The following is a 72089-nucleotide window of genomic DNA, read 5'->3' as shown; positions in this document are numbered from 1 at the left end:
CTCAAAGATGTAGCTAACTTCTCTCTTCATGATTTCTATGATCTAAAAACGCATATCCAAATAGCTTTAAAATCCCACATTTATTTCATAAAGGGCACACCAGCGTTGGCTTGTCCAAACTTATTGCCCGATCTATCCAGCTCCATACATCGTTGCTGAGACTGATCTCACATCTACTGTTATTCACATGGTAGGTCAAAAATACAGCTTTCATCTGGTCACTAGGATGATGTAGCCAAGTGGTCAAAGCGCAACCCTGCAAGACATCCATTTCTGAATACAGGCTAGCGAATACTATATATTATTCATTCTTCATTAGTTTATCTGAATTTTCTCCCTTTTCTTTTCAAACATGGACCTATTCACTTAGCAACATATAATAGCAAAAAAATAAATAAGTTACAGGTGGATCAGCTCTGTATATGTGGAGGGGCATAATCGAAAGGGACGTTTAAGTCCTTATACATCCATCTCGCAAGTCGTCCAAGATTAAAAAGAGCCTAAGACACATTTTCGAAAGATACGTCCATCTTTTTTTTACTTTCGAAAATCGTCTAATTATACGTCCTGCTGATCTGATCGTCCAAGCCGCTAAATCATCCATCTTTATACCACATTTCCGTCCACCTTTCCGTCCAAGTCCAAAACACCTAGAACAAGCCCTGTTGGACGTGGGAGGGGTCTGCAAAGTGATGGACTGCACACCCAGACATGACACCTAAATAGTGGGATACCTTACAGGGCACTGCTGTGAATTTCACAAAAAGGGTGCCATGGCTTCTCCTCCATACAGCTCCCTTATAGGTCACGGTGAGCCCCTCAAACCACCTCCAGAATCCCCTAGACCCACTTATCTACCACCCCAATAGCCCTTATGGCTGCAGGAGCCACTTATATGCCAGTAAAAAAAGGGTTTTGGGGGTATATAGGGAAGTGCACATGTTTAAGTATCAATGCAGTGATTACAGAGGCTTATGGGCATGGGTCCTCCTCTCTATGGGTCCCTAACCCACCCCCAAGACGACTTAAGCTGCCTCTGGGCTAGACGACTAGGCTTTCCTATGCCAGGCGGCCAGGTGATGATGGTCTGGAGGCTGAAATTTAAAGGTGTGAATAAAAGTTTTATGGGGGTGGGGGTGGGGTTGGTGATCACTGGGGTAGTGTGGGGGGGGGGTCTGTGTTAAGTGTTTTCAGTGCTTATCTGGTGAGTATAGTTGGGTTTTTGTGACTTAGACCATGTTTTACATGGTCTAAGTCACAACGTCCAAGTTCCGTCTAGGCTCTGTTGTTAAACCTTCGGTTATACATGCTGTACAACTAAGTCTAAGCCGGCCTACGTCCCGCCCTCAACACGCCTCCCAAAATGCCCCGTTTAGCTTTGGATGTTGAGCGGCACTATGAAGGCCTAAGTCATTTAGAAATACGTCCAAAACCCGGTTTTATTATCGGCGCTTGGACATTTTTGAGAAATGTTCATCCAAGTGCCAACTTAGGCCGGTTTTTGAACTTTTTTCTCTTTCGATTATGAGTCCCTTAACATTCAATTCATCCAGCCTATCAAGTTATTTTACTAAGGTTACATTTCATCTTCGAGCCACCTACAAGATTTTGCCTTATCCAGGGAAATGTGGTTTGTCTTCCAGCACTGTGCTGTCTTGGGCAGAAGAGATAAGATTCCCAGTTTGTTCTGTATAGTGCCCATCATTTCTATGCCTAACCACAAGGATCTGTAATAAATCTAAATAGCCAGCAATACTACAGTAGTGCGGTCACTGCTCATTCATGTAGTTTCCTAGCTCCTCAGTGTAGCCTGCCAGACTTACCCAACTATGTAGTGGCTACTTAATTGCAGAACTAGGACTTAACTGTAGAACTTGAGGTCTACAAGACAATCCAAGATGTTAGGTTTTGATTCTATAATTACTTTGAAGCATGAAGGCAGAAAAGGGTGGATCTACTCCAAAGCTACCAAATTACCAGAGTTACATTTCTGTATGTCTGAAACTCATAATAAAGATCCAGGCCAAAACCAATCTTTAAATTTACTCTTGTGTCTTTGAACAAATTACCTAACTTTCTTGGAATAACCACGTATATGTCTTGTCATTAATGTTTCTTCTCCGTCATGCTCCATTGTGTGTTTGCAACCTCATATACACCTTGGAGGCATGTGCTCTTTCTGTATGCATCTCTTTTTTTTTTTTTTTAATTTCTTTATTCATTTTAAAACTTTCAACAAGTAATTCATTATACAATCATATACACTATAATAATAATAATAATACATTCACTATAATAACAATATACATATACACTATATAGTGTATATGTATATTACATATTACATATACACTAATATAATAATAATACATATACACTATAATAATAATAATACATTCACTGAAATCAAACTATAACTTTGCCCTCCCATCCTTCTTCCAATATAATCATATAATTTTGTACTTATAAAATCCTCCCACCCTCCCCCGTTATACTTCAATAATCAAAAGGAGAGAAATAAATTATTAATTACTCAATTATAATTAATCCTCCATAAACTTTTTATAACTTCCTTGTTGGACAGCTATTATTTTCTCCATTTTTAAAAATATGGCACAATGAATTCCACCAAAAACTATAACTTAATCTATCATAATTTTTCCAATTCCTCGTAATTTGCTGAATAGCAACTCCTGTCATTATGAGTAAAAACGTTATTGTTTTTATTAGATATTTGACTTATTTTCCTTATTGAAGTTCCAAATAATATCGTATCATATGAAAGTGCCACCGGATTTTCAAGTAAATTATTAATTTGACTCCAAATAGATTTCCAAAAATTATATATTAAAGGGCAAAAAAACAATAAATGATCCAATATTCCTGCTTCAAGATGACAGTGCCAACATCTATTAGGCATAGAGCTATCTAATTTTTGCAAACGCACCGGGGTCCAGAATAATAGAAAAAAAGCAAGTCTGTCTCAAAGATGCAGACACTGTACACCTCATCCTCCAAGACCAAATTTGTGGCCATTGATGCTTGATCTCAATGCTCCAAATGTCCCAAAGACCATTTTTTGTTTTTTTATTTATAAATCCGTATGCATCTCTGTGAAGTGCCGTAAGAAACAATTTATATGAAAAGTACTATATAATACCAAATTCTTCCTACCATGCTTTGTGTTTTGTTCATTGCTTAGTCCTCATCCTTCTCAATCTGTCTGCCGCCTTTGATACACTGTCCTTGTTCGGATTTCAGGGTTCTGCCCTCTCATACCATGTTTCCCCGAAAATAAGCCCTAGCATGATTTTTAGGATTGTCTTAATATAAGCCCTAGTTGCCGGCGGCAGCAGCACTCCCCCGTGACCCTTCCATCTCTCCCACCCATCCGAACCCCAGCTGCGAGAACATAAGATCATAAGAACATAAGCAATGCCTCTGCTGGGTCAGACCTGAGGTCCATCGTGCCCAGCAGTCCGCTCACACGGCGGCCCAAAAGGTCAAGGACCTGTGCAGTAATCCTCTATCTATACCCCTCTATCTCTTTTTCCAGCAGGAAATTGTCCAATCCTTTCTTGAACCCCAGTACTGTACTCTGCCCTATTACGCCCTCTGGAAGCGCATTCCAGGTGTCCACCACACGTTGGGTAAAGAAGAACTTCCTAGCATTTGTTTTGCATCTGTCCCCTTTCAACTTTTCTGAATGCCCTCTTGTTCTTTTATTTTTCGAAAGTTTGAAGAATCTGTCCCTCTCTGCTCTCTCTAATCCCTTCATGATCTTGTAAGTCTCTATCATATCCCCTATCTTCTCAAGGGAAAAGAGTCCCAGTTTTCCAATCTCTCAGTGTATGAAAGGTTTTCCAAACCTTTTATCAGACGTGTCGCTCTCCTCTGAACTCTCTCGAGTATCGCCATATCCTTCTTAAGGTACAGCGACCAATATTGGACGCAGTACTACAGATGCGGACGCACCATCGCCCGATACAACAGCAGGATAACTTCTTTCGTTCTGGTTGTAATACCCTTCTTGATTATGCCTAGCATTCTATTTGCCTTCTTAGCGGCCGCTGCGCACTGTGCCGTCGGCTTCATTGTCATGTCCACCATTACCCCCAAGTCCCTTTCTTGGGTACTCTCATTCAATAACATCCCTCCCATCGTATAGTTGTACCTCGGGTTTCTGTTTCCCACATGTAATACTTTACATTTCTCAACGTTGAACTTCATCTGCCATCTCGTCGCCCATTCCCCTAGTTTGTTCAAGTCCCTTTGCAATTTTTCGCAGTCCTCTTTAGTCCGAGCTCCACTAAATAGTTTGGTGTCATCCGCAAAATTTATTATCTCACACTTCGTCCCTGCTTCTAGATAATTTATGAATATATTAAATAGCAGCGACCCGAGCACCGAGCCCTGTGGGACCCCACTCGTGACCCTCCTCCAGTCCAAGTAGTGGCCCTTCACTCCTACCCTCTGTTTCCTACCCGCCAACCAGTTTCTGATCCATCTATGTACGTCTCCTTCCACCCCATGGCTCTTCAGTTTCCGGAGTAGGCGCTCATGGGGCACCTTGTCAAAGGCTTTTTGGAAATCTAGATATATGATGTCTATGGGGGTCTCCTTTGTCTATCCTTTTGTTAATTCCTTCGAAGAAGTGCAATAAGTTCGTTAGGCACGATCTCCCCTTGCAGAAACCATGTTGGCTGGTTATCAGAAGTTTGTTTCTTTCAAAATGTTCATCGATGCTTTCTTTTATCAGTGCTTCCGCCATTTTCCCAGGAACCGAGGTCAGACTCACCGGTCTGTAGTTTCCTGGGTCACCTTTTTAAAGATGGGCGTAACGTTAGCTATCTTCCAGTCCTCCGGGATCATGCCTGTTTTCAGGGATAGATTGCAAATTTGCTGCAGTAGTTCCGTTATCTCCTCCTTTAATTCCTTCAGAACCCTTGGATGGATTCCATCCGGACCCGGGGATTTGTCAGTTTTTATTTTTTCTATCTGCCTGCATACATCTTCAAGGCTCACTTCCATGGATGTTAATTTTTCTCCTTGATTTCCATTGAAGAATTGCTCAGGTTCCGGTATGTTGGATGTGTCTTCGTTTGTAAATATAGACAAAAAGAACACGTTACGTCTCTCTGCCACTTCTTTCTCCTCCTTCACCACTCCCTTCCTGTCTCCGTCGTCCAGCGGTCCCACCCCCTCCCTAGCCGGTTGCTTTCCTTTAACATATCTAAAGAACGGTTTGAAATTTTGTGCTTCCCTGGCTAGCCTCTCTTCATACTCTCTTTTGGCTTTTTGAACCACTCGATGACCTTTTTGATACTTCCTGTGCTCTTTCCAGTTCCCCTCAGTTTTGTCCTTTTTCCATTTCCTGAATGAATTTTTCTTATTGCCTATCGCTTCCTTCACTATTTTAGTTATCCACAGGACTTTTGTTTGACTCTTTTTGCACCCCTTTCTGAATCTGGGGATATACAGATTTTGCACCTCGCTCACCGTGTTCTTGAGAAAAGACCAGGCTTGTTCTACTGTTTGCCAATTTTTTGGAAGTGTTCCTAAGTTTCTTCCTTACCATTTCCCTCATTGCTTAGTAGTTTCCTTTCCTGAAGTTGAAAGTTGTCGCTATGGTTCTCTTTCCTTTCGGTATTCCTACCTCAACCTTGAACTTGATCATGTTATGATTGCTGTTTCCCATCGGTCCCACTACCTCTACTTCCTTTGCAGGTCCCCTTAACCCATTTAGGATTAAATCCAGAGTGGCATTTCCACTTGTCGGTTCTCTAACAAGCTGCTCCATGAAACAATCTTGTATAGCCTCCAGGAATTCTGTCTCCCTAGCACATTTTGAGCTTCCAAGACTCCAGTCTATCCCGGGGTAGTTGAAGTCTCCCATAATAACCGTGTTACCGCTTTTGCATTCTCTCTTCATCTCGTCTTCCATTTCTTCATCGATATCTCCGGTTTCCCAGGTGGACGATAGTATAGGCCCATCTTTATTTCAGGCCCTTTCCTTCCCGGTATTTTAACTCATAGCGATTCCAGCTTGTTGGTTGTCTCTGCTGGGTCCATTTTTGTCGATTGTATGCTTTCTTTTATGTATAGGGCTATTCCACCTCCTTTCTGTCCTGGCGATAGAGTTTGTACCCCAACAGTGCTGTATCCCATTTGTTTTCCTCATTCCACCATGTTTCAGAGATTCCGATGATGTCTATGTCTTCTGCATTGGCCATGGCTTCTAGTCTGTCGATAAATGAAGGAGAGTGTTTGGCCTGAACATTGAATGCAAGAAAGAGAATTTTAAATGCGATGATTGGGCAATGACAGGATGGGGAGGGGGAAGAGACTGCAGGCTTTGTATTTATGCCTCTCTCCTGCATTGCTGTATCCTGATTTACTAAAATCAGGATACAGCAATAGCCTTAGTAAATCATGTCTTAAAAGAGCTGTGGTAAACCCTGGAGGAGGTCACCACCTTAACGGTAGTGGAGAAAAGAGGGGATGGGAAGAGGGTTTCAGTATCTATGTTTTCAGGTTAACTGCTAAATCCAAATAAAATTTGTCAAAGTCTGAATTAGCATAGTGAAAAATTGTTCCATAATTTAAAAACTTTATTTCAAATTTCCATTAGGCCACTAAAGATTCATCTCATCTGTCTTGTACTTTCTTCCCCTAACATCCTGTTCTGTCATTCATTTGTTTTTTTTCAATTTATATAAAGGCTTTTTTACTAAGTTGCGGTCAAAAGTGGCCTTAGCACGTGCTTACGCATGTCATTCCCATGGACTAAGGGGTAAAATGACCGATGTTTCTATTTTTGTCATTAATGGCCATGTGCTAATTTTGCCATTAGTGTGTGGCCATTAGCATGTAAGCAGTTAACTACACCTATTTTGTAGGTGGTAAGGGCTCTCACGCTAGCCATGTGCTAATCGATTAGGGCGTGAAGATGTAGCTGCAGTAACTGATTGGGGCAGTACAGGCCTATGCCCTATTTGTTAGTGCATGCATAGCATGTGCATATGCAAACCTTATTGTGGGACATGAACACACTTTGCCATAAGCACTTGTTTACTGCAGTAATCACATATTAGTACTTACTGCAGCTTAGTGAAAGGGTCCTTCAGTATGTTATCCTGTTATACGTACTTTTAAGCAGAGATTTAAAAAAACAACAAAAAAAAAACCATAAGAAGTGTGCAAATATGTATTGCACAGTGAGGTACACAATGATGCCTCTTTGTTCTTTTCTCCTCTAATTCCCCTTTCATTCCCCTCAGTATTCTGCTACTCCAGTTTTGTGGTGTTATATGCAGCAGGTCAACCTGTCATGTATGGAAATAACTGAGCTTCCGTACTCTTTCATTTCATGCTTTTCTTCTGTCTGGACAGTGTAATATTTATGCCGTCTATGCAGCTGTTTTACATCCCATAAAACCCTCTTGGCGCTCTTCACTGAGCCCATAATTCATAGGGAAGTAACACTGGCTTCCCTTGAGTATCAGGATGTAGTCCCCCTATTCCACATCTTTTTATTTCTGTCAGTGCCGTTGCACAATCAGCTGCTCCTAACAAAAAGCTAGAAGTTTTGTAGCGTCTTCCCACTATTTGCTGTTTATTTCTAGATCAGCCTGCACAAATCTATAGCAAAGGTAGAATATAGAAAGGATATTAAGGGGCAACTCGGAATAGCTGGCATTGTTTCCTTTCAATGTGCTAAGAAGGCCTGGGGTATTTATCATCTGCTATTTGTATGGGTGCCTAAGCAGGGGCAAAATTGTGTGTGTGTGCATTTCCAGACTGGATGTGTGGAGGCAGCTTTTATCCCCTGACCTATGTTCATGGGAGCACTCTTTTTAAATCTGTCTAAAAGTTGACAGCTATGCTTACAGGTGCTTATAGGGTGGAACAATTTTCAGAAATGCCAATTCATCAACATAACTGGCTTCTAACCCTTCAGCACAAATATATTGAACAGAATCAGCCCCAACACCAATCCTTGTGGCACTCCACTACAAATCTTTCCTTCCTCTGAGGAAATTCCATCAACTTCACCCTATGGCTTCTGATTGAATGGATTTTAGAATCATCAGATTTTGATGAGAATTTCCTTATGGCAGCCTAGACGTGGGTGAAATGTGGCCCCATCAGGCTAGTGTTAATATAGGAATGGAGGCAAAACCAGGTGGGGCTGGGGTATAACCAGGCGGAACTGGAGGCAGAATGGAGAGGGGTCATGTGTCTGGGGTTTCCTTTTATAAAATATGGTAATCCTACTCCCTCATAAATTAGAGGTGAGTATCAGCATTCTATACGTGGAAAAAAGTCATCAACTGTACTTTCCTTAATAGGATAGGTGCACTCTTAGAGAATGCCTCCCCCCTAGTGAAAAATGTGAGGGGCATTTTTGATAGGACGTTTAAGTCTGAGGTTGGTCGTTTTGGGCAAGATGTCCACAAACCCAGTAGAAAAGATGTCCATTTTCAAAGCTGTCAGACGTCTTTCTTTTATTTTTGAAAATGATTTATGTAGATGTTTTGGTCCTTATGACGCCTACCTTTTTGGGTCATTTAAAAAAAACAACAACAACATCCATGTGAAAAACACACAAAAGCATGTTTTATAGACATACCCAACTACCTTGTTGGTTCATGGCAGGGAAATCCCCTTCAGCTGAGTCGGTTTTGGGGATTTCTGCTAGCTAAGCTGATGGGGATTTCCCCTGCCAAGATTCCCCTTTCCCTGACATCCCCGGACCCCCCCATCACCCAACACCCCCGTCCCTTCCAATGCAAAATTAACAGGAGGGAAGCCCACTCCCCCCTGCCTACACGGCCACATGCTGAGAATGATGGGCCTTCCCCCTCCCAATGAACCTTGGGATGCAGTGGGAGGGGCCTAAGGCCCTGATTGGCTCAAAATCAGCAGCCATTCAGATAGTGGCTCTGCACAGGGCAGGAGCATACTCGCTTCTGCCCCAGTTCACCGCTGGACCATCAGGGATTTTGAAGGTATGCTTTTTACTAATCAGGGAGGTGGGAAGGAGGTGAAAGTTGTTAGCGTCAGCCGGGACAGGAGGTGGGAAGGATCCATTCTGTCCTGGTTCACAGCTGGACCAACAGGGCTTATGGCAGGCCCAATGGAGGCCTGCAAAGCATCGGGAGAGAGGGGGGACAGGGTGCAGAGCCTGGCAGGGCAGGAGAGAGAGGGAGGGGGATGAGTACAGAGCTTGGCAGGATAGGGCACTTGATAAACACACCTCCCCCCCCCCCCGTTTATCACCCCAGTTTATATTTGAGTTAACTTGTTTTCCTCCTTGGGGGGGAAGTTGCCTCAGTTTATATTCAAGTATATATGGTCAGTGGCGTACCTAGGGGGGGGCGGGGGGGGGCGGGCCGCCCCGGGTACCAGCCCTGAGGGGGTGTTTCCGGCCTTGCCGCTCAGTCCCCCCCCACGCCCGAAGGACCGCTCGCCCCACTGACCTTCCAGCACACCTATGAAGCAGCCCGCAGCAGGATCGCGACGTCAGCAATCCCTCAGCTGCTTGGGCGCTGCTTCCTGCGCCGCGGTCCCGTCCCTCCTCTGACGTCAGAGGAGGGGGCGGGACCGCGGCGCAGGAAGCAGCGCCCAAGCAGCTGAGGGATTGCTGACGTCGCGATCCTGCTGCGGGCTGCTTCATAGGTGTGCTGGAAGGTCAGTGGGGCGAGCGGTCCTTCGGGCGTGGGGGGGGGCAGTAGCTTAAGGTAGCCCGGCGCAGGAAGCAGCTCCTAAGCAGCACAAAGATAGCTGACGTCGCGATCTTGCTGCGGCTGCTTCATAGGTAGTGCGGGGAGGCCAGGGGGGCGAATGGTCCTTCGGGGTGGGTCGGGGCATCAGGCCTTCAGGGTGGGGCGGGCGGGCGGGCAGGCAGACTTTCAGGGGGAGGGGGGTGACAGGCAGGCAGGCAGGCCTTCAAGGGGGGGTGCAGGTCTTCGGGGGGGGGTGCAGACCTTCAAGGGGGGACAGGCCTTCAGGGGGGGTGCATGCCTTCAAGGGGGGGACAGGCCTACAAGGGGGTGGGACAGGCCTTCAAGGGGGTGCAGGCCTTTGGGGGGGGGCCAACCTTCAAGGGGGGGACAGGCCTTCAAGGGGGGACAAGCAGGCAGGCCTTCAAGGGGGGGTCAGGCCTTCAAGGGGGGGACAGGCCTACAAGGGGGTGGGACAGGCAGACCTTTAAGGGGGGACAGGCCTACAAGGGGGTGGGACAGGCAGACCTTTAAGGGGGGATAGGCCTTCAAGGGGGGACAAGCAGGCAGGCCTTCAAGGGGGGGTCAGGCCTTCAAGGGGGGGGGACAGGCCTTCGGGGGTGCAGGCCTTCGGGGTGGGTGCAGGCCTTCGGGGTGGGTGCAGGCATTCGGGGTGGGTGCAGGCCTTCGGGATGGGTGCAGGCCTTCAGGGGGGGACAGACCTTCGGGTGGGGGGTACAATCCTTCGGGGAGGGTGCAGGCCTTCAGGGGTGGGGTTTAGGCGTTCAGAGGGGGACAGACCTTGGGGTGGGAGGTAAAGTCCTTCGGGTGGTGCAGGTCTTCAGGGGTGGGGTGTAGCCCTTCTGAGGGGGGACAGACCTTCGGGGGAGGGGGGTCCTGGTGTAAAAGTACACAGAGGGAGAGAGGGAAGGGGGGGTTCAAAGATACGTGCATATGCCAGACTTTGGGGGTTAGAAATAATGGGTCTAAAAACAGAGGAGTGGGAGAGAGATGGTGCATAATGGGATTTAGGGAGGGAAGGAACAGAAAGGGAGAGAACTTGGAAACAGGGGATGGTGTGGAGGGGGGATAGAGATACTGGATAGGAGGATAGTTGGGAACAGAAAGGGAGAGATGGTGGATCCTGGGGTGGTGGGGAGTTGAGAAAAGGTGAATCTGTGGATGGAGACAAAAAAAAGGAAAGATGCCAGATCTCCGGGAGAGGGAAGGGAAACGGAAGGGGAGAACAGAGATGGCAGAAGGATGGTTAGCACGGAGAAAGGACACCCTGGCAAGCAAGACAACAAGAGCCTGGGACCAACAAGATTTGAATATTGATCAGAGAACAAAAGGTAGAAAAAATAATTTTATTTTCTGTTTTGTGATTACAATATGTTAGATTTGAAAAGTGTACATGAGACAGCTTGAAATGGGAACTTTTCTATTTTTGTGAATGGCAAGGCTGAGTTCAGTTAAAATATATGCTTTATAAGAAAATATAATAATGTGTTTTATAAAGTTTATAAGCATTGCTGGCATACTCGGTGAGGTGTTCCTAGTGTTGGTGGTGGTGGTAGCATGTCAGTGTGTTGAGAGGAAGAGGTAGTCTGGGAAATTCTGCTGAGCAAACTCTGGGCCCATTTCCACCCCCAGTTAGTCCACTCCACTCAACTGGTTCACACACTGAGTGGGTCTTTGGGTGTTATTTCTGGGTAGTTGTTTTAGAATCTCTTCCAGTGGTTTGTCAGTATCTCCTTCTGGTCCAAGGAAGGAAACTTTGTCAACCTTAGCATTGACCTTCAGAATATGTTTGTAACAGCGCTGCTTGTGTGGCATTAGGCTATGTAGTGATCGAAAGAAAAAAACAGACCTTTGCACATTTTTGCACTCTATGGTGGGTGTATGAGGAGATTCATTTCCTGCACAGTTAAGTCCATGTGAAGTTACCTTGTGCTGTATTTGACATCTAGCAAGGTCTCTGTTTGGAAGGAAAGATCTAAGCTTAAAAATGAAGTGGCCAGAAGTTATGTTAAAAGTAGATAGCGTAGCTGGTTTTAAGAAAGGTTTGGACAAATTCCTGGAGGAAAAGTCCATTGTCTGTTATTAAGACATGGGGGAAGCGTCTGCTTGCCCTGGATTGGTGCACTCAGCAGCAACAATTTTTTCTACTGAATAATAGTCTAGGTACAATGAAAGTAAATAGCAAAAATGTTTGAGTAGATAATTAAGGAAATCTTTTTCATATTGCTTGCTTATGGACTGGGAAAAAAGACTGTTCAAGCAAATGTCTCCAGAACTGCTTTAATGGAAAAATGTGATTTTTTTTTTTTTAAGTACTTTGTGAAATTTATTGTTGTTGTGAAATTTATTGTTATACTTTGTTTAAACTTAAAAAGCGGTGTCATTAACAGTGAATCTAATCGAAAACAGGGTGAATCGAATCGAATGAAATATTTTTCTCTGAATCGGGCAGCACTATTGGCTACCATGAGAATGGGCTACTGGGCATGATGGACCATTGGTGTGACCCAGTTAGGCTATTCTTATGTTATGTTCTCATCTGTAGGGGCCTTTGTTTTCACTTCTTATTTTAATGTATTTTTTTCCTGGGAACTTATCAGTGTTTTTTTATAATGGGAACAAAAATGGAAGAGAATTAATGTGTGTGGAATGGGGGGGTAACTAATTTCTTCAGCTAAATAATTCAATCCACTTCAAACAGACATAGGAGAACTCACGCACCATTCACACACCCTCCAACCAAAAACGTCAAAAGAAAAAAACTGTTCGACAACCTCCTAGCCATTCGAGCTGCAACACTTGACCCCCAACTCTACAACCTATTGACCTCGACCACAAACTACAAAACCTTAAAAAAAGAAATAAAAACCCTTCTATTCAAAAAACACATAAAACCAAACTAACATAATCAGAACTGTCCCAAGCATCACCTGCAACTACTCCATATGTACTTCTGATGTCATGACAATTCCGACATAATTTATGTTATGTTATGTTTGGAATAATGGTTACATAAATGAGGTTCAATAAAAGAAAATTTTCACTGCCTGTTTCTTTTTTTTTTTTTTTTTGGTGCCGTTTCTATTCTGACCATTTATTCCATTTCATGGTTATTGCAAAAAAAAAAAAAAAAAAAATTTTACATGGGGGGGGGGGGGGGGGTGTCAAAAAATGATGGGCCCCGGGTGCCACATACCCTAGGTACGCCACTGTATATGGTATCCCTTAAAGAACTTAAACCAATGTTTTCCTTAAATTTACTCATCCAGCTAACCTATTTCATGGATATTTAGGATGCTTTTGTCCCCTCCCCCACCTCCTTGCACATTTCCCTGTTCTGTGGTCCTGCTACTTGCTGTGCTTGTCTGACTTTGCATGGATTATTTGAGAAGGTTGTCTGTGTCTAATGTTTGATCATCCACATTTTTACCTTCGCTCCCTCTCACCAGCTGTCTGCTGTGATTCTGCACATGCCATCTCTCTTTTTCCTTCATTTTCTTTGCATTTTATTATTCTTTGGTTCTCATGCCAAAGAGATAGTGTACTTGGAGAAATATGTCACCTGCTTTGTGTTTCTTCCACTCCATTATAAGCTAAAACTTTTTTTTTTTTTCAAAATTGGCGCATGTCGCTATAGAACAATATTTAATCACTCTTTAAAAGATGTTATTGTTGCTTTTTCTAACCAGCCTTGTGTGGAGTTGTTGGGTGTTTTTTTTTGTCCTTGGTTCTAGATCTGTCACTTTGTCAGCCTGTCCTGATTTATGAATGCAAAACTTCTCTGTTCTTCTGGATTGAATGTCCATCCCCACCAGACATCGTCCTTATCATCCTTTTCTCTCAGCTCCATCTCTTGAACTCTGTCACTACTTTCCTCTCTTTGTCTAGTGTCCCCAGGGCTTCCGCTGGCACATCATAAAGTTCTTCCATCATAACATTTCTGGCCTGTTCCATCTCTCTTGCTGCTTGTATTTTCTCATTAGTCCCAATCTCCTCCCCTACTGATTCTGTCAGGGCTTTCTTATGCTCCCCACAGTCTTTCTAAGTCATTTTCCTTTTCTAATTTTCTGAGATGGCAGAATGTCCTGGTACAACTACACTCTGAACTCTCATTGTTAGCGTTATTTGGCTTTATTTAATGAATGTTCAGGGGTTTTTCTTGCCTCAGAAATCCTCATCGGTTTTGCATCTCTGTTTATTTCTGCTGTTTTTTGCATTTATTTTGGAGGAAAAAAAAATACTACGTGTGGGCCAGATTAGCTATCACTATTTGGTATGCTACGTCTGGCAGCGCTGTGTTAACCAAGCAATCTTATGAGTTGAGGCTTTTATTTGGCACAGCCCTACTGTGTTGTGGTGCCAGTTTGTGTTGACAGTGTGAGGTCCAATGCCTTAGGCTTTTAATTGGATAGACTTTAACAACTGTGACATATTGAAATGTCCTCTCTCCTTTTTTTTTTTTAACACCATGTTACCTCCCCTCATATTACACAGCCGTTCCAATGTCTTATGGCTTTGAACAGCAGCGAACTTGTTGTTCCTTGAGTTTTCTAGTATAATAATCCTAAAGTAATTTGAAATTGGCCAGCACTTCTTTCTTCAGATTTCTGAAACAATGTCGAAAAAAGCTGCTCTGTTATGATGACGCCAGGGTGAGCTAAGCTCACGATTTTATTTGGCTTTGAGTGTGGCACAGATGATGTTTGCTCCCCTGTTATATGGAGAAGTATTCTACTTCTGAAATATGTACAAACGAGCTGGCAAAATAAACACAAAGCAGCTTTCAAAAATCACGGTGTGGGAACTCCTTAAAAAATTAATTTATATTTAGAATATGCGCTCCTGTTTTTAGACCTTTTAAGACTTTGGACACATGTAAAAATGTGAATTGTTTTATTGTAACATCCTAAGCAGACCAGAACCTGGGGCAGAAGGTCAGCATTATAGCATACCTCTGCTTTTTTTTTTTTTTTTAATTGAGCTTGCTTTACATGTGAGGGTGGGGGAGCGTGGAGCAGAGATTCTTCTCAAAATCTGGTTGGGTCAGATGATCTGCCACTCAAGGTGGAGACAGGCCAGTAGACCAGTGGTGTCTCTAGACAGAAGAATTTGGGGTGGCAAAAGAGGAGCAAGCCAAAGTGATATTTCTACACACTGAAGGCAGTTCTAAGAAGAGCACATATCTGGAACCTGTTCTCTCAAGGATAGTAGGTGCCAACTTCCCTTTAGAAAGCTAGCATAACAGGTCAGATACACAAGTATAATTTAGATGTCACCATTTATACCATAGGGCTTGTGTAAATGATGCCTAAAATAGGGTTATCATATTTGTGAGGACACATGGCCACACCCCTAGCCATGCCCCAGCCCTGCCCATAGCTTTGCCCCTTCCCTAGGTGATCGCCTGCTGTGTGCAGTTAGGCCCTTAGCAAGCAATAATTGCACCCCCATCCTTTCTTGCACTGCCCCCACCCTCTTCCCTATGATATATCAGACTTCAGTTGTGAGTTTTGTACTTTATTCAAAATTAAAAATACAATCCTTTTTTCTACTTTTCTAATCATATCGGTCTCAGTCTCTGCTTTCCTCTACCTTCTCTTAACTCTCATAATAAAGTTTTGTATTCATTTGCCATTTTTCTCTCTTCTTCATCTCCTCTACTACATCTATCTCTAACATTGTTTTTTTTTTCCTCTCAGTGTTCTTCAGTTTATTGTTCTCACTCTCTACATTCATTCTTATTCTATAGTCTTCAATTTCTCTCTTTTTACTGTCTACCTACAGCTTTCTATCTCTTGTCTTTCACACCACACTTCTCATTTCCTTTTCTCTTATTTCCCAGTCTTTCACTAACTCTACCCTCTATTCCCTTCCATCCAGCATGTCCTTCTTTCTCTTCCTCCATGCCCTCATGACATCATGCTTAGATTATTGCAACTTGCTACTTTCAGGTCTTCAACTCTGCCATTTTTTTCCCTTTCAATCTGTCCAGAATTCAGCTGCACAACTCATATTCCATGAGAGCCGCTATACACATATTACCCCTCTCCTAAAGTTGCTTCATTGGCTTCAAATCCATTTCTGAATACAATTCAAACTCCTCTTACTGACTTATAAATGTATTCACTCACCTGCCCCTTACAATCTCTCTTCACTTATCTCTCCCTATGTCCCCCTTGTGAGCTCCGCTCAGCCAATAAGTCCTTCCTATCTATGCCCTTCTCCTTTTCTACCAACTCCAGACTTCGTCCCTTCTATCTTGCTGCACCGTTTGCCTGGAACAAACTGCCCAAATCCCTATGGCATGCTCTGTCGCTGGCAGCGTTCAAGTCCAAGTTAAAAGCCTACCTCTTTGAAAGTGCTTTCAATTCCTAATTCCTCTTACCTTGGGTTCTGTATCACAACCCCCCTCTCGTCCCTCCCTCCAGCCCCCGAAGCAGCAACGGCAGCAGTCCTGACCAAGCAACCCCCCCCAATCCCTCCATACAGCCCCGAGGCAGCAGTGGCAATGGTCCTGACCAGACAATTCCCCTCTGTCCCTCCATACAGCCCCTGAAGTGGTAGCCAGTCAACAGAGGCAGCACTCTCAGCCAGCCCCAGCAGGGCCTTTCCTCTGCTGCATCACTTCTGACATGGCAGAGGAAAGGCCTTGCTGGGGCTGGCCATGAGCAGCCTGTTTACAGTTCTGCCTCTGCTGACCAGCTTCTTTGGGTAAGTGAGGGGGGGGGGGGTGTCCAGGAGCCAGATCCGCATGGAGGAAGGGAGGTGCACCAGAACTGTGTGTGGGGTGAAGTTCCAACAGGCCAAGCAGGGTAAAGAGCATGGGAGGGGAGTTGGATGGATGCTGGACCCATAAGTGAGTGGGAGAGAAGGGAAGGGAGACAAAACAAAACTACTTTTAAAGTAACTCAGCAACCAGAAAGCCTGAATTTTAAAGTTGTATTAGCAATTTAGCATGGACTGCTCTTACCTGCTGTCCTCTCTTCCGTGGGTCCCACTCCAGGCTAGTGCTGCCCGATTCATGGAAATATTTTTTGAATCGATTTGACCTATTGAATTGATTTTTCGATTCGTTTTCCAGCCCAGTCGAGCAATTTGTTTGTTTTTAAATAGCCTGGCAGGTTTATTTTTGTGCCTCTTCACCCACTTTACCCCCCTTTGCCCTCTCCATCCCCATGCCGGTGCTGTGGTGTAAACAAAACAAATAAGGGAATGGTGAATATATTTACATTGGTGTGATATACAGGCCTCCTTCACAGACGGAAGACGTAGAGATTTAATAGTAGACATTAAGAATATATCTAAAAAAGGGGAAATCTTGCTAATAGGTGATTTTAACATACCAGATGTTGATTGTGGTGTCCCTACTGCGGGATCTTCTAGAAGTAGGGAGATTCTGGATTCTCTACAACAGACATGTCAAACTCTGGCCTGCGGGTTAAATTTGGCCTGTGGGGTAATTAAATTTGGCCTGCGAGTGAATTCCCTAATTTGGCCCGTGAGAGAATATCCTCCTGCTTGCTCTTTGCTCAGCGGCGACAGAGGGAAGCAACCATCAGCTACCAGGTCAGAAACAGGAAAGGACCAGCCATGAGACAGCAAGGAGAAGCATGCAAGAGGACGAAGGGGAGGAGGGAAATGGAGGTTCCGGGCTCAGGAAGAGTGCCCCCTGCAGCTGTACTTCCAGAGACACAGTTAGCGTGTGACTCGCTCTTACAGCTCTCATTGCGTCAGTTTAATTTCCATCCTATAAGTTCACATAGAATTTTCTTTTTTCAACCATCTTTATTTTCTCTTCTTTATTAATTTCCAGGTACTTTAGTTAGATTGTGAGCCTTCGGGACAGTAAGGGAATTTTTTAAGTACCTTCTTACTTCTCATTTATAATCTTAATGTATATTTTCTTCAAACCGCTTAGAACCTAACGGATGTAGCGGTATATAAGAAATAAATTACATTACATTACATTACAATACCGTACTCTGCCCTATTACGTCCTCTGGAAGCGCATTCCAGGTGTCTACCACACGCTGGGTAAAGAAGAACTTCCTAGCATTTGTTTTGAATCTGTCCCCTATCAACTTTTCCGAATGCCCTCTTGTTCTTTTATTTTTTGAAATTTTGAAGAATCTGTCCCTCTCTACTCTCTCTATGCCCCTCATGATCTTATAAGTCTCTATCATATCCCCTCCAAGTCTCCTCTTCTCCAGGGAAAAGAGACCCAGTTTCTCCAATCTCTCAGCGTATGAAAGGTTTTCCATCCCTTTTATCAGACGCGTCGCTCTCCTCTGAACCCTCTCGAGTAACGCCATATCCTTCTTAAGGTACAGTGACCAATACTTGATGCAGTATTCCAGATGCGGGCACACCATCGCCCGATACAACGGCAGGATGACTTCTTTCGTCCTGGTTGTAATGCGCTCTGAGAATCTAGCTTTACTGAAGATGACTGTGAATCCAAGTATTGTTGAGACTGGTAAAATGACTTTTTGTTGTGCAGGAGTTAAGATATGGAACTCCTTGGTGGGTCAGATACGAAACTGTTGTAAAAAGGGCATGATTAGAAAACTACTTAAGACGCCTTTCTCTAGCCAATAGTTTTCCTTTCTGGCAGAGTTGATGAACTATTCATGATCCTTACTATGCAAGCTATGGTATTATTTTGTAGACATGATTTCTGAGGATTGTTTGTATGTTGATTTTATCATGTTTTTGTTTTTTTGGGAGTTCTGATCGACAAGTCGATGAAGCTGTCTGCACAATGCGTTGCAGCGGCAAAAAGGGCGAACAGAATGCTAGGAATGATAAAGAAGGGGATCACGAACACATCGGAGAAGGTTATCCTGAAACTGTACCGGGCCATGGTGCGCCTTCACCTGGAGTACTGCGTCCAGCACTGGTCGCCATACATGAAGAAAGACACAGTACTACTCAAAAGGGTGAGAAGAGCGACTAAAATGGTCAAGGGGCTGGAGGAGTTGCCTTACAATGAAAGATTGGAGAAACTGGGCCTCTTCTCCCTTGAAAAGATGAGACTGAGAGGAGACATGATCGAAACATTCAAAATACTGAAGGGAATAGACATAGTAGATAAAGACAAACTGTTCACACTCTCCAAGGTAGGGAGAACAAGAGGGTACTCTCTAAAGTTGAAAGAGGATAGATTCCATACAAACGTTAGGAAGTTCTTCTTCACGCAGAGAGTGGTGGAGAGCTGGAACGCTCTTCCGGAGTCTGTTGTAGGAGAAAACAACCTCCAGGGTTTCAAGACTAAGCTGGACAAGTTCCTGCTAAACTGGGACATACACAGGTGAGGCTGGACTCATTTTAGAGCACTACTGGGCCCGATGGACCACTGGTCTGACCCAGCAGCTGCAATTCTTATGTTCTTAATATGAATGGGCTTGGAGCAGTGCTTTAAACTGACCCCATTTAATAGGCTATGATTTTTAGCTTGCCACTGAGGGGAATCTGAGGTCTTTTTTCCTCCTTTTTGATTGACTCTTTTGGTCCTCAGCATCAAGTGACATTAATATTTCCCACACTTTAGCAGTTGTTGCCCTAATATCCATGCACCAGCACTTTAATGAAGATCCACTGACATACGCCTGCACTGACTCCACTCATGTGCTCCCTATACCTCATGTGCTGCTGATGCCACTCCTGACAGGCACAAAACAGATAGGATTGGGCCGTCCAGGAAGCTTTAATGTTATGTGAAAGGAAATAAAAAGAGCTGCTTGGTTTGTTTTTAAGGGGCACAGTTCACAAATTGCTTGTCAAACTCTTGTTGTCATGGAAGTCCTAACTAATATTTGTAAAATAAGATTGTCAAAGATTCTCTCACATTTCTGTGAGAGTAATTTCATTATAGCTAATATAAAAGTGGAACGTTCTTTTTCACATTCAATTACCGAAGAAGATATCTTTGTATCCCTGATGCTTTTCTTTCATGTGGCTGCTAAATTTTTCATAGCTTCTTTCCTTTAAGCCATCACAGATGAGTTATGAGAGTCATGGTTAACAGAAGGATTGACTTTAAACACAGGTCTCCTGATGACAGTCGATAAGTGGGCCATTATATGTCCTTACTTAAATGGGAAATCTCCTCCTCCTGAAAGCTTAAAACTGAAGAAAACACCATGGTGGAACCACCTATATGTTTAAATATAAAATGTACTATTGATTTTCTTTATACTGGATTTTATACTAAAGGCTTTATTTTAGTTTTGATCTTTTACACTTTGTCACTTTGCCTGTGCCTTTCCTTTTGTGAATTTTACTGCTCTTGCAACCTGTTCTCTGTTTTATGTTTTCATCTTTCTAAAAGTTTTCCTTTGCTTCTTGTCTTCATGACTGCCCTCACTGTTTTTTTTTTTGGTTGGTATTCCTAATTTTATAGTTTTCTTAACTGTAATCATGGAGAGTACAATTCTCAAAGTAATTTGCCTGAGTAAGTGGTGATTAATTTGGGAAAATTAGATATATTAAAAAATGTCTTCACTAATGCACCAATTTTTAGTCAGACTAAAAAGGAATGTTTCTGGGGATATGTAGAGCCATGTTTTTTATTTTGAAATGTATATGTGCTGTATTGCTCTCATCTACCCCCACCCCCTTATGGCTCTGCCTGCACAGAATGGCAGTTACAAAATGTACAGCTGCTTTTACTGCACACACTTTGCAACTGATTATTTTCAGAGCCAAACTACAGTTTGCAAAGCATGTGGGCCAGGGATTCTCAACCCAGTCCTTAACACATCTATCCAGTCAGGTTTTCAGGATATCCACAATGAATATGCACAAGATACTTTTGCATATAATGGAGGTTGGGCATGCAAATGTCTCTCTTGCATATTCATTGTGGATAGCTGAAAACCTGTTTGACTAGGTGTTTTCCTGAGGACTGGGTGAGAACCCCTGAGGTAGGCTAAAATATCCACATCCATTAGAAATAGCACACGCTGTGCATAATTACTCCCTACACCAGGGGTGTCAAATGTCGGTCCTTGAAGACCGCAATCCAGTCAGGTTTTCAGGATTTCCCCAATGAATATGCATGAGATCTATTAGCATACAATGAGAGCAGTGCATTCAAATAGATCTCATGCATATTCATTGGGGAAATCCTGAAAACCCGACTGGATTGCAGCCCTCGAGGACCAACATTTGACATCCCTGCCCTATACAGCGGCATACTAAAGGGTGTGTATGTGTGTAGGGCCTTAAAGATTAGACCTGTTTCTGGGTATCTTTGACCCCGCTGATTCCAAAAATGGCACCAGTTTTCTCCTCACAGCTCTAGTATTTGAGATATAGAACATGTGCCATATACCACTCTTCACTCTCACCCATGCTCACCCATTAAATGCTCACCCATTAAAAAAGTCAGGATATTATAATGTAGTGTTTAAATTAATATCTTTTAAGCAAGAAGGAAACATTGAAAATGAAAAGAAAAGTGTACAACATGAAAATTTACTTATTTCATACCAAAAGCACAAGTTTATGATACAAACTTTCCAGTCATTCTGTATAGAAGAAGCTCCTTTTATAAGACTTTCGAGAGTGGGATCTGCCAGGACAATCTCACTTAAGATTCCAATAACAGTCTGCCATCATGTGTGCATCCCATCTTCCTTGGTATCTGGCTTCCATTGTTTTTATGTCTTGGTGAAATATTTCACCTTGCTCTTTGCTTATGTCACCAAGGTTCTCTGGAAAGCGATCTAAGTGATTGTGCAAATAATGGACTTTAACACTCATGTTACAACCAAGCCTGTTGAAATGAAAGATCATATCCTCTACTAATTGTGTGTAGTTGTCTGCCTTCTTGTTCCCAAGAAAGTATTTCACAACAAGAAAAAATGAAGACCGGGCACATGATTCGATTTTATTCGTTGATGCTATGAAATGTGGATCATTTATAAGTTGTCTAATCTGTGGACCATCGAAAATTCCATGGTAAGTCCAGGTAACATATGCGCTATGGAGCTCATAATCGAAACTTAAATACGTCTACAAACCCGCCCAAGTTGGCACTTGGAAGATCTAAAAGACAGGTCGTACTAGTGCCAATAATTGAAACAGCTTTTTAGATGTATCTAGGCAGACAAACAAAAAGGCAAGGGAGGTATCTTTTCAACCAATGATTGAGTCTTTATTCAAAACAAATAGTCCCCAACAAGGATCACCTTTCTCAGGGGATACTTGGCTTGTGGAAGCTGAGTCAAAAACGCACTTTGTAAGAAAACGGCAGCACTTCTGAGCTACCATTTTCTTTCAAAGTGTGTTTTGACTCAGCACCCACCAGCCAAATGTCCCCTGAGAAAGGTTGGTTGAAAAGACACATCCCTTGCCTTTTTGTTTGTTTGTCTATATCCCAAGGCAAGGTGTTCTGTTTGCCTATCTGGACATATCCAGGGACATTTTAGGTCTCTGAATCTCACTGTGTACCCAGAGGTGAAAGAAGTGTTTTTGAAAGAGTGGTTAGGGTGGGATATGGGCCGACCTAGACTTAGTCGTCCTGCAGGGATAATCAAATGCTTGACAAGACTGCCTAGACAAAACATATGTTTTGTGAGTTAGATGATGTAAAGAGGTATAAGAGCCCAAAAGGAATCAAAAGTGACCAGATAACCATTGCAGAGACAAAGTAAAGACCCCATACCCACTCTCCCCCTGTTCATTGATCCCGTTCCACACCCACAAAGTTCAGAATAAAAGTGTACATACCTGCCTCCGGAACATCAGCACCTGGCATAGGAAAGCGTAGTAGAACTGCACAGAGGTAGCTTAAGTAGTCTGGGGGGGAGGGGGGGGGGGGCTAGTGAACCATAGGACCAGGCCCATAAGCCATGCTAACCACTACATTAATGGTGGAAATGTGATAGCCTACCAAAATCCCTCTATACTGCCATATAGGTGTCACCTGCAGCCATAAGGACTATTGGGGTTGTAGACAGGTGGGTATAATGAGTTTGGGGGGGCTCACCATAACCTATAAGGGAGTTCTGGTGAGAAGTTTATGTGGCACCCTTTTTGTGAAGTTCACAGCAGTGCCCTGTAAGGTGCCCCACTGCTCTGTTGCCATATCTGGGTGGCCAGTCCATTACAATGCTGACCTCTCCCATGTCCAAAAGGTATTCTCCTGGGTGTTTTGGACTTGGACAAAGTTTTGGCCGAGAATGTGGTATAAAGATAAACATAGTGGCGGTCTGGACGATCAAATGCCTGGCCGTACAGATAGACAATTAAAAAAACAAACATATTTTAGATGTGCTTTTCAAGAATGGATATTTTGCCGCTGCCGACTTTGAGTGACTAGAACCCTATGTCCAAAATGGACTTAGACGTTTGTTTTTAATATGCCCCTCCACATATTCAGTGCACAAACTTGTCTTTATTCAAAGCCTCTACAAATTGTTTCATTAGGCCTACCTTTATATCTCATGCTACCAAAGGACATTTTGTCCTCCAACTACCAAGTATTCTCTCAGAGGAACCATATCTAAGAAACTAGAGCTGATGCAGTCTATCCAATGTCATTTTCTGAATCAGCGCCCCAAATAACCCCAGGAACAGGTCAAAAAACGCTAGGCACCAACACAAATTGTATTTTTTTGTTGGCCTGTGTTATTATCTGTTGCTAATTTGCTAAATTATGTGAAAAAAAAAAATCACATTTGGGAAGGGGGGAGGCAAAATGTTCTTTCCTGTCTTCCTCTGGAAATTCACACAAGAAAGAGAAAAGTTAAGTGAAAGTCTCGATTGTAATCATTACTGCTAATTATTGCAATATTACATAAATAGTAATGAAGAGCTGAGAAAATAAAGAATCAAAGGGTAAGTGGTCATGGACTTGATATACCCCCTTTCTGTGGGTACAGTCAAAGTGGTTTACATATTTATATGCAGGTACTGTTTCCTGTCCTAGTGGGCCTATATAATCTAAACTCTGTTCCTGAGACAATGTTAGATGGGAACATTGTAGGTTAATATGGAAAGAAGGGGAATGGAGTATTTATTTATTTTAGTATGATATACAGACCAAAGGCAGAGTTTTAATTGAAGATAATCAGAAAATTGTTATGGAAAGAAAAGTGCTTTTGCTGCAGAATTTCATTCCACTTGATGCTGACTGGGACATCCTGGCTACGTTGTCGTCCTGAAGCAGGGAGATGCTGGTGGATTCTCTGCAGGATATAAGTAAATGAGCGATTCACATCTACCCTTTCCACTCCAATCAGTATTTTCTAGACCTCTGTCATATCTCTTCTTCAAGCTGAAGAGCCCTAGTAGCTGGTTTTAAGAAAGGTTTGGACAAATTCCTGGAGGAAAAGTCCATAGTCTGTTATTGAGAATGACACGGGGGAAGCCATTGCTTGCCCTGGATTGGTAGCATGTAAACTCCTTGGGTTTTGGCCAGGTACTAGTGACCTGGATTGGCCACCGTGAGAACGGGCTACTGGGCTTGATGGGCCATTGGTCTGACCCAGTAAGGCTATTTTAATGTTCCTAGGATACTGCAAAAGTGTTAATAATGCTGAGAAGGTACCTGAAAGGCCAAACTGAAAGCAACACTTCTTTTTGTTTGATAACAATTTGCATTCTGTTAGCAAGTTTTAATGATGAGTTAAATGTTGTTTGGATGACAAAATTGCACTTGCCAATCTGGTAGAACATTCTGGCATATCCTTTACATAATTGCTTGCTTTTCATAGCACTGAGATCTGTGCTGTTAAGTAAAACTTTAACATATAGCTAAGTGACAGTTTGCATGCTATAATCTTGTGGTGATGCTTTCACCTGATCTCCATTTAATAGACAAGTGTTACTTTGTCAAAAATGAATGCCTGGCAGCTCTACAGAAGACAACTAGAAGATAAGAAAGTGATCCAGATTGTGCAAAGTAATTTCCTCCATCTGATAGTCTATGCCTTTAAATAGTTGATAATAGGGTTTAAGGTTTCATTAAACAGAATATAATTTTTAAGACTTCTAGACCTTAGGAGACATGTGAAATTAACAATTTCATATGTTTAGATTTAAACTTAAATCATTTCAAATGATTCACCAAAGCAGCTGAAATTTTTTTAAAGTGTGCGTGTTCTTCAGTCCTGAGTGATTGAACAAATAGCCCCTACAATTAATTCAAATTAGTCAAGCATATTTTTATGAGTCATATGAATACTATTGATTGATGTGTCACAAACATTGTTAACATACTACAAGGGGCAAACTTAATAGCGCATCGATCGCAGGGAGAGAGGAGACATGATCGAAACATTCAAATACCTCACGCGCCGTATCGAGGTGGGGGAGGATATCTTCTTCTTCAAGGAACCCACGTCAACACGAGGGCATCCGTGGAAAATCAGGGGAGGGACATTGCATGGCGACACCAGGAAATACTTCTTCACCGAGAGGGTGGTGGATCGATGGAATGGTCTTCCGATACAGGTAATTGAGGCCAGCAGTGTGCCTGATTTTAAGGCTAAATGGGATCGACAGGTGGGATCGACAGGTGAGATCTCTTCACAAAGGGAGGTAGGGGAGGGTCATTGGTGTGGGCAGACTTGATGAGCCTTGGCCCTTATCTGCCGTCACTTTCTATGTTTCTATGATCGCAGCTGGAGAATCGGCCAACAGCGATCGAGTCGGTATCTTTAGTGCATCTAGCTCTTAATCAACACCGATATTTGGCACTTCAACACCTCATAACTGATGTTAAGTGGAGTTAATTGAAAGTAGGCACGGAACTTCCTAGGCGTGATTCTGTAAAAGTTAGAAGCCTAGTGCAAAGCACATAGTTAAAAGTAGGCGTGGTTAGAGGAGGATCATGGGTGTGCTTTTGGACCTAGGTGCAGGCATTTAAGCCAAGAAAACGCTGGCATAAATAGGGTGTGCCTAAAAGCTGTGAGGTGACAGGTCCAAAGCACGCAAGACAATCGCGCGCGGACAAAATCGCGCACACAACTCAGCGCTAAGACAATGGCGCGCACAGACAATTGCGCTAAAGACAATTGCGCGCCACTATATCTCCGCGCAAGACAATTCAGCGCAACCATAACTGAGCGCAAGACAATTTAGCACAAGATAACTGAGCGCAATGACAATTCAGCGCATTCAGCACACCACTAGAGGCCACTTGGCGATCGAAGGACACGCGCACATACAGCACGTTAACACGTCATGTTAACACGTGATCACGTCAACGCGTGTTCAGTATGATTCCCTTGACTCTGCGTTTTCAATATGTCACGTGAATGCATTTTCGTTACTATGGTTACGTTTCCTCATTATATATATTCTCACAACAGCATTTAAATATAAGTCACGTGAATGCATTTTCATTACTATGGTTATGTTTCCACATTATATATGTCCTCCGAACAGCCCGCCTTCCTTTCGCTGCCTGACCGTGTCCGTTATAGGTAAAGATCTGGTTTTGCTAGTACTTGATCTATAACGAATATTTGTCTTGCGTGGATTTTTATCACCTCTGGTGAGAGCGAACGTACTTCCACATTTCTTCATTTACAGGTATGTTTATATTTCCGTTTCAGCTGTGATGCCTAGCGACGCCTAATATTGCTGCCAAGTTGATCTTCGCAAAACGCAAATTTGATTATGTTTCCCCACTTCTGTCCAAATTCCACTGGCTCCCAATAATCTCCAGGCTTCATTTTAAATGCGCCTGCCTAGCTTTTAAAATCCTACATCGCAATTTTTTTCGCTGGCTTCAATTAACATATTGTATCAAAAAGGACTCTATGATTAATAATTTCAGCAATGTCCATCCCACCTATCTTTCACTCTGTGCTAAGATTGCCTTTCAGAACAAAGAGGCTTCAAGATGGTACAAGTTACTTCAAAACTACAAATACACTCCTAACCTTAATACAAGAGAAGTATGGCATAAGGATGTTGGTATGAGGATGACTGGTCTGCAATATGGTTATCTGCCAGCAAAGCACTTCACTTCTCATCTATATTACAATCGGCATACTTCACATTACATAGAGCTTTTTGGACACCTTACAGGCTGGCCAAGATGAACTCTGCTAACACTAATACCTGCTGGTCCTGTAAGATACATGAGGGCACGCTAAAACATATGCTATTCGATTGCCCGATATACCCTTAATGGCGAGATCCTAACAAGAACAGTTTGCAGAACGAGACTTAGGGGTGATCGTCAGTGAGGACATGAAGGCTGCCAATCAAGTGGAGCAAGCTTCTTCCAAGGCAAGACAAATCATAGGTTGCATACGCAGGGGTTTCGTCAGCCGTAAGCCTGAAGTCATTATGCCTTTGTATAGATCCATGGTGAGACCGCACCTGGAATACTGTGTGCAATTCTGGAGGCCACATTACCGTAAGGATGTGCTGAGGCTGGAATCGGTCCAGAGAATGGCCACCCGGATGGTCTCGGGACTGAAGGATCTCCCGTACGAAGAACGGTTAGATAAATTACAGCTATACTCACTCGAGGAGCGCAGGGAGAGGGGAGACATGATCGAGACGTTCAAGTATCTCACGGTTCCGCATCGAGGTAGAAGAAGATATCTTCTTTTTCAGGGGTCCCATGGCAACAAGAGGACACCCGTGGAAAATCAGAGGCGGGAAACTGCACGGTGACACCAGGAAATTCTTTTTCACCGAAAGGGTGGTGGATCGCTGGAATGGTCTTCCACTTCAGGTGATTGAGGCCAACAGTGTGCCTGATTTTAAGGCCAAATGGGATCGACACGTGGGTTCTATTTGCAAAGTAAAGGCAGGGGAGGGTCATTAGGGTGGGCAGACTGGATGGGCCTTGGCCCTTATCTGCCGTCGATTTCTATGTTTCTACTTCAATTTGGGCAGTCAGTTTGGTCAGATGTGTGTAAGATATTGAATATTACTGATGATATATCCTTTGCTATAATTATTTTAGGATTTCAGTCACTTAAATCTAACATCACAGAATCCGAGAGCATAATTTTGAAAGCCCTCATTCTTTTAGCTATTAAGATCGTTCTTACAACTTTTCATGTGCTTCCCATGCAGCTTGGTGGGCCAGTATCTCTATTATTGTCAAATATGAACAAGTTTATGCTAGAAAGACTGGGTCTCTACGTCAGTTTCATAAGATCTGGGACCCGGTTTTATGTTACTGTTCCAAACATGATTACTGATTTTGAATCGTGCCAATGTTATACTTATGTAACGCTGGTATACTCATTATTGCATATCTAACTTAACAGTATTATACAACTTTATGACGATGTGATTACCTGTTTGATGTTGAATACCATCTCATTAATATAATTTTCTTATGTATTCTTACCTGCGCACTAAGAAGTTTCAGACCATTTAACCTGATCTTTCTCTATCTTTGCTCTTTACCAGACTTTGGTTATTTGACTTGTGTATTATGCTCTTGCAATTGTTTCGTTCTGTATTTTGTTATATAAACTCAATAAATTTCATTGAACTTAAAAAAAAAAAAAATCCTACACGGCATCCTCCCTCCCCTAATCCCACTGTCTTGGAACTCCTCGAGTCCACTCCTGACACCACCAGGCACACCCAAAAACTTAAATTATCCTTCCCCTCGCTAAAAGGTATCCTCTATGTGGGAAAATTGGGAAAATCTCTTTTCTTCAGAATCACAGGGCTTTGGAATAATCTTACTTCCCCATTACAGAATCAGGGCTCCTTCCAACTATTCCGTAAGCACCTGAAAACTAGGCTTTTCACAAAAATGTAATGCTCTCCTCCCCCCCTATACTCAACCTCCAAATCCAATGTATTATTCCTTCCTATATTAAACTCTTGTAAACCGTGCCGAGCTCTATAATTATGGAGAGGATGCGGTATATAAACGTGTTAGTTTAGCTTAGTTTAGGGTGCTAAGCATGATTCTATACAGTGCGCCTTTTCCTTGAGATTTATTTTTCCATTAAGTCAGTTCCAGTTTCTCTTTCTTATGCTGTCCTGTCTTCTGCATTTCTTCCTCTTTCTTCTCCACCCCCATGTGCAACATGTCTCCGTCTCTCACTGTTCACCATCTCTCTTATTCCCTCCCTTGCTGCAAAGGGAGTGGGAAAGGAGAGCGAGAGAGAGAGGAATCCAGGGCACATCTCTTCCACCCCCCTCTGCTGCCAAGTGCAACATTTCTCCCTCTCTCATCCCCTGGCTTCTGTACAGCATCTTTTGTCCCTCCCCACCAGCTCCATGCCCAGCATTTCTCCTTCTATCAACCCTCCATCACCATGTTCAACATTCCTTCTTCTTGCATACCTTTCCATCTATCCCATCCTTCCATTCAGGTTTTCAGGTTTCAGGTTTTTATTTATATTTGATGGATCGCTTATTCAAATTATTAAGCGATTTACAGCTTCATAAAAGTAAACAACTAACAAAAGTCTTAGAACTAACAATTTTAAGACATACACGAAACGTAAGGATAAAGGGGTAAAGTTACATCTTCATAGCTTAAGAAAAGAGAGAAAATAAGGGATGAAACAATGGGAAGGGGTAATAAATCTGAGCCCTAATATTTGTATCTAAAGAAGAAGGCTACCACTATCATGTCTAACAATTCTCCCTCTTTCTTCCTTTCCCCATGTATACCATCTCTCTTTCCCTCCCACTCCACACACCTATGCCCAGCAATTATCCCTTTCTTTTCCCTTCCCCACCAGCAGCATTTTTCTTTCCCTTCCATCCCACCACCCCACCCATGCAGCATCTCTCTTTCCCTCCCTTCCTACCCCCCAGCCCATGCAGAATCTATCCTTCCCAACCCCACTCCCAGCCCGTACAGCATATGTTCTAACCCCTCCCCCCCACCAGCAGGATCCTATAGCATAGCCTTTCTCTTCAGCTCCCGACTCCCCCACCTGCCTCCTCCCCAGCCACTGTAATTTTAAATCTTCTGGGCAGCTAGCAATGGTAATAAGGTAAACTTGCTGCCGTAGGCCTGCCCCAGAAGTCTTCATTCTGTAGCGACTTCTTATTCTCGCTTAGACAGGATGCTGCACAATGAAGGGTTCTGTTATATGTCAGAGGGAAAGCTTCCAGGTTAGTCATTGGCTGCGTGTAGGAAGGAACACTGCTGGTGGCCTGAAGAGAGTGAGTGTGGCTGGACCCAGAGGAAGGTTGTACAGCCCCCACAAGAGTCCTGAACTAACCACTCCCATCCTTGCAGGATACCTGCAAATTTGGAAGGGGATTCCTGCAGGATCCCCAAGGACCTGGAAGGAATCCTCACAAGATCCCCATTGCCCCCATTCCCATGTGTCTCTCTACTCCACACTTAGCTGGCACATATACATCTATTCTTGCATGGTTTTAGAATAAGATCTACATTAGCAGAACCTTTCCTAAAATCTGCCTGAATTTCATATTTCCTGTCCTGGATAACTCAGTTCTGATTTTTACCTTCTATCCAAAACCTGCCTTCATGTGATGTTTTACTGTGCATATTTTAGCACACACACAATAATTAAATTTTAGGATGAGGTTTAGTGCATAGGCCCTTAGGTGGTTGTTGAAACAGGTAAGTAATGATAGGTAGTATGTATAAATTTTTAATGAATGGAATGAAGGAGTATTTCAAGGTATATTCGCATTTCTCAAATCACTGGCAAGACCCATGGATCTTGCAGAATATTGTGAAGGTAACTGAATTGTTTTATGGTTTTAATATATTCTAAATTTAACTAAGGCCTGTTTTACAAAGCCGAGCTAGCGGCTGCTGCGCAGTAACAGCCCCGAACTCCATAGAGATTTAAAGGAATTTAGGGCTGTTGCCACACAGCAGCTGCTAGCGTGGATTTGTAAAACAGGCCCTAAGTGTACGAGAAAGTAATCATAGTCATCACATTGTAACAAATCTATGGGCTCCTTTTACGAAGCCGCATTAGCGTCTTTAGCACACGCGACTTTTAATCATGCGCTACCCTCAGCTAGCTGAAGAACTACCACCTGCTCAAGAGGAGGCGGTAGCAGCTAGCACATCTGGCGGTTTAGCACACGCTATTACGCACGTTAAACCGCTACCGCGGCTTCGTAAAAGGAGCCCTATGTAATTAAAAAAATATCTGAAAAATATGTCATAAAACTTCTATTCTCTGGTCTTAAGAGGTAGGCTTAATTTTCAGGATACATAGTAACATAGTAGATGACAGCAGATAAAGACCTGAATGGCCCATCCAGTCTGCCCAACCTTATCCTCTCTTTAAATTACTGATTTCATTTAAATTTTCCTTGGCTATTTCTGGGCCAGAACCAAAGCTCTGTCCGGTACTATGCTTAGGTTTCATCTACTGAATTCTCCATCGAAGCTCATTCCAGCCCATCTAAACCATCCCAGCTGCCGAAGCCCCGCCCTGCCCATCCCTTCCTCAACCAAACGGCCATATATGGACACAGACAGGCGAAGTCTGCACAATGAACATTCACCTGCAAGAAGCTGGTGTAAGAAGCTAGTTAGTTTTATTTAGTCTATTCAAAAGCTTTCTTGGCCATCTTTCATGGATTTAAACAAAATAGCATATAATAAATAAACAATATTAAACTAAAATAATACCAAAAATCTAAGAATTTTTGAAGTAGTTGTGTTACTCTGGTGTATAAATGACAGAGAAACACTAACCAATTTAGAGGCCCGTTTTTAAAACTATGTAAAAAGTGGCCTTAGTGAGCACTTTCCTGCGCACTAAGGCCTTTTTTTACTATAGCTATAAAAATGGCTTTTTTATATTAATGCTACCCTTCTACTCAATAACACACTCCCCTGGTAAATTTTTCCACAATTTTTTTCACTCAAGAAGGTGTATGTGTGTGTGGGAGGGAGGCTCTGAGGCTTTTTCCTTAAACATTGGCTTGGCTAAGATGTTTTTGAAGCCCTCGTACGGACAGGGATTTTGATATTTACTTCCACTTTGTCCTCTCATCCGTAGAGTGTGTTACTGAGTAAAAGGGTGTTGTGTCTAGTATTATATTGTCCTTCAACACTTGTGTTCGTTGATCTAGTCTTAGGTTTTTTTTGTATTAATGGCCATGCACTAATGTTGCCAGTTTATTGTGTGTGCTCTTACCACCACGCATTTTGTAGGTGGTACGGGCTCATGTGCTATCCGTGTGCGGTAATGTACTTTGCTAACTGATTAGTGCAAGAATGTCCACTGGTCAACCACTGGTACACCCCCTCCAAAATATATTTTAGTATGCGGTTAGCATGCACACATTTGGCAGGATGCCTGAGTGTGTCCAAAATTTGCTATTTTAAGCGGCATTACGTACATGTTAGTGCCTAACACAGCATAGTAAAATTGACCCTTATTGAGGAATGAGCTTTCGAGCACATGAGTTGACCTTGTCATAAGCTCCTCAAAGACTCATGCCTCAATAAATTGGTTAGTCCCTAAGGTGCCACCTGCCTCTGTCATTTTTGTAATGAAAACTAAGGGCTCCTTTTACTAAGGTGTGCTAGCATTTTTAGCATGCGGTAAAGATTGGCACGCGCTAAACGAAAAATAGTAACGCAAGCTCTATGGAGGCGTTAGCATTTAGCGCGTGCGGCATTGTAGCACACGCTAAGTGCATGCTAAAACCACTAGCGCAACCTAAGTAAAAGGAGCCCTAAGGTAAGAGAACAAAAACAAAACAAGAAGATAAAGGTAAGAACAAATAAGTTACCCTGAAAACCAGATTAATTTGCACTTTTAAGGATTAGGGTTGAGCACCCTGCTCTTTGAACATTCGAAATGTTTTACATGACATACACTGTTTTTGCTGTTATACTGTACTTCTAAATATAAAGTTGAAAAGAACAATAAAACTACAGTGTGAGAAAATGAAACGCAATATAATAATTTGTTTTTCTAGTACAGTATAGTAGATGAGGAAATACTCTGTATATTTTACTAAGGGAAGATTAGGTTCTTACCTCGATAATCTTCTTTCTAGTAGAAAACCATAAGAGTCTTCAACCAGTGTGTTGTTCATCTCTATTTGCGAGTTTGGGTAGAAAGTGTCATTTTTTGGCCCTGCCTCACCTATCTCTGCACTGTGCTCTGCTCCTCAGTTCATATCAAAGCAGTTGACAGCCACTACAGCAGGAAAAAGAGGAGGGGCACGAGGAATTCCCCGATAAAGCCAAATCTATTCTGCTCTTAATCAACTACCATTAAAGACAACCAATACCAATAGGAACATAAAAACAAGGTGGAGCCCTAACACTTATGCAGTTCCCGCAGTCTCCCATTTGTCCAAACATTTTTTTGTTTATTTCATACATAATAAAAAGCTAACAACAAATCTCCCCTCTCTAGGATGATATATCTGCATACTGTAGAGACCTTCTGGGCATTTATCACTCTTCAGATCTGTTTGACAGAAGAAGGTCAAGCATCTAAAAAAATACATGTATGCTTGAGATAGATAAGCAGGCTAAATTGAAATCTGACAGGGCAGGCCTTCTAGACTCATGTATTTCTACTAGAAGATTTTCCCTTCTAGTGCAAAAGGCATATTTGTCTTGAACCATTTGCTGCCTAACCTTTACAATCATGAAGGTGGTAGGCCAAGTCAGGAATTTGATTTTTATTTTTCTATTATACTTAGCTAACTCTTGAGACATTTGTCCCACTTTTCTTGCTTGTAAAGTATTCCTGCTGCTACGTTTGGAAAGGCCTGTTACTGTACAGCTGGAATCCTGTGAAAAATAAAGACCAAACCAGAAGAAGTTCAAAAGAAAAACAGGTTAAGAATGAACTTTTCAAGCTATGTTCCAAGGCAAAAGACTTTTCATCTATGCACTTTGAATTGTGAATCAAGGCAGTAAAAGTTACTACTAGGTTAGAGGTGAAATGCCATAGAAAGGGTTATAAAAAGATTAAATGTATTCTGTCTGGACAGCGGAACAAAGAGTTAGATACTCTCTCTTTAGACAGGAACATATATAAGGATTCAGAGTTCCAGGAGTCCCACAGAGGATATGTGATGATTTCTCTTATTGTTCCTATTAAGAAGTGAAGTAATTGAAAGCAAAGGTATGGTGAAGAATCAGAAATCTGGTGTGACTACCTGTATGCTTAAAAATAATTTAAAAGGAGAGTGACTGTCAAACAGTTCATGGTATGGAAATATGATCATTGAAGAAGGAATGAAAAAAGGCCTCTTATGCATTGAAAGATTTTTTCCTTTCCAGCTAAGATTTGAATGTCAACTTGAAAGACTAGACAATGGAAAAAATTTCTCCAACATGCTTAAGTAAAAAATGATCTAACAATGACAAAATCTCACTGGAAAGTGTCAGAATCGTTAAAGCATTTCACTTAAAGTTTACAAAGGCTTTATTTAAAGAATAGTTTGATTCAAAACATTTGTAGCTTGAGTTTGGAAGCATCAGCTGTAATTATTATACATTAAAACAACATACTGATTTATATAACAAGCATAATTCAACACCGAATGCATTTCCAAATAACTTATTGTATACAAATGTCATCATTATCAACAACAGCAACACAACAATGGGTTGAATTTCAGCAGCCTGCTATCTAAGTGAAGACAAATAGATAGGATGAATGGATTTTTAAAGAGAGATTGATATATCGTGCCATAGCTGAAAATTCACAGGGTAAGATTTCCATATATCTTTATCCCAACTATGTCTGCATCTGAGATAAGGGATAAACGTATCCATATCATGATTGAAACCCACCTTTTCATACAGCTGTTTGGCAGCTAATCAGAACACAAACATTCCATTCATGCCCTGGACTCTGGAGAACTTTACCTGCTCAATTGCACTGTTTTAATGTTGTCCCCCACCGTTTCACTGTGTTAGTGCATACAGCTAGTTTGTATTACTGTTTACATTTCCTTCTCCCAAAGGATACAGATTCAAAAGATTCCTCAACAGGACACTCTCCTATCAAGCAGGGATTTGGAACAACACCTTAAGCGACCTAATCCTGAACGCACCAACATACTATTCATTTAGGAAATCACTAAAAACCCAATTATTCGACAAATTTATCTAATCCTTCGATTCTGCTCATCTCTTACTTCTTCTTAAACGCTCTTCCTTCCTACCCTACTACTTTGTTCACTCAACTGTCTTCCACACCTTCCCAAATCTAACTGATATATCCTCGCTGTCCTTACAGCATCTCATATTGTATACCGTCTTGAACTGAAAAGGTATGATGGGATATAAATAAAGCTATTATTATTATTATTATTATGTAAACCGTTTAGATGCCTTGCAGGCTATTTTGGTTGTATATCAAACGCTTGTCCCGTCTCAATTTAGGCCGTATATCAAATTATATAGATAGATTGGTCAAAAGTCCTGGAGTTTTCAAATTGGTAATATCTGGATAATGTTTGAAAATACCCAGAAAGCTGCTTGCACATGTCCATTTATAATGAACCATAAGCAGCGCCAATCATAAGATCATTGTTCCAAACATCTACTGATGAATATTGGCTCTGAAAGGTATATGTATTGCCCATTCAGGGATGAATATGGTTAGATAGAACAAGCATTTAACTCTGAATATATAAAATCAAAAGGCTATACTAGAATATTAAAGGTATTGGTTGCATATCTGGTCCAAAGTCCATAGAGGCTGGTGGACACATTGACCCACTATTGCATCTTGCAAGTTGAAGGACAATTCACAGAGAAGGAGGTGTAGCTGCTATGCCTCCTGGTACTGCAGAAGGAAGCAATCCCTGGTGGAGGGAAGAGGACTCATCTGAAGACATCTGCTGCCATTTGGCAGCACATCCAGAAGAGGGTGAGGCTGCACAGGTAAGTGGTCTGTTCCTGCCCAATATCTTCCTAGGATAAGCAGGCCCCAGAAAGTTTTGTGCTTCAGCGTTCCCAATGTGTTTCAATAAGATGGATCGTGGGATGAAAGACCAGCCCTTTGCATGTCAGATGGGTGTCTGGATGCCAAAGCTAACTGTCTGAATGGCAGAACAACAGCTGCACGTGGATATATGTTTACCTATATTATGTAAACAGATACTGATGGGGAAACGTGGAGGATACAAATGTAATGGAGAAAATTGAACTTAGGAAGTTTCAAATGAGTAGGAAAATGGAGGTCTTCAAGACCAAATTTAGACTACAATGGTGTTTAAAGCCAGCTATTAGAGAATCAACCAACAGCCTTCTGTTACCAGAGGTAAGGATCTAACTTCACCTAGGGATAGTGTGCCTCAGAGATTACAAAATGACATAGAGGGAGGTAAAAGCTTTGGACCACAGGCAATCACTTCCCTCTAAGGTGAGTACGAATCTTCTACTTACAGTCAAGCAGTGAGTGTATGGGGGGGGGGGACCGTGGAGGGGGGTGCTGTTTCACTATCACAATTTTCAATAATGGACAAGCAAGCTCTGCAGGTCTCCATGGTACATGCCTGCCTAGGGTTACCATACTTCCAGGAAAACCCAGCCATGTCCTCTGTTTAGAGGACTGTCTGGGTGCCCATAAAGTCTTTCCAAAACCCCGTAGTTTGTCAGAGTTTTGGAAAGCCCCCAACCTCTCGGCCATGTCTGGAGAGCCTCTGAGCATGTGCAGATAATGTTACACGTGTCCATGCATACTCTGAGACCCTCCAGACGCGGCGTAGAGGTCAGAAAACAAAGATGAGGTTTTGTCGGGGGTGGGGCTGGAGGCGGAATGAGGGGAGGGCTAGGGGCTGAATGGAGCAGGACCATGTGCCCAGGTTTCTTGGAAAAAAAAAAATCTGATAACCCTATGCCTGCCCCTAGTGATTGAAAACACAATATTGGAGCACCCTCCTCCCTCCCCCCCCCCCCCCAATTGGCAGCGATGCAGTTGGAGAATTCCTGCTCAGCTTAGAGGGAACAGTGCAGGCAGTGCCTAGAGTCCTAGGGTTATGTTCATGTTGTAGAAGACAACAGGAATGTTTTTGAAAGGGAGACAATCAGTATCTCTAGTCTGTGCTTGCAACAAGGACTTTTGTTGTGTCAGAACACTGAGTTCAAAGGAATGCTTGTACTATGAATGTGTAAGGGAGGCCCCTGGCCATATAACAACTTGTAGCCTATTCCAGACACATATGCAGTTTTCTGCATGGTTCTCTATACTCCAAAACTGCACTGTTAGCACTGCTTGTAGTGAGATCAGACCAATGGCAGTTGCCTCACAAAAACAACTATTGTTCTGAATCACTGCTAGATTAACTCCAAAGTATAGCCTTTGCAAGTAATATGTAACTAAAACATCTAGGGGCAAATTCTATAAATGGTGTACCAATTGTAAGCAGCAGTAGACATCTTACCATTGTCTAACCAGCCAATCAGGATGCATGTTTTCTAGAAAAACAAACCCCGCCTACATTGTAGGCATCTGTTGCGGGTGCAGGGAGACACATCGGGACACGTATGCATTTTTCTGGCCTACTTTTCGCATTGACACGGCTGTTGAGCTGATCCAATAAGTGGCCACAGCAAGGAAAAACTCTGCCGCAATTTTAGGCAACAGGAGGGATGCCCACTCCCTCCCGCCACCACCTCTGAACCCTCCCACAAATGTCCATTTTAGGAGGGTTGCCCCTTCCCTCCTGTCACTGTCCCCGTCCCCCCCTCCCGTGAATGTCCATGGAAGGAGGAATGCCCACTCCCTCCCACCACTACCACCCTGAATGCCCCGCGAATGTCCATGGCAGGAGGGATGCCCACTCCCTCCTGCAGCTATCCAACCCTCCCATGAATTTCCACAGCAGGAGGGATGCCCACTCCCTCCTGCCAGAACCCCTGATGAACCTGAGTAATCCCCCAGCAGGAGAAATGCCCACTCCCTCCTGCCAGAACCCCCTCTATTGCCTCCCCACCTGTAGACCCCCATTAGGCATATCCCCTAATCAGTAGACTCCCCCAAACCCCCTGTATCTTTCAAGTCAAAAGTCCGGCTAGAGGAATGCATACACTCTCCAGCCATTAGGCCCGCCACTCCAAAATGGCAGACCTTCTTCTTCCCGGTGCATTCTGGGATGCACTGAAGAAGGCCCTAAGGCTCTGATTGGCCCGGATGCCTAAGACCCCTCCCAGGCATGGCCTTAGGCATCTGGGCCAGCCGGAGTCTTAGGCCTCCTTTCCAGTGCATCCTGGGATACAATGGGAGAGGCCTAAGACTCCAATTGTCCAGATAAGGTCCATCCCATAGTGTTCGGGGATGGTGGTGGGAGAGAGTTGGGCATCCTATCTTGCCACACGACTTTGCGGGGGATTTCTCTGCCGCAGGCGCTCAGCTCAGCTGATCGCGGCAGGGAGATTTCCTTGTCACGATCAGCTGATGGTGCCGTTTAGAGAATCGGGGGGAGTTAGGTGTTTGTCTGTCAGGACAGACCTGATTCTGTATAGGATGCCAGTGTGCGATTCTCAGCCACCACTTAGGCGGCTGCTGCGACCTGCGTCCTATACAGAATTTCCCCCCTAGTGTTTGTCAATATTGCATATTCTAACTTGACATATGCCATTAATAGAACTCTGGCCATCCCACTTATTAGCCAACTGAACAAGTGCATGCACTATGAGAATGATGCGTGTGTAGTGCCGTTTGGCCCACACGTTCAGTGCTATTCGTGGATGAGCAACATACAGTGCCTCTGTCATGTGTCTCTTTACATTTACACCCTGATATTCTAAACATGGTATTCAAATATGGATGCGCACCCAATTTGTGCATGTAATTTAACTGATAAACAAGTCAAATTAGTGGTGATAAGTGAGTACTAATAAATCAATTAGCAGCAATTAACATTAATTTAAATTTGGGCATGTATTTTTCAGTGATGAAATCCATGTGTACATTTTACATATGGATAAAAAATAGGGGACAGCATGGCAGATCAAGGGCATTCCTGGAACTTGCTTGCAGTATTACTGAATAAGGGGGACCTGTGCCTCACTGCCGCAAGCAGTGTCTCACTTCCAGTTCACCACACAATTGTTTCCCACGTATTCACCTTTATAGGACCCCCAGGGACCCTTGAAGAAGACTTTTTGTCGAAACGCGGACCGTGTTGGGTCCTGTATCCCTAGCGGACTAGGTCCTTTAAGGGTTTTATGTGGATGACCTATTTTAATGTGGATGAATTTATTTTTATGTGGATGATTTCAGTGTACCTTTGGAACTTTGACACTTTCAAATAAAGTCCATTTTGGAACATTGTTACTCCACAGAGCTTTCTTGGTTTTCTCTGCATTTTCTTCTCTGTGGATATTTCGGGGTCAATTCCTTTTGTTTTTTGCCTAAGTTAGATGTGTCAATTTACACCAGGTTTTAGTTGGTATGAACCTTCATGGCCAAAATTGGGCATGCAACCTGGTGCCAAACGCTCTTCTATAAACGGTGCCCAGCGCTGAGCACTCTTTACAGAATAGCGCCTAGCACAAATTTTTTTGCACCAATTTTTCAGTACCATATTCAGAATTCAGTCCCTATTGCTCTACATAGTGGCCCACCGCATACCCCATGCGTCTTACTAGACTGTTGCCACAACACTTCCTTCTTTATTATCTGTAGATGTCCCGGGCCAGGTAGTAGCTGCGCCAGGACAACAGCAGGAGCAGGCGGGTCAGGAGGCTGAAGTCTTCCTCTTCCTCCAGCTTTTCTTCATCTTCTGACTCAGAACAAGAGGCAGAACAAAAGATAGCCCCCCTCCCCACCTCTATGTTGATATTGCCCCTCAGGGCTATCCCTCATTGGCTCATGAACTTAGCGTCAATTAAGAACCAATTAACCTGGATAAGGAAACCACTCATGGAAATTTGCACCTAACTTTAGTCACCATATATAGAATCTGGGATGTAAATAGTAAATAGCATTCCTTTGGACTAGTAGTAGGTATGATAACACATCTATCAGCAATCTGGAGGAGGTTTGCAAATTGCTATCCATTGGCTATATACCAATTCTTAGAGCAAAGGTATGTATGTATTTTGCTTTGAAAGTTGTTTTGTTTTCCTATTTGTTTTGGTTTTCTATTGACAATCTTTTTATTTTTTTATTTTTTTTTGTCTTTCTTTGTTTTTCTGACTTTGGATATTTTTTTAAAAGATTTTGTTCTGTTATTTCTGTAACAAGAATTCTCATAAGAACATAAATATAGCCATACTGGATCAGATCAATTGTCCATCCAGCCCAGTATCCTGTTTCCATCAGTGGCATATCCAGGTCACAAGTACCTGACAGAAACCCAAATAGTATTTATCTATTTACTTATTCAATTTTCTATACCGTTCTCCCAAGGGAGTTCAGAACGGTTTACATTAATTTATTCAGGTACTCAAGTATTTTTCCCTATCTGTCCTGGCGGGCTCACAATCGCACCTGGGGCAATGGGGGGATTAAGTGACTTGCCCAGGGTCACAAGGAGCAGCATGGGTTTTAACCCACAACCTCAGGGTGCTGAGGCTGTAGCTTTAACCACTGCGCCACATTCTGTGCTATTGATCCCAGGGCAAGCAGTGGCTTCCCCCCATATCTGTCTCAATAGCAAACTGTGGACTTTTTATCCAGGAACTTGTCCAAACATTTATTAAACTCAGCTACACCAACTACTGTTACCACATCCTATGGCAAAGAGTTCCAGAGCTTAATTATTCGTTGAGTGAAAAAAATATTTCCTCCTGTTTGTTGTAAAAATATTTCCATGTAACTTCATTGAGTGTTCCCTAGTCTTTGTAAGTTTTGAAAGAGTAAAATGATTCACTTTTACCTGTTCTACACCACTCAGGATTTTGTAGATCTCTATCATATCTCCCCTCAGTCATCTCTTTTCCAAGCTGAAGAGCTCTATCATCTTTAGCCTGACCTCATTTTAAATGCTTATAAATTTTAAAAAAAGGAAAGAAAGTTGTGAGTGTAAGACACTTGTGTCCACTTACATCTGCTTTTTCTGCTAGAAAAGTATGAACATATAGTTGAACCATTCAATCTACTTGCTTACTGTTCTTTCTTCCCAACCTAAACCCACCCCTCGGAACAACATACATTTTTTTAACAATATTAACAGACTTATTAAATGAAAGGACATGTGAAAGTACAGTTCAATAGGGATATTAAATAGTGATTGTAAAGTGAATCAAAAAGCCCATTCATATGGCCAAATGTAAAAAAAACACCCAACCCTCTGTTAAACATGCACATAGTAGTAATGCATGGAACATTATATTAATGCAAAATGAAAGAAGGCCCTAGGCATTATGATATAAAAATTAAATCAAAAAACACTTCTTTGACAAGGTGTAGCAAAAACTACCATGTGTTCAGAACCTAAATCTTACATTATTTGCATAAAATCTTTGTTCATGCCAGTCACAAGAGAATTTACTAGAATATTAAAATCTTCTAAAATCAATAACTGAGAAAACTGAATTGAATGTTCAGAGATTAAATCCGGAAGAGCAAATAGATTCTCACTCTGAAAACCTGAGGGATCGAAGACTAATAAGAGAGCTAAAGATGAGGGACCCAAAGTTGATATTAACAAACATTCAAAAGATAAAATGGAAGACAAGTCTAACAATGACTTAAATATAACTGCAATCCATCCACCTTTATGTAGCTTGTTTCGACTCGTACATAGGCTGTCAAATCTAAGGAGACAAATTTCCTAGGATACATTGATCACCCTCCCCAGTCCATATTTCCATGGTAAAGAGTATGCCAAATTTAAGATCAACTATCCAATCACATAACAAAAAACTTTGCATTAAGAACATAAGAACATAAGCAATGCCTCCACTGGGTCAGACCTGAGGTCCATCGTGCCCAGCAGTCTGCACACGCGGCGGCTCAACAGGACCTGTGCAGGACTCCTCCATCTATACCTCTCTATCCCATTTTCCAGCAGGAAATTGTCCAATTCTTTCTTGAACCCCAGTACCATACGCTGCCCTATTACGCCCTCTGGAAGTGCATTCTAGGTATCCACCACACGTTGGGTAAAGAAGAACTTCCTAGCATTCTTTTTGAATCTGTCCCCTTTCAACTTTTCCGAATGCCCTCTTGTTCTTTTATTTTTCGAAAGTTTGAAGAATCTGTCCCTCTCCAACTTTCGCTGAATCCTGTAGACTGTCGACAAGTGGAACATTCACTAAACCTCTATTACTGGTAGTGATATAACAACTTGGTGACCTGTCATTTTTACAACCAAGATTAAAATTTGATAGAAGGAACCTGGTAATGCTGAGCTAATCACAACACAAAGGAGCACAGGGGGTTGCTTTAAATCCAATAATCAGGTTCCTAGGTAACACGAAGAACTACCAAACAATAAGCTGCAGCCCTGTGAGAAAGGCCTAGGTGAAAATTACCTCAGCTCTTTTGAACTCTAAATAATTCTATACAGTTGCCCATAATATGGGGAGAGGGAAAGGTATGGGTTCTCCATAATATAGGAGTGCTAGGGTTTGCAGTCCCCTGCTTGGAAGGACTAATGTACACATAAAATCCAGAACTGGGAGCCACAGAAGTTCGAACTAGATAAGCAATGGAACTAAATGAAGTTCACCCCAGAATCACTGCTACCTCTAAGCAGAGTGGGGTTCCTCCAACTGCATCAGTGCCAGTTGGGGGCAGTGCTTCAATATTGTGTTTTCAATTACTACGGGTGGGCAGTCCTGCAGAGCTTGCTTATCCTTTACTATTGAAAATGTGAAAGAGAAACAGCACCTCCCAATGGCAGAAGTATAGGTGGTGGATTCTCTCTCAACTTAGAGGTAACACTGCCCAGAATACCGAAAGAGCTAAAGAAAGTCAATTGCAGTTCTCAACTCAAAATCATTTACATGGGTAAATAGTACTTTATGTATGCACATTAGCTGTCTGATAACTACTCTCTCAGAGTGACAAAAAATACATATGGTTTTCAGAGGATTACTAAAATGCTATAAGGTCTGCAAAACTAACCATACAGAGAAAGACTTAAAAATTGAAAATGTAGGGAGAAGGGAAAAAGGAGATTTGACGCAAGCAATCAAATATTTAACAAACAACCTCAGTCAACTACAAGAAGGTGGTAGATGCACCTTTAATACAACACTTGTGACCTTTGTTTTATTGTGTTAGAATCCCTTACATTATCAGGTGGGGTGGGGAATCTAGCGGTTCGTCTATGGCAGAAAGTACAGGAATAGATTTTTAAATGGCAGACACAGGTGCCTCTTGGTTTAAACCAGGAGATTGAATGGTGTGCATTTTTACATCAGCCATAAATTGTTTGGTGCTGTTCCCATGAGGAAAGTTTTGCTTTATTTATCAGCAGAGCAATGTTCATAATTTTCTTTAGTTTTTGAAGGATTTTTAAAAAAAAATCATGCTTATTAATTTTCTATAAAAAGGCAAACATAACAATGCAACACTGAAGAAAAAAGTGCCATATATAAAGAGCAAAAAACCAGAGATATCTTTACAAATATCAACAAGTGAAAGTTTATCTATCCCCTCACCCAGCCCCCCTCACCCCACCCCAGAGAAAAAAGAAACAATAAAAAGCTCAAATCAGGGGCAATCAAGTAAAATACAGCTGTGGGCATGTGGAGTCAAAGTGTCCAAAAAGGGCTGCCATAGAGTGAGCAACACTCGTCCCTGTTTGCTATCCCAATCAGACAACTGCATTGTTTCCATGCTCAAAAGGTGCAACATACGGGAACGCCAATGGCTATAAGTAGGACAGATTTATTTTATTTTATTTTAATGCTTCCATAGCTTTTCAGTGATTTTGGTTACTCTGGCATGTTAGTTGGACCGAGGGACCCCTGATGCAGGCATTCCTCAGATGCCGAAACACAGTGCTGTGTCGGGTCCACAGCTTCTGCTTGTGTCCTTTTATAAAATAAACAAGTTGGTTTTACATCAGTGATCTTCAGTGGAGTGTTTATTGTCCGTTCCCACTTCCTTTTGTACTCCTAGGATGAACTATCAGCAGGAACAAGAGGAATCTGACCCATGGCAGAACTGAAGAATGCTTGACACATACAGTATATAGAGGTAAATGATAAGAGGAAGGGGATAGGAGCGATTGGGTATAGGTCTGAATATTGGTAGAAGTCTGAAATGTTACATAGAGGGGCATTTTCAATATGATGTCTAAGTAAAAAATGTCCAAAACTCCAGTCATGAAAACGATCATTTTCACATCAGAAAAATGACTTTTTGTTTTGAAAATGATCATTATCTAAATGTGTTTGAGCTTAGTGCATCTGTCTTATAGGACCTTTTTCAAAAACAAAATATCTATAAGAAAAACGCATACAAACAAGCTAATAGGATATAGGAGCAGTCAGCATTCATATTAGACTGGCCCCACAGACATCTCAGCAGAGCAGAAGGGCACTCTAGGGGGTACTGCAGTGAATGCCACGTTTAAAAGTCCTAGGTACACATGTCACTATAATCTGCTTATATTGTATGATGAGCCCTTCAAAACCCACCCCAAACTTACTGTACCCACCTGTGCACCAGAACAATAGCCCTTATGCCTGCAGGTGTCATCTTTGTTTGTAGTTATGGTAGGTTTTGGGTGGGTTTGGGAGGGTTATTGTGGGTTATGGTGAGCTAGAGAATGACACTGTCCCTGCCCCATCCCCACCAGCTCTGTCTCCATCCTCACCCCATCCTTGTGGACACTGTCTCCATTCTATCCTTTCTCCATCCCCACAGACTGTCCTCATTTGCAGAAGCCTCGAATACTTATTACATTACATTACATTAGTGATTTCTATTCCGCCAATACCTTGCGGTTCAAGGCGGATTACATAAAAGTTTTCAGAGATTACATAAAAGTTTACAGGAATAGCATTAGAGATGTCATAAGAGTTACATAAGAATTACCAAAGAGTTGTCGAGATCTTAAGGTGGTAAGTGTTGGGTAAATAGAGGCATTTTAGCATTAGTTGGGTAGTTAGAAGCATATTAGAGTATATAAAGGGTGTAGAGTGGGTAGGTGGGGTTTAGGTAGGAACTGGTCGTATTAGATAGGTTTTATGTATTTTTTGAAGAGTAGGGTTTTAGTATCTTTCTTGAAGGTTTTGTAGTCTGTGGTCGATGACAACAGAATGGTGATTTGTCTGTCCAGTTTAGCTGCTTTGGTGGCTATTAGGTTGTCATATAGTTTTTCTTGTTTGACATTTTTGGATGGTGGGTGTGTGAAAAGTGAGTGGGTTCTCCTGTGCCTCGATGAGGAGGATTGAGTTAGTCGATTATTCCAGTAGGTTGGGCTTTCTCCGTTAATAGCTTTGAATAGTAGCCAGTAGAATTTGAAGTGTACTCTTGCTTGTATTGGGAGCCAGTGAAAGTCATGGTATGCTTCTGTGATGTGGTCATATTTTTTCAATGAGTAGATGAGTCTTAGGATTGTATTTTGTATAATTTGTAATTGTTTTATCATGGTAGCTGTACATGAGAAGTATAGTATGTTGCAGTAGTCTATTAGTCCAAGAATAAGGGATTGTACCAAAAGTAGGAATTGTTTCCTGTCGAAGAATTTTCAGATTTGTCTTAGATTTCTCATGGTCACAAATGATGCTTTTATTACTTTGTTGATTTGTGGTTGCATGGTACAGCCTTTGTCAATTAGTAATCCCAGAAGTTTTAGTGTGGGTTGAATAGGGTATGAGATCGAGTTTATGACTAGATTTGTTAAGGTAGTTTTATTGTTTTCTAGGAGGATGAAGTTGGTTTTGTCAGGGTTAAGTTTTAATTTGTGCTCTGTCATCCATGTTGCTACTGTATCGAGTATTCTGTGTATTGTGCTTGTCATGGTGGGTTCTGGGTGGTCGAAGGGGAGGAGAATAGTGATGTCATCTACATAGCTGAATGAGGTTATGCCATGTTTGTCAAGGTAGAAGCTGATGGAGGCTATGTATATATTGAATAGTGTGGGTGATGGGGCTGAACCAGGGTTCTGATTTTTCTTGCTTTATTTTAACCCTGTAAGTTCTGGATTGTAGGAAGCCTTTGAACCATGAAAGTACCTTGTCTGAGATTCCAATGGAGTCTAGAGTTTGTATGAGAATGCCGTGATCAACCAGGTTGAAAGCTGCAGAAAGGTCTAGTTGTATGAGCAGGATTTTCTTGCCTGTACATAGGTATTGTCTGGCAGTGTCCATTAGTGTTCCTAGTAGGGTATCCATGCTGTGGTTGACTCTGAAGCCAGACTGTGTGGGGTGGAATAAGTTGTGTTTGTCTAGGTATGAGGTTAAGGTTTTGGCTACGAGGCCTTCCATCAGCTTGACTTACAGTGGGATTGACGCTATGGGTCTGTAGTTGGATGATTGGTCCGTTGTTCCTTTGGGGCCTTTTAATATCGGAGTTATGATGATTTCGCTGAGTTCTTGTGGGAAATGACCCTCTGATAGTAAAGATTGTATCCATTGTAGAAGAAGGGAACGGAATAATGTACTTGAGGTTTTCAGTAGGTATGGGGGGGCAATGGTTGAGGTCACAGGCTGCGAGGCTGTATTTATTTTATAGATTGTTGAAGTCTGACCATTGTATGAGTGAGAAACTGGTTCTTTTTCTGTGGGGGGAAATAAGGTCTCTGTGAGGGGGGTTCCGTTGAACGTGGCTCTGATGTTTGCGATCTTGTTTTTTAACTATGTGGCTAAGAGGGTGGCTGAAGGAGGGGTGGAGTTGCTGTTGGCTATGTAGGGTGTGGTGTCTTTGAGAACTTTTAATAGCTGGAATAGCTTTTTTGTGTCTTGGGGTCCTTCTCCTATTTGTTTTGAGTAGTATGTCTTTCTTTTTTCTTTCAGTTCTTGTTTATATTTTTGGTTTGTTGCTATCCATGCTGTTTTTGTGGACTCTTGGCTGCTTTTTCTCCATTTTCTTTCTAGTTGTCTGCATTGTCTTTTGAGTTGGAGTAGTTTGTTGTCGAACCACTTGTCTGATTTTCTGTGGATTTTGGTTTTGGGCTTTTCTGGGGCTAGTTCGTCCAGGGTTGCAGTAATTAGGTGGTTCCCTTGTGAGATGAAGTCTTTGGGTGTGTAGTATTGGATTATGGTGTCTGTTTTTGTCCAGAATGTGGTGGGATCTATATGTTTGTGTGAGTTGTAAGTTGTTTGTTGAGTAATTGGAGTGCTTTTGTTGCTGGTAGAATTGATTTTGAAGGAGTATGTGTAGTGATCAGACCTAAGGGAACGGTTCCAAATTCTGTTTGATGTTTGGATCTCTGGTTGAGTGGGCTGTTGGGACATGTAGGCTGCGATGTCTAGTTGGTGTCCTTTTTCGTGTGTGGTTTGAGGATCTAAGATTTTATATGTTAAGGCCTTGAGATATTCTAGTAAGGTTTCTACATTTTTTCAGGATTGGTTTTCGAGGTGAAGGTTAAGGTCTCCTAGAAGTAGGTTGTAGGTTGTTGTTAGAGAGTTTCGATAAATAAATTCTTCAAATATTGGTTTAGCTGTGTTCCAATTACTTGGGGTTATGTAGCATAGAATGCATGTTAGCGTTCCTTTAAGTGATGTGCTTGAAAGTTGACAGGCTAGTATTGGTTGGTTGTTTTGTCTTGTATTTTTAGGTTTATGGTGTTTCTGGCTATAATGGCAATTCCTCCTCCTCTTTTATTCTCTTTGCAGACTAACATTATTTTGTGGCTCTTTGGGCAAACTTCAGTTATTCTGGGGTCCGAGTCAGAGGTAAGCCATGTTTCTGTGAGTAAAAGGCAATCTAGGTTATCTTCTTCTATCCAGTTTTTTATGCGTTCTGTTTTAGGGCCTATGGCTCTGATGTTCACATATGCACACTTGAGAGTGGTGTATTCTATAGGTATGTTGTGAGTTGTTTTTCAGTATATGAGTGATCTTTGGTGGGGTTGTTTTTTGGTCTTGTATAGGTTTGTTGGTTTTCTACTTGTTGATTTTGGGGTAGGTTGCTATGCGTAAGGCTGATGGTTTGAGTTTCTGTCAATTATGAGGTGCCAAATTGGTTGGATAATTTCCTTGGAATTTGCTATGATTGGTATTGGATATATATTGGATATATATTGGTATTGGATATATATTGTTTGCAGTTGCTTTCTAGTCAGTTAGGAGCAGGAATATCAGCATGATTGCTTGTGGAAAATATGGTGATGTGGTTCTCATGGTAGTGTTAAGTGTGGTGATCATTGTACTTAATATATTGTGTATGGTGTGGGTTTGAGGAGTTAATCAGTTCTAAAACTTTAATCAATTCTAATATATTAAGTTTCTAATCTAATATGAATCTGTCATCTAATGGTTAAAATTTGCATTAGTCAGACTTTTAAATTCAACTAACATTGGCTTAAAACTGTCATCTTATGGTAATAGTTCGCATTAGTCAGATTTTTGAGTTCAACTAACCTTAGCATTAAACTTTTAAATTCAACAAATCTGTCATCAAATGGTAATAGTTCGCATTAGTCAGACTTTTAAATTCAACTAACATTAGCTTTAAACTTTTAGATTCAACAAATATTTAACAGACTTAAATTTTTAAGCTTTTAAGTTTTTTAAGCTTTTAAACTAAAATATATATATATTTTTTTATAGAGCTATAACAAGTTGTTATACTTATCAGGTGGTTTTGGTATCAGTCTTTCCGTCTCTCCACTTAGTTTCTTCACAAAGACGTGTCCTGCCTTGTTAGGTCTGCTGGGGTTAGATCTGTAAGGACTAATCCAGCCGTGAGTGGTAGGTTGCTGCCAATAAATCAGGAGGTCTAGGCCGAGTTTATGATCTTGTGGGCGCTACAGATCTGTTGCTTCATCAGGTCACTTCACTAGGTCGCTTCACAAAGGCGTGCACTAAGGCGCACGCGCCTTTGCCGTTCGGCTTTAGCCGGTGCGCCGAACGGCTGCGTACCGTTGGCGCTGTTGTTTTTAAAGTAGCCCCTGCTGGTTCGGGGTTGGGGCGGATCAACTTGCCTGCAGGTTCAGGCTCCTGCGTCTCTCTGCCTGCCCGCTGGTATCGGTGCTGTTTTTAAAGTAGCCCCCGCTGGTTCAGGGGAGGGGCGGATCAACTTGCCTGCAGTATAAAATGGGGTAATATTCTGTACAACTGTTTTAAACTCACAAATAGAGCCTTCCATTTATATCATTTAACAGTAGTTCAATGAAATCCAAAAGCAGCTTCTGCAGGGGTTTTTGGTTTTTAAAAAAAAATCTTTATTGATTTATTTATCTTTGTTACATAAGAAAGGGGTCCTTTTACTATGGCGCACTAAATGCTAACAACTTGTCACAAACATCCTCAGAGCAGAGCTCAACTGTGATAAACCTTGTGCTCTGACGTGTCCCCTATGACCAGGGGTATCTTCAGGACTTTTGCTTGGCCCTAGAAAACTGTCTAGGCCTGGGAGAAAACAAGGTAAGTACTGGCTTCAAGAAAGAATAATGGCTTTATTCTGACCTTAGTGGTCCAAAAAGGTGTAAACCAAAAAAACTGTGTGGAGTGACGATGTTCCTAAATGGACTTTATTTGAAAGTGTCAAAGGTACACTGAAATTATCCACATAAAATAATTTTATCCACATAAAAATAAATCATCCACATAAAAGCCTTAAAGGACCTAGTCCACTAGGGATACAGGACCCAACACGGTCAGCGTTTCGACAAAAAGTCTTCTTCAGGGGTCCTATAAATAATGAGGTGTACATTAAGAGTGCATGTAAGTTATGAATAGTCATGGTGATAAGATATGAGACTGTGAATGATATCTGACATGCAAAGAGTATGAAAGATATGTGATAAAGGACACAGTGATATAAATAGCACTAATAAAAATGAGTTGGTGAAAAAAGTGATAAATATCATAAATATGTGAAAACAGAAAATATTTGAGTCTATGCAAAATGCAGAGTGAAGTGAAAAACTTAAATGTATTATAAAAATGGTGGACGTGCGTAGACCATGCTAAACAAATGATCTGTGAATACTTGTGTTTAAACAAGCTAGAAAGACACAAAGGGAACTATATAGGACAAAAAATGAATGAATGAACCAACTCATGCTAGATCTTAAAAATTCATCTTAAAGATTCATCTAATCATACTCGATCAAGATTATCTCATCCAAAGTCCTTTTTCAATTTCATTCCATTTCATTTCCTTAATTTATATATCTTACATATTTCTCCATTTCATCAACGATTGAAAGCGCTAATGGTGCTTTTGATACTTAAAGTGCATAGTGTAAAGTGCTCAGTGTAAAGGACTTTGGATGAGATAATCTTGATCGAGTATGATTAGATGAATCTTTAAGATGAATTTTTAAGATCTAGCATGAGTTGGTTCTGAGTTTCAAAAATGGCATGTTTGATTTGTTTAAAGTAATTGTGTACTCCATATACCAAAATAGTAATTTGTAGTTTTAAATTTAATAAGTTTTTTTTAAGGATTTTAATTAATAAAAGAGTAGGAATAGTGTTCATAAATATTTATTTGTAGTAATCTAGTTTTAAAGATAATTAAATATTGATCAAATTAATCTTGTTGGTAGGGAGGCGGGGTAATAGCCGGTGATGTTATAAGGAGGCAAGAGAGCAATTTGTTTCTCTCTTGGAGTAATCCCAATTTGGGAAATATACACTCCTAAGTCTGAGGCTTGTCCCCATTAGAATTAAACTAGTTCAATCTGATTAAAAGCTAACAGTCCAATTAATAAACTTAATGAAAAGTTGAGATCTTCCATATTTGTATATTTTCTCAAAAGTAACTGAACATGAAACCCAGTTGACTAAGGGCTCCTTTTATGAAGGCACGTTAGGGCCTTAACGTGCAGAATAGTGCGCGCTAAATTGCCATGCGCGCTAGCCGCTACCGCCTCCTTTTGAGCAGGCGATAGATTTGGGGCTAGCGCGTACTATAGCGAGCGCAAATCCGGTGCATGCGCTAAAACGCTTAGCACACCTTTATAAAAGGAGCTCTATGTTTGGAAACAAATTGGAAAAATTAGATTTGTCAGTAAATACTTTACAAAACAAAGCTATATGTAATATTAAAGATAGTATATTGTTACATGGTCAATTGGAGAAAATGGAAAATTCTGCAGTTGTTTTTAATCATTGAATTCAGTTGTTAATTGTCTATGATGTGTTTTTACATATTAATACTAGTTTCAAGTTTTTAGAGAATTACACGGGGACAAAGTTTTTCCCTGTCCCCTCGGGCTCTGTCCCTGTCCCCATCCTGTCAGGTCTGCCCCTGTCCATGCCTCCTGGACTCTGTCCCCGTCTTCACCCCACATGTACCCACAGATACCCATCCATTTGTCATTCTCTAATGTGTTCCTAGGACTTTTTATGTGGCATTCACTGCAGTGCCCCCTAAGGTGCCCATCTGCTCTGCTGAGATGTCTGTGCAGCCATTTGAAGCTGTCATACAGGCTGGTATGTACTGTTTCTTTCCCATCTTTGGTTGGTGGGAGGGGGTTAGTGACCACTGGTGGAGAATGGGGGGGGGGAGGGTCATGCCTTTATCCTTCCAGTAGTCATCTGGTCAGTTTGGGCACCTTTAGGGCCCTTATTCATTTTTAAAACAGGTCTGGTCCCAAATGTCTAAATGGTGCCCTGGATGTTTTAATAAATGTTTGATATTATGGGGGCATGGCTTGGCTGCGAGGCACTATGGACGTGTGATTGTGCTGCTCCTCCCTTACAGACACTTTTAGCTGATTTTATCAGCAATTAGGTGTATTGTTTCTTCCCCAGAAGATCAAAATTTATTTAGTATGGCAGCGGGGAGACAAACAAGGCTGGGAACTGCTTTTGCAGCAACGGGTTCAGCTAAAAGATCCAAGCCTGATCCACCTACACCTTCTAAGGTGCCACATCTGAAGGATTTCATTGAAATCTTAGAGCAGCTGATGGGAGAGATGAAAAGTATAAAGGAATTGCTGCAAGACAATTCAATTAAGCTTTCATCAAGAGGAGGTGGCAAACCTTGCAAAACAAGAGCACCGGGTAACTGACTGTGAGAAAAGTCTGATTCAATGCCAGTCAGATCATAGAACTGTTGTGCGTTTGACTAAAGAGCTGGAGGATCTTACCAACAGTAGCAGAAGGAAGAATGTCAGACTACTAGGTCTTCCAGAGGGAGCTGAGGGTCCAGATGTTATTAAGTTTTTGGAAGATTTCATGCCAAAAATACTCTCCTTGAACACACAGCTGTTAAAATTTAAAAGGGCCCATTGAATTCCATCATGAAGAAATAACAGTCAGAATGGCCCTAGGACACTAATCTTTAAAATGCTGCGATTCCCACAAGCCCTGGAAATATTAAGGGTTGCTAAAAAAAAAAAAAGAAAAAGAAAATAAACTTAAAATGGCAGGAGTCAAAAATCGTATTCCTACCTGACTGCGAAGGCTACAGCAACTGTAAGGAAGAAATTTTTGCAGCTCCGCCCACAGCTGAGGCAGATGGGAGCAACTTATGGGTTGTTATACCCGGTGGTAATGAGGATTTCACACTGCAATAAAACATACATTATGAGGTCCTAGGAAAGTTACAAGAATATGTTAATTAATTCACAGATGAAATGTCATGAACTTATGGGATTTGATCTTGAAAATTTTGAAGATCATTTTTTGTTATTTATGTTTTATTGTTGGATTTGGTGACAATGTGGTGGATTTTGTGAGGAATGGTAGCTGCTGTTATTTTAATGGTGATTTTCGGGCTGGAAATGGATGGACAAAATGGATTCAGGAAAGCTATAATTGGTGACTGTTATTTTCTTGGAAGTTGAGCCAAAATTCTAAATCGTTATTGCCAGTGTCGGTTTAGAATGCTGTCAATGGATAATGAAATGGCTAAATGGGATTGGTCAAGAGGTCTGTCAGCAATATGTTCATCACTAGAAGATAAGTTGCTAACAGGAAGTTGGAGTGCAGGAACATCGTTCCTCAGAGCGGAGTTTGGATATAAAGGTTGACTCAAGTCCAGTTTGCTCTGCATCGTTGTTGATTTGGGCTTTACACAGAGCATGGTCGCCAGCATGGGAGGCGGCTGAAGATGAGTTCTGTTGGAGAGCTGGGATGAAGACTCATTATGAAGCTTACCTACTGTGATGACTGTGAGATCTTGGGATGAAATGCAATGTTTGAACAGTATTGTACTAGTTTATATAGATGTGGGGCAGTAGAGGTTAATTGTTTAATATCTTTTATTGTGGTATTTTTACATAATTTGCGGGATGAGTTAGGAAGTGTAATGGCAGAGGACTGGAGTGAAAGATAAAGAGAGATTGGTGGTTGCTATGGAGGGTTCCTTCTGTTCACGGTGAAAATTCCCCAGGTCGATGGATGGGGGTGATCTGATGGAGCCCTGGTGGAGTATTTGGCTGCAGATGGAGTTGCAGGAGCTGTTTAGGAGCCTGCCTTTGTTGTGGATGACAGGAGTGTTTGCGATGTGTTTGAGATTGGTAGCTACAGCCCATACATAGTCTGAATGCAGAGGATAAATGGGTTATATTAATAAGTGATCTGATTTAAAAGTTAAAAAGGATGTATGGATGTAAAAATTTATGGAGCTTGATAGATAATAGAATTTGGTGGTTTAAATGAGCAAATAGGTATAAAGTTATTTGGAGTGAGAGATGTTAGGGTAACTGTGTATGAAGTATAAAAGAATGGGTGAGTAAGGAAGTCAGTTTAATTATTAAGTTGGGAGAATTCAAATGTCTTAATTTTACCTTAATTATTTGTTAAGATAAATATATAATTTCTGTGGTAGTTATAGAAGAGTAGGAGATATTTCTTTTATTATAGTATAATTCATGAATTTTTAGTTAATTGATATAATTTAATTAATCAGTTAGAATAATAATTTTAATAAAAATGTTTATGGTATGTAATTTTATATATTTGTTAATCGGTATAATGTTTCATGAATTATTTATTTTACACTGCTATAGGATTTAAATGAAGTATCTCTTATCTTATTTGTTTTTTAATTCAGTTATTGATCAGATGTATATTGATCAACTCTATATCCGATGCTTAATAATATAATTGGTATTGGTTTTACAGTTTGACATTGTGGGGAATTATAAATTATTTATTAATATTTATTAACTGAGGAGGATTGATTATGGGGAGGGATTTAATGTGCTTAAGGGAGGATGGTAATTGCTTGTTATATGTAAGCATCCAAGCTTTCGTATGATTTTCAGGGATGGGGGTAGGGGAGGGATTGGGGGGACTTATAATTTAAGATCCTGGATGTATGTGGGGAAAAATATATTTGTACATGTACTCATAATGATATTGGGTTTTCATTCTTTAGTACCTTTTATACCAAGTAAAATGGGTTTAAAACTTTATTCATTGACTGTTAATGGAATCAACCATTTCGTCAAGAAGAAAAAGGTTCTTAATTTTCTGAAACAACAAAAAGCTGACATATATTTCATTCAAGAGACCTATCTATCAGCAATCGAGGTGGCCAAATTAGAAGGGTGGTGGATAAAACATTGCTTTTTCACATCAGCAATAGGGAAAAAAAGCAGGTGTGGCAATTCTGATTAATAAGAAGATCTCTGCTAAATTTGATAACTTTCGGGCTGATCCAATGGGTAGATGGCTCTGTGTTAATATGACTTCAGGAAAAGATACTCTGACGCTTCTTAATATTTATGTACCTAACACTAATCAGGCAGATTTCTTTAAAAATCTCCAACAAATAATTCTGTCACTGGCTATGACTAATTTAATTGTGGATAAATAACCAAGTAGACAATTAAAATCATTAGGTCCAGACAATCTTATACATACAAGTGGATTAAAGGATATATGGCGGATTTTTCATTTTAATGCTCGAGAATTTTTGTTTTGTCCCCAAGTTCATAAATCTTTTCAAGAATTGATTATTTTTTTGTTTCAAATCATTTAATTCAGCAGGTTGCAAAAGCCAACATAGATCTGATCATTTTGTCGGATCATGCTGGAATTTGGATAGAATATCAGTTCACTGAAGAAGATTCTAATAAATCTGTGTGGAAGTTCAATAATATACTACTTGCGGACTCAAACTTTCTTGAGAAAATTCAAATAAAAATGAATGAATATTTTTAATTCAACACCTTGTAGGAAATCTCTTTGGAAACTCTATGGGATGCGTTTAAGGCAAGTATAAGAGGCAGATCATTTCATATTCGGCGCATGTTAGGAAAGTACTTAGATTAGAGTTTTCTAATTTAGAACAAATTATTACTGCTTTTGAGTCACAATTGGCTTTAAAATGGGAACAAGATACTTTGAATGCCCTGTTGAAGACTAAATATAAATATAATGAGATTTGCTCACAATTGGCTAGGAAAGATTGTTTTGTCAACAAGCCGTGTATTATGGAAATTCAAATAAAGCGGAAAGAGTATTAGCTAATTATCTTAAAGTAAAAAAAAAAGAAGGGTAAAGATTGCGGCTATTAAAGATGAAAAAGGTAAAATTTATACCCACATTTCGGATGTTTTAAATCAATTTTTGGATTATTATAAAGCTTTATATTCTTCTGAGCTATATTCAAATAAAGAGAATGAAGGAAGAGAATTTTTAAATTTAATTAATGGACCAAAAATTCCAGAGCATATAAAAGAAAAAGTTGAGGCGCCTATATCATTTACAGAACTCCAGTCAGCATTAAAGTCTCTCAGAGCTGGATCCGCTCCGGATAGTAATGGATTTACAGTGGAGTTTTTCAAATCTTTTCAAACTATACTGTTACCTTATCTGTTTAAATTATATAAATTACAATTGACGAAGGGTCAGATATCAGGTATGGCAGAAGCTTTAACAATTGTTTTGCCAAAGCCAAACAGAGATCCCATGTTGATTTCAAACTACAGGCCTATATCTTTAATTAATGTGGATAGTAAAATTCTGGCTAAAGTATTGGCTCTGAGATTAGCTAAGGCTCTCCCTTATATGATTGAAATGCACCAAACAGGATTTGTTGCTCAAAGACATTCTGCAAATAACACCAGATTGGCACTTCATATGCTAAATTTAGCAAAAACAATAGATGATCTGGCCTTCTCTGTTTCTTTGGATGCAGAGAAGGCCTTTGATCGAGTAGAATGGACTTTTATGTACCAAGCAATGAATTGGTTTGGAATAGGATCCGAATTTATTCAAATGATTCAAACCTTATACAGTTCCCCTTCTGCCAGATTATATATTAATAATATATAGTCAGAGCTCTTTTGTCTGAAAAAGGGAGTTAGACAAGGATGCCCCTTATCTCCTTTTCTTTTGATATTGTTTTGGAACCCTTGTTGGCTATTTGGTAGGCAAAGAAGATACAGGGAATTCCATATGCAGGTCGAGATTATAAAGTCTCGGCTTATGCAGATGATATTTTGCTTCATTTGAAAAATCCTGGATCAACCATCCTTCATTTACTGGAATTGATTGATCGTTTTGGAAAATTTTCTGGATATAAAATAAATTGGAGTAAATCGGAAGTTCTTCCATTGAATGTACATTGAGTAAAAGGTTTATTTGATCCATTCCCATTCCTTTGGAAGGAAGAGGGAATAAAATATTTGGGTATAATGATTCAAAAATCATTGGAAGACACAATGACAGTAAAAGAAAAATCCTTATTACTGAAAGTCAAAGAAATGTGTGAGCATTGGACTCCATTACATCTTTCTTGGTGGGGAGAGTCCAAATCATCAAAATGATGATCTCACCTATAGTTTGTTACCAAATGAGTATGTTACCAGTTTATTTTCAGAGTTCTTTTTATAAAAAACTAAATAGGATTCTTACAAAATTCCTTTGGCTTGGTAAAACTTCTAGAATAGCTTTAGTATCGCTACAAAAATCTCAATCGGCGGGAGGGGTAAATTTTCCAAATTTTTTCAGGTATCATCAAACCTTTATTTTGCATCAGAGTATGTATTGGATCCTTCCTGAACTCATGGAGAATCTGCCAGATTGGTTGATACTGGAAAATCATCTTTTGGCCCCATTACATCTTAGCGATATTTTGAGTATCAAGCTTCCTAGAATATACAAAGACAATATGATTCTTCATTCCACCTAAATACCTTAGCTCCTATTCGAATACAACAATCTATATGTCAATCCCTACGGTTAAACTCCAAGATACAAATCGGTGAGTCTAAAATTCTCTGGAAACATTGGTTGCAGGCAGACATAAGTACTCTAGAAGATGTAATTTCAAATGGGAAAATGGTAAATTTATTACAATTATAACAATCATTTGGCATATCAAAGTCTCAAGGTTATAAATGGGTGCAGTTGAAACAGGCCATTCAGAAAGTGTTCCCTGACTGGCGCAATTTAAAAAAATCAGTATAGCTTGCCGGGTCTGTTTCCAGACTGATTTTCAAGGGCATCAGCGCTAAGTGGTACAAATTAATATCTGAATATTTGGGGAAAAAAACCTTAAAAGACATTTGGAGCTTAAAAGCTTAAAAGACATTTGGAGTATAGAAACAAAGCAGCATATTTCTGCTATGCATTGGCCACGGATTTGGACTTGGAGAATGAGATGTACAGCGTCAGCATCTATGAAACAAACTTTGGGGGTTTTTTTGTTATATAGAATTTTTTTGGATCATTTGTTATTTTATTGTCCCTTGATACTCAATTTTTGGAAATCAATATGGGGAAAAATGTATATGGTACTCGGTGTCTCTATACCATTGTCCTATGATGTGGTCCTATTTGGGACATTGTTGAAATCTAAGAGTTCAATAGACACACATAAAAGTAGACTTCTTCTAATTATGACCAGGGTGGCCATGCAATTGATAACCATAAACTGGAAGAATTGGGATAGATTAATTGGTTTTTTTGGTGGGAAACACTGTTTGTATTACAGGTATGAAAGAATGAATGCAGAACAATTGAGAAATAATAAAAAGTTTAAAGAAATATGGGGTCCATTAGAGGAATTTGTTAAACATAAGATTGATCAGTTGATTAACTTTTAATTCCTAGATGATTTCTACACACATCCAGAGAGGGAGGGAGGAAGGGAGGGGGTGGGGGAGGAAGGTACTTTGTTTAGTATTTGTTTGAATATAAGTGCTGTTATATGTTTTATCTGAATGCATATTTGTTTGCACATTGTATAAGTTCTGAAAATTAATAAAGATTTACAAAAAAATAAAAAATGTTTGATATTATCACTGCAAAACGTCCAAGTTCTAAGCCTGCCCAAAAATGCCTTTTACATGTCCGCTTGGAATTTAGAAGAACTGGATACAAATAGCCTAGAAAAACATCTAAAATATGGGTTTTGAAAATAGTGATATAGATTTTTTAGCAAAGGAAAACATCCAAATGTCACTTTATGCCATTTTTGGGATGTTTTTCTCTTTTGAAAATGAACCCCATAGTCTATCCATAGAGTGCAAAAAGGGAATATGACAAAGCCAACTTGAACAGGCTAACAGTATGGTTGCATAAAGATCCTAGGAGGAGAAGCAAGCAGTCTAGCACACAATGGCATCTGTACTTTGGTATATTTTTAGATAGAATCATGGAAAGCTAGCAGGCAAGCCAAATTATCCTTACTTAGTTTTTATCCTTTGCATCCTTAACTACAATCTCTTGTAGGCAGTCAGGTTTGTACTGCTGAGAGCTAGGGGCTATCCTCAGCTAGAACAGTAGGCAGTGTCAACTGGGCAGATCTGGTAAACAAACTGGCCTTGAAATGCTGGCATCTGCTATGTTACTGTATTCTATGGACCTTTCTTGAGCTTCTGGTAACAGCTTTGTTTAGACCACTTATATGTCTACTGAATCAAAAAGTTGTTTGCATATAAACAGACTTCAAGCCCTATGGTAACACACGGTCTGAAACACAATCATGTTTTTAGAGGAATTACAATACTGTGTAGTTGATTTTATTCTCAATTGTGTGGGCGACAGACGGAGATTTTTTATTACAAAGTGAGCAGTTTGGGATTTATACCTTGAACAGTGAAGAACCTGAGGGTTTGAATCTGAAGTTGGAGTGGGATCTATTTTACTGATTCTATTTTACTGAATCCTTTTTCAATCTTTTTTTCAAACCATTCTTCTGATTGATTTTGTAATTACAGGAACACAGGAACTGCAGGGGAGAGCTGAGAGTCCTATCAGGGATCCAGCAGAAGAAAAAGGCAGTGCTGAAGGGGGAGCTGGCCAATCAGGGGACAAGGTGGGCCTGCCAGAAGAGGGGGGCCAATGGGAGAGGAGACAGGAGACAGCAAACAGCCAACCATTCAGACCTGTACGAAATATGAGCAAATTGAAGAAAGAAGAAGGAGAGTCACTGCCCAGCAACAAGCCTGCACCAATCGGATATCAGGGAGGAGAAGAACCCCAAGGGAGACTGAGAAGAAGAAGACGAAGGCCCCATGTAGAAGAGAGTGGAGCTCTGCTGCAGGAGTGAGGAAGAAACAAGCTGACCTGAGGAAGAAGAAACACAGACAAGCCTGGGACAGAGTAGAGCTACAGGCTGCTGGAGGAGGGGAACAGCTGAGAGACTGACCAGTTGCAGGGAGCTGCTAGAAGAGGCGAGCCCTAGGGGACACTGAAGTGGGAGAGCCTAGTTGGAAGAGGGGCCAGGAGGAAAGACCTGCATGAGAGGAGGGGAAGAGAAAGCTGCTTAAAGAGGACAAGCACGAGAGGGGAGGACCTGGCCGCAGAAGCCCTTGCTACAGGAGACACAGATGCTGGGAGCAGAGTCATGTAAAGGACCCCTGTGAGAAGGAGAAAAGAAGGCACAAGTGAGCTCCAAATAGCCTCATCCCTCTCCCCAGAGCACTTTAACTAGCAGAGTCTGCCCCTGGAAACTGCATTTAACCCTGCCTCTGAAAACTTCATTTAAGCCTGCCTACTGAGACCTGTCTCAGAACCTACCTTTGAACATAAGAACAAAATAATTGCCGCTGCTGGGTCAGACCCGTGGTCCATCGTGCCCAGCAGTCCACTCCCGCGGCAGCCCCTAGAATATTTACTCTATGTGAGACACTTCAATAAAAACAAGAGAAAAAGGAAGCCGATATGGTTCTCCAAACTAGTGGCGGAGAAAATAAAGGCGAAAGAGTTGACGTTCGTGAAATATAAAAAAACTCAAGAAGAGGAGTAAAAAAAAGACTACAGGGTGAAAATGAAAGAAGCCAAGAGAGCGATACGTCTGGCGAAAGCACAGGCAGAAGAACAAATAGCTAAAAATGTAAAAAAGGGAGACAAAATTTTTTCAGATATATTAGTGAAAGGAGGAAGATGAAAAATGGAATTGCTAAACTAAAAGATGCTGGGAACCGATATGTGGAGAGTGATGAGGAAAAAGCAAATGTGCTAAACAAATACTTCTGTTCTGTGTTCACAGAAGGAAATCCTAGAGAAGGACTGAGATTGTCTGGCAAAGTTACACGAGAAAATGAAGTGGATTCTGTGCCGTTCATGGAGGAGAGTGTTTATGAGCAACTTGAAAAACTGAAGGTGGACAAAGCAATGGGACCAGATGGGATCCATCCCAGGATACTATGGGAGCTCAGAGAGATTCTGGCGAGTCCTATTAAAGACTTGTTCAACAAATCTCTAGAGACGGGAGTGGTTCCTGGGGATTGGAGGAGAGCGAATGTGGTTCCTATTCACAAAAGTGGTCACAGGGATGCAGCAGGAAACTACAGGCCGGTGAGCCTCACTTCAGTTATTGGAAAAATAATGGAGGTGTTGCTGAAAGAAAGGATAGTGTACTTCCTTGAATCTAATGGGTTACAGGATCCGAGGCAACATGGCTTTACAAAAGGTAAATTGTGCCAAACGAACCTGATTTAATTTTTTGATTGGGTGACCAGAGAGCTGGATCAAGGACATATGCTAGATGTAATTTACTTTGATTTCAGCAAAGCCTTTGATACAGTTCCTCATAGGAGAATGTTGAACAAACTTGAAGGGCTGAAGTTAGGACCCAAAGTGGTGAACTGGGTTAGAAACTGGCTGTCGGACAGATGCCAGAGAGTGGTGGTTAATGGAAGTCGCTCAGAGGAAGGAAAGGTGAGTAGTAGAGTCCCTCAGGGTTCGGTGCTGGGGCCGATTCAGTTCAATATGTTTGTGAGTGACATTGCTGAAGGGTTAGAAAGAAAAGTATGCCTTTTTGCAGATGATTCCAAGATTTGTAACAGAGTAGACACCGAAGAGGGAGCGGAAAATATGAGAAAGGATCTGCAAAATTAGAGGAATAGTCTAATGCCTGGCAACTAAAATTCAATGCAAAGAAATGCAGAGTAATGCATTTGTGGATTAATAATCGGAAGGAACCGTATATGCTGGGAGGTGAGAAGCTGATATGCACGGACAGGGAGAGGGACCTTGGGGTGATAGTGTCCGAAGATCTAAATGCGAAAAAACAGTGTGTCAAGGTAGTGGCTGCTGCCAGAAGGATGCTGGGCTGTATAAAGAGAGGCATAGCCAGTAGAAGGAAAAAGGTGTTGATGCCCCTGTACAGGTCATTGGTGAGGCCCCACTTGGAGCACTGTGTTCATTTTTTGAGACCATATCTGGCGAAGGACATAAGAAGACTTGAGGCGATCCAGAGGAGGGCGACGAAAATGATAGGAGGCTTGCGCCAGAAGACGTATGATGAGAGACTGGAAGACCTGAATATGTATACCCTAGAGGAAAGGAGGGACAGGGAAGATATGATTCACACGTTGAAATACTTGAAGGGTATTAACGTAGAACAAAATCTTTTCCAGAGAAAGGAAAATGGTAAAACCAGAGGACATAATTTGAGATAGAGGGGTGGTAAATTCAAAGGCAATGTTAGGAAATTCTACTTTACGGAGAGGGTAGTGGATGCCTGGAATGCGCTCCCGAGAGAGGTGGTGGAGAGTAAAACTGTGACTGAGTTCAAAGAAGCGTGGGATGAACACAGAGGATCTAGAATCAGAAAATAATATTAAATATTGAACTAAGGCCAGTACTGGGCAGACTTGCACGGTCTGTGTCTGTGTATGGCCGTTTGGTGGGGGATGGGCTGGGGAGGGCTTCAGTGGCTGGGAGGGTGTAGATGGGCTGGAGTAGGTTTTAACAGAGATTTCAGCAGTTGGAACCCAAGCACAGTACCGGGTAGAGCTTTGGATTTTTGCCCAGAAATAGCTAAGAAAAAAATTAAAAAATTAAAATTGAATCAGGTTGGGCAGACTGGATGGACCATTCGGGTCTTTATCTGCTGTCATCTACTATGTTACTATGTTATGTATGTTACTTCCAGAGTTCAAGACTGGAACTGTTTAGATCAGTGTCTCTCAAACTTTTTTAGCTCTGGCACAGTAAATGGAGCAAATGTTTTTCATGGCACATTATAACTGAAATTATAAATAGCAAAACCAACAGAAAATTAAGACTGCCTTTTATCAAGTTGCATTAGGGTTTCTTTTTAAATCACCGGCTGCTGCGGTGAAAGCTCCGAAGCTCGTAAGAATTCTATGAGTATTGGCAGGGCAGGATTAATTCTTCAAGGGCCCCTAGGCACACAAGTACACTGGGCCCCCTAGCCCTGCCCCATCATCTGCTCCCTTCTCCAGTCCCCACTTCCATCATCTGCCCCCTTCTCTCTCTCTGTTCTCTGGTTTCTCCCCACTTCAATCATCTGCCCCCTTCTTTCTCTCTCTTCTCTGGTTTCTCCCCACTTCCATCATCTGCTCCTTCTCTCTCTCTGTTCTTTGGTTTCTTCCCACTTCCATTATCTGCCCCCTTCTCTCTCCCCCTTAAGTTCTCCCCAGTCCCCACTTCCATCATCTGCCCAAAGAAGAAAAAGATTGAGATCACTAAAGGAACACATCTTCCCCTGCCAGAAAACCAAGAGGGAAGGTCATGCCAAGATCAAACCGATATTAATCCCCCCCCCCCAATGTGCAAAAATAATGCGTGCTGCCAGCATTTTTTTTGCATTGGCAGAAAGGATGTGACAGGCCCAACAAGACCGCTAAGCTAGTGCAGAACTTCCCACAATGCCAGACCAAACGCTACCTCTTTCACAGCTGACTGCCTGGCCGATGGAGGGAAGTGGGGAAAAAGTAGGAATCCGATCGCTTCCAATGCCCCGGATGAGGCACACACTGACTATAATGATGCTGCCTCCCGTACCAACAGTGACGTGGAGGGAAGGCAGGGCCACCGCCAAACAGAGGCACTCCCCCTAAGGACAGACTCAGAGAAGCCTCCACTGACACAGCCAAGGGCTCGGACCCAAGGAAGCCCAGCAACAAGGAAGGTGCTCCATGATGGGCTTCCTGCCAAAACTTGTACGACTGCTCCAACGTGCTGCACAGCATGGCTCTCTCAACCAGACTGGGTAGACATGCTGCTGGAGGGTAAAGGAAGAGGAGGGAGTTCTCAGAGTCCTCCGCCACCACTAAAAGAAAAGAAATAAATTAAATCCTGAAACACCCATGAAAGCAGGATCATCAGTTACTTGTTATTGTTTCTTCAGTGGGCACCCCTGGCAGATTCGGGCCCGAGGCACGTGCCTACTGGGCCTAACCGTTAATCCGGCCCTGAATATTGGAGCTTTTACCACAGCAGCCGGTGATAAAAACGCTAATGCAGCTTGATAAAAGGGGGGTGTAAATTTGAGAGTTACTTATTTAAAGTTCTTTAAGCTATGTATGGGTAAATGTAACAACGGTGAAACTAAAGTAGATAGAATAGAATAATTGCTAATCAATGCAATGGAGGTGCTTGTTTCTGAGTGCAAATTAACTCAAAATGTGGCTCAGTATTCGACCAAAAACACATCATCACTATGGGATCTAACTGTGGTGAAACCATGTTCCTCCTACTCCCTTAGATCCCATAGTGAATGCTTTCAAACAGTGTGTACTCACAGACGTAACTAAATGGAATGCTGTGATCAACAAATACCATGGTAATTTAACTATCCAACAAAGAAAAGCCATGAATGATCTAAAGGAGGACACTTCAATTGTTATTTTAAAAAAAAGCAGATAAAGGGGGAGCTGTGGTGGTGTTAAACAAGAGTTAGTACCACAATGAAATTTGTCAACAGTTGAATCAGGAAGATACATATGAACAATTGTTATTAGATCCTACTGGATATCTTCAGAGAACAATATTAAAAATCACAAATGCAGGTTTAACTGAAGGGTTTTTGACGCAGAATGATCATAAGTTTCTTAATAAACCATTTCCCACCACTCCAGTTCTATATACTCTCCCCAAAATCCATAAAAATGCTGTAAATCCTCTGGGTAGACTGATCAGGATTTGTTGTTAGAGACATTGCCCATTTTTATGGACCCGTTTTTGAAAGAGGAAGTTTTGAAAATCCCTTCATATATTTGTGATACCATGGATTTATTATATAAATTACGAGCTATTTATGAAGAGGATTTTCCATTTATTATAGCAATGTTTGATATTACGTCTCTTTACATTTCTATTCCTCAGGAAGAAGCCCTGTTAGTTATTAAACAAGTGTTAGATTTGTGAGAAAGACCTTATTCTATCCCTTCACAGTTTTTATTTTCTCTGGCGAAGCACGCTATGACAGAAAATTATTTCATATATGATGCGATTTTTTATAAACAAAAATCTGGAGTTGCCAAGGGCGCAACATTTTCTCCCTCAGTGGCTAACCTGTTCATGGCCAAATTTGAAGATGAATGGTTATAGTATTCTCCATTCATCAGGAAGATTTTCAAATGGTACCACTTCACAGATGACGTATTAGTTTTATGGAAAGGTACCCATGAAGAGTTACTATAGTTCTCGATATGGCAATGAATTTATACAATTTACAATGAACTGTTCTAGTGAGTCCAGTTCTTTTTTGGATCTCATTATCATACAGGAGAAAGATCATTTTGAAACTGATGTTTATGTGAAATCTACCGACCATAACACCTTATTGAATTATAGAAGTTGCCATCCTGTGAAAGACTAATTTCGGCACACAGCTGCCGATAGCAGTAGTTTAGCCCGGTTTCATCAGGCAGCCTAGGGGCTTTTGCTAGGGCTGTCCGCTTCGATGATGCGATGCGGGCCGGCCTAGCAAAGACCCCGAGGCTACCTGATGAAACCAGGCTAAACTACTGCTAGTAGCAGCTGTGTGCCAAAGTTAAAAGCACACAGAGCTGCTGCTAGCAGTGACAAGAGAGGTATTGCTGGACAGAGAAGGGAGAAGGGGAGCAGAGCTGAACAAGAGGAGCAGGGAAGGGGGAAGTAGTACTGCTGGATGGGGAGTGGGGGAGCAAGGAAGGGTACTGCTGGACAGGGGAGAGGTAAAAGGAAGGGATAAGAAGTGCTGCTGGACCTGGCAGAAAGGGAGGGAAAGGAAAGGTGCTACACACTGGAGGGGAGGGTGAGATGATGCATGGCGAGAGAGCATGTTGGGTTGGGGGTGGGAAGGAGGGATGCCACTCGAGGGAAGAGGCAAGGACAGAGAGAGAAATCATGCAGGAGGGAGAAAGTATTGGCTCATGGAGAGGGTGAGATGGATGGGGAGGACAGAAATGAGGGAAGGAGAAATGTTACACTCTGGGGAGAGGGCAGAGAGTGAAAAGTTGGACTCATGGAGGGAGAGAGAGAGAGATATTGGTTGGGGGAGGGAAGGGGTACCAGAGGAGAAGCATGCAGGAGGAAGAGAGAAAAATGTAATAAATAATAATAGTAGTAGAAAAGAGAGATGCCAGATTATGGGAAGGAGAGGAGAGAGATGCCAGACTGGGAAGGGGGGAAAGGAAGGAGAGAGATGTCGTCGGACCACTGGGGGGGAGGGGGAAGGAGAAAGATGTCAGACCACGGAAATAGGGAGAGAAGGAGAGATAGTACATTTTGAGAAGAAAGCAGAAAAATGTAAATATTGAATGTTAAGTTATTGCCAAAGATGGATGTAAGGCAGAAAGTGAAGATGGAGAGAAAGGAGAGAAAAACAGTCAATGGATAAGAAGGCCCTGGAACATAGTTAAAAGCACAGAAAAATAAAGTCACCAGACAACAAAGGTATGGAAAATGATTTTATTTTCAATATAATGATTGAAATGTGTCAGTTTTGAGACTTTATATCTGCTGTGTATATTGTGTGTATATGAAAAATGAATGGAAAAAATTACATTAAGTAAAGGGGTTGGGGTCTGGGGAAGAGCTTAGGTGGGTCTAGGGTGGAGTTTGGGAGGTCTGTGGTTGGAGGTACTCAGTTGATATTTGCTAGATTTCCCTGCTGGCACGCCCTACTGGCATTTCAGGGCCTGTCTGGAGGGCCTCTGCGCATGCGTGGATGTCAGCGTGATGATGTCATCACAGTGACGTCTGTGCACTTCTGGGTGCCTCGAGCCGTGGCGACTACTTTGAGTGTGCCCCGGCTCAAAACAGTTTGAGAAACACTGGACTATAGCCATGATACAGGCCTACTAACAGCTTACAGTAGTTGTAACTACTACCTCTTTCACTGGACACTCCTCTGGCACCACCCCAATCATGCCGTCTATCACTGGTTGCTTTAACATGCACTAGAAGCTAACATGGGTTCATGTTAATGCACTTACATAATTCAGCTGAGTAAAAAGGCCCCTTAAAGACTGTAGTAGCTGAATTGCATCACTGTTTGCAGTGCCGTTTGCTGGTGGTAGTCACTGCTCTCCAGCTTGCGTTAGGTGCTGAATATACGTAATATATTTAAGTGGCATAGCCAATGTTAAAAAAAACCCCAAAACTGACCAAGGCCTTTGAATATTGACCTGATAAAAGTTATAACGAGGTCAAGCTAGTGCCCTGCAGAATGAGTGTCTGACATGATAAGAGCAGAAAGACTTGGGGATTTGAGTAGGATGAACCCCCCCCAGAAGCAATGGAGGAGAAAGGGAGATGATTAAAGACATCCATTAACAATATGGGCAGAAGAGGGGGAGGAAGCAAAGCTAGAGACACGGGATGAGTGAAAGCAGCAGAGTCTAGGAGGAAGGTAGTTTGTTAAACAAATTACAATGGTTATAAATCATGTTTTTTGGGGGGATATGACAAACTGTATTTAACAGCTTGCAATATGAAATTTGTTACTGAGCAAATATATTGTAATTCATGTGTTATGAGGAGCTCAATGTGTAATTTTGCCTCTGGTCATCATTTTTTATTGCATGTAGATTTTATTCCATTTCATTTTCTGAGTGTAAGTTATTTGGTACTTCATGTTAATCTCTTCTATATCATACTTACAATGTTATTAACTTCTTCTGTATTCTCAGTTGCTTTGGTGAGAAATACAAAGCAATAATATGCATGAAACTTTTCAAATCTGGATTTATAATTAGCTGCTTGTATGGTCTGGCCCAGTGGCTTAGTGGTAATGCTGCACTCAGGTCTGATCCTTGAGTTTGGACTTCTGCACTCCAAGAGCTGGAGGCAGCTTTCAAAGCCCGTGAAGGGAAGGGGGATGGGTCTTCCTTAAGGGTGACATCAAATTGCATTTTTAAATAGCCCATGCTAACTTAAAGTTGAAAGGTTGGCTAGCATAGGAATAGGCAGAGGCCCATGGGGCTAAAATGTGGGCCAACAAACAAATAGGAATAAACAAGAAGGAGTGAAGAAGGAGATAGAAGGGTTACCCCCCCCACCCCCAAAAAAGAAGAAGTTAATTGAATAATTAATTAAAAAAAATTTTAAAAATTAAATTTTAATTAATTAATTGCTAGGTGCCTAATTAAAAGTTAGGCACCTAGCAATGCCTAAGCTGAGGCACTTTACGATGCCTACCCGAAAAGTAGGCATGATTAGGGGGTGGAAAATAGATGTGGTTGAGTTTGGTGTTGCTAGGCAACTGAAATAGGCACCAGTAAATTAGGCTCTGCTAGACATGATTCTATATATGGTCGATTGACAAGCATAGAATCCAGCCCTCACAACGTAAATCTTCTTATAGAATAGGCCCACAGCTTACATTATGATGGTGTCTAAATGGCAATACCCTGTTATAGAAATGCCTCCATTATACAAATATTCAGTGCCATCGACTATAGTGGTGCTGAATATATCATTTATTACCTTTTGCTATACCTCCAAAGTTGCACGAGCAAATTAAAGCAATGAATTAAAGGAAAAATAATCAGAAAGGAACTCCATAATAATTAAAGGAAAGTAAAACCATCCATAAACTACTAAAAACATTTAAAATAGATTAAAATCTACAGTAAATAATATTTAGTACTTGGTTGCCGGTGGTGCATCATTCACGTCCCTAATTAAAGACAGGGATCCCATATCGATGATTAAGGGCTCCTTTTACTAAGCTGTGGTAGCGTTTTTAGCGCGCGCTAACCCCCGCGCTACGTGGAAAAACTAACGCCAGCTGTATGGAGGCATTAGTGTCTAGCAGGCACGGCATTGTAGTGTGCGCTAAAACTGCTAGTGCAGCTTAGTAAAAGGAGCCCTAAGATGGGTCAAAAGCCAGCTGGAATATTTTTAAACAACAACAACAACACACTCCTAATTTGCCAAACAAATCCTAAACTAGAAAAAACAAGGAAGGCAACCAAATCACATCAAGGTCTGCGTGGGGGAAGCTCACAGTGCCAAACTTGTCTCACAACTTATAAGCCAAATACAGTGTAACATGTCAAAAAAGATGTCACACTGTATAATGTTATAGGGCGCTCTCAGTGTGAACCCTCAGTGATAGGAGCACAGCTCCGACACTTCACTTCTGGGTCAAGGCGATAAGCCTCCACCCGCACACCATCATTGAGCGCCCTGTGTGTGCAAGAATCAAACCAATCAACAATCAAAGTGAGTAAATAAAACTCAACACAAACGACCTGAGCGACCCCCACACAAACCCTGCCAGCCAAACCCCCTCAAAAAGCACGCACAAAATCACAACAAAATCAAAAACCATACCAAAAGGTGAAAAACATATCCAAAAATAAACAATACTTATCCAAAACTGTCACACAGACGGAAAAACCGCGCCAGGAGGAAAGGTTCAACCGCGCTGGTTTCGGGAGGAGCCCTTCTTCAGGAACCTGGCCTCCAACAGAACACGAGCAGAGAGGATGGCTGGAGGGCGGGTCGTGTTCTGTTGGAGGCCAGGTTCCTGAAGAAGGGCTCCTCCCGAAACCAGCGCGGTTGAACCTTTCCTCCTGGCGCGGTTTTTCCGTCTGTGTGACAGTTTTGGATAAGTATTGTTTATTTTTGGATATGTTTTTCACCTTTTGGTATGGTTTTTGATTTTGTTGTGATTTTGTGCGTGCTTTTTGAGGGGGTTTGGCTGGCAGGGTTTGTGTGGGTGTCGCTCAGGTCGTTTGTGTTGAGTTTTATTTACTCACTTTGATTGTTGATTGGTTTGATTCTTGCACACACAGAGCGCTCGATGATGGTGTGCGGGTGGAGGCTTATCGCCTTGACCCAGAAGTGAAGTGTCGGAGCTGTGCTCCTATCACTGAGGGTTCACACTGAGAGCGCCCTATAACATTATACAGTGTGACATGCTTTTTTGACATGTTATACTGTATTTGGCTTATAAGTTGTGAGACAAGTTTGGCACTGTGAGCTTCCCCCACGCAGACCTTGATGTGATTTGGTTGCCTTCCTTGTTTTTTCTAGTTTAGGAATATTTTTAAAGACATGGCTGTTTAAATATTGACCCATTAATGAGCATTAGCCATGTTAAGGTTTAGCATACATTTTATATTAAGCAAGAAAGGTTAATAGTGTTCCTTATTATTATGGAGGCCGAAATGGAATGTCTACCACTGCTTTATTTCACATGTATTACCATTTATTACATACTCTGTTCTAAAACAGTCCACAGGCTATCTATTGTAGTCTGCCTCAAGCAACACTTAGGGCCTAATTTTGAACCAATTGTTCATTAAAAGGAGCTTTTCATTTGCTTCTAATTTTATAGTATGATTGCATGAACAAGCTTCTTGAACAGCATAAAAAGATCAATAGTTTGTATGACTATTCTGCCTTTATCTTTGAAACATGTAGATTCCACACATACAGAAACATGTGTTCCATTGTTTTCATGCCTTTGTCTTGCTATGGAGTTGGCTTAGTTTTACAACTTCAAATATGAGGCTAGGTGATCCATTTGTATTCAGTCAGTGTGACTAAACCATTGCGACTGGCATTTTCACAGAATAATATGGTGCTTGTTCTTTGTTAATCTTTCAATGTGTTAAGGGTTCTCCATAAAAGATCGCCACAGCAAGAGACATAAGGAGGGGGAAGGGAGTTTGGGAGGGATGGTGGAAAAAAAAAATCAGGAAAAAGATGTGGCTATCATTGATGGCTCTTACTTTGTTCCTTTATGCTCACTAATGCTTTGAAAATGATGTTATATTAGTAGATACAAGGAGAGTAAAAAAATTGCAAGGGATTCTGGCCTGCTGAGACCTTGGACATAGGATTCAAGGAGGAAGTGAGAGCTCACATGTACAAAATTTTAATGTTGATGGTGGAGATGAATTATTTAAAAAATATTGAATCATTTTTGGATATTTCTTCCCCCCAAAAAAAACAAACCAACACAACCTCTCCAAATATTTCCTAGGTAGGCTATAGAATTTTCAAATAATTGTAATCCCATTTTCTGTCAAAGTATCAGAAACCATTAGGAAAATGTTCAGTAATAGAAAACACAACATTTGTGATTTTCTTATTTCGATTTCAATGTGTTTTAACTTATCAATTCTTCTTAAAAGAATCTTCCATCATCATCATTATACTCACATCTGATGATGCCAGTGTTGGCATGATACCATCTGACAAGTTGTCTTATGAAATCATAAGGAAGAAGAAAGCTTAGTATGTATTAACAGAACTACTTTTTATCAAAAGCTAAGAAGCCCATAGGTACAAATGGGCTTCTTAGTATTTAGTGCATGCTAATTCCATTAAAGTACACTAAGCTTTAGTAAAAGGGCCTCTATACATTGTGAACTGAAACCCCTCCCCCCACACCAAAATGCTTTTTGTCATATCTTCCACAGGACTCAGCTGATTCTTATGAAATTTAGTGCATCATGTCCTGAATGTTGATTTAAAATGTAAATATTTCCCAATGCACCACAACACTACCTTGTGAAAATGAATTGTTGCTCTGGGATACCCGCAGAAACAATCACTGAGGGATCGCTGAGGCTTTGTTGCAAGGAGATGACCAGCAGTGCAGTCTTTATCCTATCTCAAGAAGACACTGAAAGCTTGAGTGTTTGGAATGCCATTGGTAGATGACTACACCAAAGTGAACGCGCTTAGCTATTAGCAAAGTATGTAAAATTTCTGCTATTTTCCACAATAAAATGTAGATATTGAAAGCACATTTAATAAAATATGGTTAAATTTTTTTTGCATAAAAGTTGGAATTTACTAAACTGAGGTAGAACTTCTTACTGTGGGCTTAAAGGAATATCAGCATTTAAACGGCCAATTCCGATTCTGTTCCCAGATTGCCAAAAAATATAGCTGACTTTGAGTTAGTCTCTAACTGTAAGTTACAGTAGCACTTTGCAGGTTAAGTGCCACTGAAAATTAATGGCTAGCCATGCCCAAGCGATTTGACTAGTGAGCAGCTAACTAAATTGCTTTGAATAATTGGTCCCAAAAATGACTTTTTAGTGCGTGATTTGCACATGCAGATTGCATAGTTATCATGTTGCGTCCTGCGGTAAGTTATTTTAAACAGTGGTAAGCATACACTGTACATTAACTATTTTTTTAAAAAAAATCTTTTTTGAAGGGAGTATGTCATGTTTGAGAAATGGATGTGGAAGCATTATCCAGCTAATTCATTATGATTAGTATATGCTAACTGGATAAAAAAGATTAGATTCTTATCTCAATGATCTTCTTGTAACTGTGTCTAGTAGTCCTGAATAGTAAGGTTTTGCCCCTGAACCTGTAAGTTTCTGCAGAAGGATGCCACACATTTTTCAACTCTGCCTCCTTCCCAGAGGGCTGTGCCATGCATCCCTTCAGTTCATCTCAAAGCAGTCCAAAACACTCTGAAAATAAGACATAAGAAAAAGGAGGCTCACAGGGAATCTCCCTGACAGTCAAATTCTGTTCTGTTTGAACAAGTATAACAAAGGTCAAAATAGAAATGGCGTGTAAGTAACTAGCACTAACATTCTTGGAGCTTGGAGCTACTCACACTCATTTATCAGGCAAAAATACCTGTTTACTTTTTTTTTTTTTTACATACTCATCCTAGCTGAGTGGCAGAAGAATTTTCCAGTTTCAACTTAAACTCTGACACAGACAGAAAGAAGGATCAAAGTAATGACAGGCTGGAGCTTTAGGACTACCAGACACATTTTCAAGAAGGAAGATTATAGAGATAAGAA

This window comes from Geotrypetes seraphini, chromosome 4 (genome assembly GCF_902459505.1).
Source record: "Geotrypetes seraphini chromosome 4, aGeoSer1.1, whole genome shotgun sequence".
In the NCBI taxonomy this organism is placed as follows: Eukaryota; Metazoa; Chordata; class Amphibia; order Gymnophiona; family Dermophiidae; genus Geotrypetes; species Geotrypetes seraphini.
Note: the sequence above shows the minus strand (reverse complement) of the source record.